Source organism: Littorina saxatilis, linkage group LG3, assembly GCF_037325665.1.
Source record: "Littorina saxatilis isolate snail1 linkage group LG3, US_GU_Lsax_2.0, whole genome shotgun sequence".
NCBI lineage: Eukaryota > Metazoa > Mollusca > Gastropoda > Littorinimorpha > Littorinidae > Littorina > Littorina saxatilis.
Window position 1 is genome coordinate 42,683,798 of NC_090247.1, and position 72,089 is coordinate 42,755,886.

General features: G+C 40.8%; 1 protein-coding gene and 2 long non-coding RNA genes across 3 annotated transcripts; 2 read left to right on the forward strand and 1 right to left on the reverse strand.

Annotated features, from left to right (window-relative positions):
• Window positions 1–20,429: 20,429 nt before the first annotated feature.
• LOC138962428 (uncharacterized) lies at window positions 20,430–23,266 on the forward strand. Its single transcript, XR_011454513.1, has 2 exons — window positions 20,430–20,810; window positions 21,687–23,266. It is a non-coding gene; the product is annotated as an uncharacterized lncRNA (long non-coding RNA).
• Window positions 23,267–32,960: 9,694 nt separating this feature from the next.
• Window positions 32,961–41,648, forward strand: LOC138961200 (uncharacterized). Its single transcript, XM_070332801.1, has 4 exons — window positions 32,961–32,993; window positions 33,078–33,287; window positions 34,059–34,203; window positions 34,671–41,648. The coding sequence occupies exons 1-4, from the start codon at window positions 32,961–32,963 to the stop codon at window positions 34,949–34,951; spliced, it is 669 nt and encodes a 222-aa protein (XP_070188902.1). The 3' UTR covers window positions 34,952–41,648.
• A 25,840-nt stretch (window positions 41,649–67,488) lies between these two features.
• On the reverse strand, window positions 67,489–69,193 carry LOC138962427 (uncharacterized). The gene is made up of 3 exons (XR_011454512.1): window positions 69,077–69,193; window positions 67,995–68,037; window positions 67,489–67,554 (listed from the first exon to the last, which is right to left on the reverse strand). It is a non-coding gene; the product is annotated as an uncharacterized lncRNA (long non-coding RNA).
• Window positions 69,194–72,089: the final 2,896 nt, after the last annotated feature.

The following is a 72,089-nucleotide window of genomic DNA, read 5'->3' on the forward strand; positions in this document are numbered from 1 at the left end:
CCTCGGTGGGGGGGCAGGTGTCCGGGGGGCAATTGTCCTAGTAGGGCAATTGTCCGGAGGGGGGGGGGGGGGCAGTTGTCGGGGAAGAATTATCCAGGGGGCAATTAGCCTGCCACGGACTAAAAACACCAGTGTTCACTTTATCGTTTGATGAGGGTAAGATGGAACAGAATGCGTCAAAGCTGGAACACTGTTCCATGTTTGCCTCTATATGTGTTCCAGCATAGCCGCATGGCACCTGCATGGATTTCGACTTTAGCTGTAGGATACATGTGACGTTTCCAATCTTTTTTCCCCGTTCATAGTGTAACACATTGATGTAGGTTTGTAATAGCAATCAACATTTTATGTGAACGTATATAGATAAAGAGTAATAAAACGAATTCTAGACAATAGAAATAAGAAGAAAAAGGGAGAAAAGTTAAAAAAAACGTACCTCTTCTTTGGTTTTGCCGCAGTTGCCATTTTTCTTTTTGCAATAACATCGGGAGGGGTCACTAGACATTTCTGCTAAAAAAAAATTCATGAATTGTTTCCAGTTGACCGCATATTGAGGTGTTCCAAGTTAGCCGACTGTTCCGGGATTGGCGACTTTCCCTTACAACAAGGCAAAAAAGACAAAACATCAAGAATAATCCTCATTCCTTATTAATTGGCAACGATGCAATAGCGGAAGTAGGAGATCACAAAGTTTTGGGAGTAAATATCGATAATAATTTATCTTGGACCCATCATGTTAGATCGTTGTGTAAAACCGTGTCGAGGAAAATATATTTGTTGAACAGAATAAAGCACTTTCTTGATCCACAGTCAAGGTTATTATTTTATAATGCATACATACAAACCATCACGGATTATTGTTCGACCATCTGGGACTCTGCCAGTGCAAACATTTTAAAACCACTGTACAGTCTACACAGACGAGCACTAAAATCAGTTCTATTAAAACAATCCAGTCTTGTTTTCGACGATTATAAAAAACTTAAGATTTTGCCTTTAAAAGAAAGATTTAAATCAAATAAAGGCGTGCTCCTTCACAAAATCCTTTCCGGCCATGCACCGAGTGCTTTCATTACAAAATTTAAAGCCAAACCAAGCCGAAAATTCAACGTCCCCATTCCGCGGATAGATCTCTTTAAATCAAGTTTAGCTTATTCTGGCAGCGTTTTGTGGAATTCTCTCCCGGAATCAGTTCGAGTCCCAACAAGTCTCAATACTTTCAAAAAACACCTCATTACATTTAATGTCAAATTACGAAAAGTCACAGTGATGGAAGACTTCGTTCTGATTATTTTCATATTGATCATATCTGTCCATAAAGCATCAGTGTTTCATAACGCAAGAATGTATGTATAGCCTACAACGTGTATATAGTCATGTGAATAGTTTTTCTGCCTTGCTTATCTTTTGTAATTGTTTTACGTATGTATATATACATATATATATGTATTCAAGATTAGAATAGTCCCTTTCTGGGCGAGGGCTGGTTGAAAAGAAGCTCGTTTATATTGCTTATGCCACAACCCTCGTAAAATAAAATTTGATTTGATTTGATTTGATTTGATCTCTCTCTGTCTCTGTCTCTGTCTCTCTGTCTCTGTCTCTCTCTCTCTCTCTCTCTCTCTCTCTCTCTCTCTCTCTCTCTCTATCTCTATCTTTCTGCCTACACACACGTACATTCTCGTTTCGACAGATACACCCACTCTCTCTCTCTGTCTCTGTCTCTCACAGGCACACCAACACTCTTCTCTTTCTCTGTCTTTCACAGACACTGGAGCAGACATGGATGCAGTCACCAGAGGAGACATTGGAAGAGACTCCTGCTCAGACATTGGGACTGAAACACAGGAGCAGATGTACGTATTATTTAAATTGATGTTATTTTATTTTGTTGTGAGTTGTGTTGTTGTTGTTGTTGTTGTTGTTGTTTTTTGATGCTGTTGCTCTTGTTCCTGCTGCTGTTTTTCACTTGCTGCTGTGGTGATGGTGCTGCTGTTCAAGTTTTTTGCTTTTGCTGATTTTTTGATTGTAGTTGATGCTGATGCTGTTCTTGTAATTGTTGTTATTGCTTTTGTTAGTGGTTTTGATGTTGTTGTTGTTGCTGTTGTTGCTGATGCTATTTTTGTTTTTGTTTTTGTAGAGGTTCTTGCTGCTGGTCTTCCAGCTGTTCTTTTTCTTAGTGCTGTGTCGGTGGTGCTGATGCTGTTGTTGTTGTTGTTCTTGTTCTTGGTGTTGTTCTTGTTCTTGGTGTTGTTGTTGACGTAGTTGCTGTTGTTTTTGTTCTTCTTGTTGAGGTTGTTTTTGTTGAGGTGGTTGCTGTTGCTTCTGCAGGTGTTCTTTCTCTTGGTGAGGTTGTGGTTTTGCTGCTGCCGCTCTGCTGTGATTGTTGTTGATGCTGATGCTATTTTAGTGATTGTTATTATTGCTGTTGCTATTGATGGTGTTGTTAGTGTTGTTGCAGTTTGGAGAAACATTGGAGCAGACCCTGGATGAGACACTGGAGGAGACACTGGAGGAGATACATTGGAGGAGACACGCCGCTCGTCCGTCCGTGCGTCCGTGAGGCTGGCCAACCGTTCGTGCGTCCGTCCCCGCGTCCGCCCGCGCGTCCGCCTAGGAAACACGCTGGAGCAGACATTGGAGCAGACATTGTAGCAGTAATGGGAACAGACACGGGAGGAGACGTTGGAGCAGACACTGCAGGGGACACTGCTCGTTTTCACAGATACACTGACAATCTCTCTTTCTCTGTCCCTCACAGACATTGGAGCAGACATCGATGCAGACACTGGAGGAGACATTGGAGGAGACTCTGGAGCAGACATTGGAGCAGACATTGGACACAATGCAGGAGACAGTGGAGCAGACAATACAGGAGACATTGGAGCAGACTCTGGAGGAGACATTGGCGCCGACACTAAAGCTTGCACACTGGAGGGGTTGTAAGTTTTTGCAGTTTCTGTTATCTTAATAGTTGTTGTTGTCAATGTTAATGCTAATGTTAATGTTAATGTTGTTGTTGTTTTTGTTGGTGTTGTTGTTGTTGTAAATGTTAATATTGCTTCTGCTGCTGTTGTTGTTATTGTTGATGTTGATGTTGTTGGTGTTGTTTTTGTTGAGGTTGTTGCTGTTGCTTCTGCAGGTGTTCTTTCTCTTGGTGCGGTTGTGGTTTTGCTGCTGCTGCTCTGCTGTTCCAGTTGTGTTCTTGTTGCTAACTTTGTGATTGTTGTTGATGCTGATGCTATTTTGGTGATTGTTATTGTTGCTGTTTCTATTGATGCTGATGTTGGTGTTGTTGCAGTTTGGAGAAACACTGGAGCAGACCTTGGAGGAGACACTGGAGGAGACACTGGAGGAGATACATTGGAGGAGACAAATTGGAGGAGACACACCGTCCGTCCGTCCGCGCGTCCGTGAGGCTAGCCATCCGTTCGCGCGTCCGTCCCCGCGTCCGTCCGCGCGTCCGACCAGGAGACACGCTGGAGCAGACATTGGAGCAGACATTGGAACAGACACTGATTATCAGTGCTAAGTACACGGAAGAATTGACACGTAACACGGTCACCCAGCCGCAACGGACAGGGAGGGACGCAGTTTCGCGCCCAACAATCACCCCCACATAACTCCGCCCACCAAGCCTAAGGGATGTTGAGTGACACACACTTATCCCCTGATTAGTAGAACCAGCCAACCCACGGGCGGGAATTGGTAACCGCCAATAAGAACTCATATCAACTCTGACGAAACTATCTACTTAAACACGCATAGTCAATTACTTGCGAGTGGGAACGCTCAGCCTCCACTATCACAGCTACTGTGATCATAACCCTCAGAATTTGTGAGGTACACATACAACGAAAACCTCAATCACTGAGAGATACTTCAACTCAATCTGACTCACATTAAGAGAGCAACAGCCCAACCAAGGGCAATATATACGATCTTCTCATCACCGACGGACAAAACAGCCTTGACTACCGATCTCTACAATACGTTCACCTTCAGTGGGAACGCGCAGCCTCTACTATCAAAGCTACTGTGATCATAACCCTCAGAATTTGTGAGGTACACATACAACGAAATCCTCAATCACTGAGAGATACTTTAACTTAATCTGCCTCACATTAGGAGAGCAACAGCCCAACCAAGGGCAATATATACGATCTTCTCACCACCGACGGGCAAAACAGCTTTGACTACCGATCTCTACAATACGTTTACCCTCATTGGAAACGCTCAGCCTCTACTATCAAAGCTACTGTGATCATAACACTCAGATCTTGTTAGGTACACTACAAATCATACATAAATGATTATTTGTTTGTGGAGAAACAAAATAATGAGATGGGTTGAATAAACAACTAGCACACCACTCCCCATACCTACCTGTACCATTAGTACACATAAAAATACGGAATAAACCCGTTAAAGGAACAGTGACATTTATAATCACTGAGCCTCATATAAGCCTCAATCACTGAGAGGACATTTGGGTATTCAACCACCAGTACATGCAAGTACACCCCAACAATCGAGAAACAAGATGATGAGGATATGGGTTTGAATAGTTGTCCCCTGACGAGGCTACCTTTCAGTTTCCCCCAAAAAACTCTATAAAATCACATTTTCAAAGAAGTTGTCCTGACAGCTTGAAACTGTAAATCTTGCCGAAAAGTACCATCTTTGGGAGAGGCACTTTGGGATCTCTGAGCTGCCTACTGCATTTCCTGGGTTTGGCAGACCCTTGATTTTTACCCCCTAGAACACAAACGGCAGACACCGCGTGTAACAAGACCAACACCTCTCAGTGTACACCACTACACCAACAGGAATAACAGCTCGATAACCCAGAACAACTACAATGTTAGTTTGAAAAAGCACCTGGAGACACCCAAAACCTCTCCCATATACAACCTGTACATTTGTTGCTTTACAACACCATCACCCAGTACCTCTAAGTATTGAAGCACACTGCTAAAACAGCTGAACACGAACAGCTGATGCCTTGCGTAAGCAAGAACAACAAAACGGTGAAGGTAAAAACAACCCAACAGTTTTTCACTGATCAATAGTGCTGATAACACGAATGAATCAACACGCAACACGGTCACTCAGCCGCAACGGAGCATTTGCCTTTGTGCGTTCCTCAGTAGTGTGGAAAAGCACCCAGAGACACCCAAAACCTCCTCCCAATAAAATTATAACCAGTACACGTGTTGTTTCACAACAACGGTACTCGATCAATACCACTAAGTATTGAAGCAATTTGCGAAATCAGCTGAACACAAACGGCAAACACCGCGTGTAACAAAACCAACACCTTTCAGTGTACACCAACAGGAATACCAGCTCGATAACCCAGAACAACTACAATGTTAGTTTGAAAAAGCACCTGGAGACACCCAAAACCTCTCCCATATACAACATGTACATTTGTTGCTTTACAACACCATCACCCAGTACCTCTAAGTATTGAAGCACACTGCTAAAAAGGCCGCTGAACACGAACAGCTGATGCCTTGCGTAAGCAAGAACAACACCTGTGTATACCATTACAACAAAAGGAACAAAGATAACTAAGACGACACCATCAACAAACAACAACAAAACAGATACAACTACAACCACAACAACCCCACATCGGGAAGAACGGCTTAAATTTCAACAGCACCTCCAATATGTCATCTGATGTACACTAATACACAGTGCTGGGAACACACAAGAATGTCCTTGTAACAAATCAGACATTGACTACATCCACATCAACAACAACTACTACTAACATGTCAACAACAACAACTCGAACTCGAGAACGATTATAATTTCTACAAACCCCACCATCAACAAAACCAACCCCAACTACAACTACCATCTCAACAGGAATCTGTGTTTTGCCTAATATATTTGCCAAGCCTTGCAAACCTTGAACTTACACCCTTGAGAGAGAAATTCAATTACCTCATAAAGTGTTTGCTTCGAATTAGGGAAAATAATAAAACTCTACACTTAATCCCCAGTTATCAAACCCTCAGAGATGGGAAACATCTGTCTCCACTATGACACCGCAAATAGAACGGTCTCTAGCAACAGACGCTGAAACGATACAGCTAATCCTTCCAGTGCCAGGGCATTTCCGGCACACACCTAAACTATGTGCCTCTAACCAGACTAAGAGGTTACAATTCTACACTATTCCCCAAATATCATCCTGAACAGACGGGACACATCCGTTTCAACTATGACGCCGCAGCAAGAAGGGTATCAAGTCACAGACGCCGATACGCTACAGCTAATCCCTCCAGCACTAGGTATTTCCGACATTTGCCATCCCTCAAACCCAATCAAGGGACGGGGAAAGGAGACGAAGAGACTGGGGCCTGCACATTCCTAAGCCTCTCCCCAAACTGTTATATCTACACATTGGCACCAATTAAAACCTCCAACTGAGCACACATACCCAATCTCGACGTTTTGCTCATCCCCTCACATTCCCGTATCAAAAGGACACGCGATACCACCCCACTATCTGTGGTCAAAGTGCACTTGTCACTATACGGCTCTCTCCCAAATCATGGGCAGACACTCCAAAACACAACTCCGCATCCAAAGGAGGAAACAAACCAGACTTTCTAATGAGAACGAAAAGAAGATCAACAACAACTTGACACGAGCCAAACAATTCGTGATCAACTTGTCAAATGTGCAACTCTCGAATGGACAATATCTGGGCTTAGCAAAAGGCCTCAAATTTATACCAACGCCAAAAACCAACAAACCAACCATGAGAAAACAAATATCTGCAGATTTCTGCAAACTTGCACGAAACATTCGATGCAAATTTCACTTCCGTGAAAACACCTCCAACACGAAAATACCTCCGTTTTACACAAAATCCAATTGGACCCCCCCCCCCCCCACTATGCAACGAATCCATCGAAGAGTACATCTTCAATACCAGAATGGAACTATACAATCTATCTTTAAAGAAACTACAATCCAACCTCTATGAAGATGAAAGGAAAGCCCTCAAGGAGCTATCTGACAATCAAGACATAGTCATACGTAAAGCTGACAAAAACAACACAATCGTGATCTTGAACAAAACTACCTACGACGAGGAAGCACAATTCCATCTTTCAGGGGTACACTACAAAACCACCCCCCACCTGATCAACTGTCACTGATCAACCAAATGATGACAATCATAACACATCTAAAGGAAACCCAACAAACTGACAAACCAACATACACTTTCCTGTGCCAAACCAAAAATGCACACAAAATGGGCAAACTGTACTTTCTCCCTAAAGTACACAAATTCTCCAAAGAAGAAATTTGCAACCTACAAACAAGTCCAGGGTACTAGAATTACAGGCAGACCTATCATTTATGAATGACAAAAAAAAATGTAAAAATGAAAAAAAAGAAAAAAAAAGAAAAAAAAAGAAAAAAAACGAAGAAAAAAAACCGAAGAAAAAAAAAAAAAAAAAAGAGAGAAAAAAACAAAAAAAAACCTCATGAATAAAATCCTCGACAAATATGCCTACAAAGACACGATTCTCTGGCACGGACGCTACAGAGATCACGGACGGCATCTTGTTCTTTAATGCTGACCAAAACCAAATACATCAGATGTTTGATATTGCCAACGCCCACCATCCATTACTCAAATTCACATGCAACATCTCTGACTCAGAGGCGACGTTTCTAAACACCACAGATTCTTGTCCAACAAAATATTGGACTTGAAAACACACAGGAAATCTACTGAAACATTTCAGTATCTCCATCGGGAATCTGCCCCCCCCCCCCCCCCCCCAGTGTCTTTAAAGGACTTGTGAAAGGTGAATTGATCAGATACATTCGCACCAACAACAACATAACCACACAGAACAAGGAAACTGATTTATTCCTTTCAAAACTCCTTGAGAGAGAATATATTCCGGACGAACTTTAGTTAATCAAACGGGAAGTCTTGAACATACCAATAAACACACTTCTAAAACAAAAGAGAGACCATCCCACCAAAAACAAAGCTCCACCACTCCTCATGGTCTCAACCTACAACCCTAGACTGAGACACCTTAAAAAGAAACTCTTGAAACACTGGAAGCTGATTCTACAAGACACAGAATGTTCCGGCTTGTTCCCTAAACCTCCCCTTGTTGCCTATGCAATACACAGGAACTTGAAAGATCCTCTTGTTAAAACCTCTTAACAAGTCAAGTGACAAAACAACCCCTGCCTTGCTTAAACAAGGTAATGAAAACAATACAACGCCAGGAACTTTCGCTTATTCAAAACGACATACCCCCCTGACATAACAACAGTCACGGAAATCACGGAGAGAATAAATAAAGCTACGAAAAAACATAAGTGTTACACCAACAAACGGTGAAGGTAAAAACAACCCAACAGTTTTTCACTGATCAATAGTGCTGATAACACGAATGAATCGACACGCAACACGGTCACTCAGCCGCAACGGAGAGGGAGGGACGCAGTTTCGCGCCCAACAATCGGCACCCCCACGGCAACTCCGCCCACCACGCCAAAAGGGCCCCACTACACGTATCAAAGACGCTACGCCCAGCCACCGGAGCGTACGGGCCAGCAAGGGTCCAACCATGTAGCAATTGCCTTTGTGCGTTCCTCGGTAGTGTGGAAAAGCACCCAGAGACACCCAAAACCTCTCCCCATTATAACCAGTACACGTATTGTTTCACAACAACGGTACTCGATCAATACCACTAAGTATTGAAGCAATTTGCTAAATCAGCTGAACACAAACGGCAGACACCGCGTGTAACAAGACCAACACCTCTCAGTGTACACTACTACACCAACAGGAATAACAGCTCGATAACCCAGAACAACTACAATGTTAGTTTGAAAAAGCACCTGGAGACACCCAAAACCTCTCCCATATACAACCTGTACATTTGTTGCTTTACAACACCATCACCCAGTACCTCTAAGTATTGAAGCACACTGCTAAAACAGCTGAACACGAACAGCTGATGCCTTGCGTAAGCAAGAACAACACCTGTGTATACCATTACAACAAAAGGAACAAAGATAACTAAGACGACACCATCAACAAACAACAACAAAACAGATACAACTACAACGACAACAACCACAACAACCCCACATCGGGAAGAACGGCTTAAATTTCAACAGCACCTCCAACAACTGATGTACACTAATAAACAGTGCTGGGAACACACAAGAATGTCCTTGTAACAAATCAGACATTGACTACATCCACATCAACAACTACTACTAAAATGTCAACAACAACAACTCGAACTCGAGAACGATTATAATTTCTACAAACCCCACCATCAACAAAACCAACACCAACTACAACTACCATCTCAACAGGAATCTGTGTTTCACCTAATATATTTGCCAAGCCTGGGAAACCTTGAACTTACACCCTTGAGAGAGAAATTCAATTTCCTCATAAAATGTTTGCTTCGAATTAGGGAAAATGATACAACTCTACCATTAATCCCCAGTTATCAAACCCTCAGAGATGGGAAACATCTGTCTCCACTATGACACCGCAAATAGAACGGTCTCTAGCAACAGACGCTAAAAACGATACAGCTAATCCTTCCAGTGCCAAGGCATTTCCGGCACACATCTAAACTATGTGCCTCTAACCAGACTAAGAGGTTACAATTCTACACTATTCCCCAAATATCAACCCGAACAGACGGGACACCTCCGTTTCAACTATGACGCCGCAGCAAGAAGGGTATCAAGTCACAGACGCCGATACGCTACAGCTAATCCCTCCAGCACTAGGTATTTCCGACATTTGCCATCCCTCAAACCCAGTCAAGGGACGGGGAAAGGAGACGAAGAGACTGGGGCCTGCACATTCCTAAGCCTCTCCCCCAACTGTTATATCTACACATTGGCACTAATTAAAACCTCCAACTGAGCACACATACCCAATCTCGACGTTTTGCTCATCCCCTCACATTCCCGTATCAAAAGGACACGCGATACCACCCCACTATCCGTGGTCAAAGTGCACTTGCCACTATACGGTTCTCTCCCAAATCATGGGCAGACACTCCAAAACACAACTCCGCATCCAAAGGAGGAAACAAACCAGACTTTCTAATGAGAACGAAAAGAAGATCAACAACAACTTGACACGAGCCAAACAATTCGTGATCAACTTGTCAAATGTGCAACTCTCGAATGGACAATATCTGGGCTTAGCAAAAGGCCTCAAATTTATACCAACGCCAAAAACCAACAAACCAACCATGAGAAAACAAATCTCTGCAGATTTCTGCAAACTTGCACGAAACATTCGATGCAAATTTCACTTCCGTGAAAACACCTCCAACACGGAAATACCTCCGTTCTACACAAAATCCAATTGGGAACCCCCCCCCCCCCCCCCCCCCCCCCCCCCACTATGCAATTAAGCCATCGAAGAGTACATCTTCAATACCAGAATGGAACTATACAATCTATCTTTAAAGAAACTACAATCCAAACTCTATAAAGAGAAAGCCCTCAAGGAGCTATCTGACAATCAAGACATAGTCATACGTAAAGCTGACAAAAACAACACAATCGTGATCTTGAACAAAACTACCTACGGCGAGGAAGCACAATTCCATTTTTCAGGGGTACACTACAAAACCATCCCCCCACCTGATCAACTGTCACTGATCAACCAAATGATGACAATCATAACACATCTAAAGGAAACCCAACAAATTGACAAACCAACATACACTTTCCTGTGCCAAACCAAAAATGCACACAAAAATGGGCAAACTGTACTTTCTCCCTAAAGTACACAAATTCTCCAAAGAAGAAATTTGCAACCTACAAACAAACGGAGTCCAGGGTACTAGAATTACAGGCAGACCTATCATTTATGAATGACAATAAAAAATGTAAAAATGAAAAAAAAGAAAAAAAAAGAAAAAAAAGAAAAAAAAGAAGAAAAAAATAGAAGAAAAAAAAAGAAAAAAAAAAGAAACAAAAAAGAAAAAGGGAAAAAAAAACCACAACAACTCATGAATGAAATCCTCGACAAATATGCATACAAAGACACGATTCTCTGGCACGGACGCTACAGAGATGACGGCATCTTGTTCTTTAATGCTGACCAAAACCAAATACATCAGATGTTTGATATTGCCAACGCCCACCATCCATTACTCAAATTCACATGCAACATCTCTGACTCAGAGGCGACGTTTCCAGACACCACAGATTCTTGTTCAACAAAATATTGGACTTGAAAACACACAGGAAATCTACTGAAACAATTCAGTATCACCATCGGGAATCTGCCCCCCCCCCCCCCCCCCCAGTGTCTTTAAAGGACTTGTGAAAGGTGAATTGATCAGATACATTCGCACCAACAACATAACCACACAGAACAAGGAAACTGATTTATTCCTTTCAAAACTCCTTGAGAGAGAATATATACCGGACGAACTTTAGTTAATCTAACGGGAAGTCTTGAACATACCAATAAACACACTTCTAAAACAAAAGAGAGACCATCCCACCAAAAACAAAGCTCCACCACTCCTCATGGTCTCAACCTACAACCCTAGACTGAGACACCTTAAAAAGAAACTCTTGAAACACTGGAAGCTGATTCTACAAGACACAGAATGTTCCGGCTTGTTCCCTAAACCTCCCCTTGTTGCCTATGCAATACACAGGAACTTGAAAGATCCTCTTGTTAAAACCTCTTAACAAGTCAAGTGACAAAACAACCCCTGCCTTGCTTAAACAAGGTAATGAAAACAATACAACGCCAGGAACTTTCGCTTATTCAAAACGACATACCCTCCTGACATAACAACAGTCACGGAAATCACGGAGAGAATAAATAAAGCTACGAAAAAACATAAGTGTTACACCAACAAACGGTGAAGGTAAAAACAACCCAACAGTTTTTCACTGATCAATAGTGCTGATAACACGAATGAATCGACACGCAACACGGTCACTCAGCCGCAACGGAGGGGGAGGGACGCAGTTTTGCGCCCAACAATCGACACCCCCACGGCAACTCCGCCCACCACGCCAAAAGGACCCCACTACACGTATCAAAGACGCTACGCCCAGCCACCGGAGCGTACGGGCCAGCAAGGGTCTAACCATGTAGCAAATGCCTTTGTGCGTTCCTCGGTAGTGTGGAAAAGCACTCAGAGACACCCAAAACCTCTCCCCAATATAATCAGTACACGTGTTGTTTCACAACAACGGTACTCGATCAATACCACTAAGTATTGAAGCAATTTGCTAAATCAGCTGAACACAAACGGCAGACACCACGTGTAACAAGACCAACACCTCTCAGTCTGTGTACACCACTACACCAACAGGAATAACAGCTCGATAACCCAGAACAACTACAATGTTAGTTTGAAAAAGCACCTGGAGACACCCAAAACCTCTCCCATATACAACCTGTACATTTGTTGCTTTACAACACCATCACCCAGTACCTCTAAGTATCATTAAATGATCAATCAATCAATCAATGAGTCTTATATCGCGCATATTCCGTGGGTACAGTTCTAGGCGCTCTGCAGTGATGCCGTGTGAGATGAAATTTTATACGGCCAGTAGATTGCAGCCATTTCGGCGCATATTTACCTTTCACGGCCTATTATTCCAAGTCACACGGGTATAGGTAGACAATTATTAACCGTGCCTAAGCAATTTTGCCAGGAAAGACCCTTTTGTCAATCGTGGGATCTTTAACGTGCACACCCAATGTAGTGTACACGGGGGGTATTGAAGTATTGAAGCACACTGCTAAAACAGCTGAACACGAACAGCTGATGCCTTGCGTAAGCAAGAACAACACCTGTGTATACCATTACAACAAAAGGAACAAAGATAACTAAGACGACACCATCAACAAACAACAACAAAACAGATACAACTACAACGACAACAACCACAACAACCCCACATCGGGAAGAACGGCTTAAATTTCAACAGCACCTCCAACAACTGATGTACACTAATAAACAGTGCTGGGAACACACAAGAATGTCCTTGTAACAAATCAGACATTGACTACATCCACATCAACAACTACTACTACTAAAATGTCAACAACAACAACTCGAACTCGAGAACGATTATAATTTCTACAAACCCCACCATCAACAAAACCAACCCCAACTACAACTACCATCTCAACAGGAATCTGTGTTTTGCCTAATATATTTGCCAAGCCTTGCAAACCTTGAACTTACACCCTTGAGAGAGAAATTCAATTACCTCATATCGTGTTTGCTTCGAATTAGGGAAAATAATAAAACTCTACACTAAATCCCCAGTTATCAAACCCTCAGAGATGGGAAACATCTGTCTCCACTATGACACCGCAAATAGAACGGTCTCTAGCAACAGACGCTGAAACGATACAGCTAATCCTTCCAGTGCCATGGCATTTCCGGCACACACCTAAACTATGTGCCTCTAACCAGACTAAGAGGTTACAATTCTACACTATTCCCCAAATATCAACCCGAACAGACGGGACACATCCGTTTCAACTATGACGCCGCAGCAAGAAGGGTATCAAGTCACAGACGCCGATACGCTACAGCTAATCCCTCCAGCACTAGGTATTTCCGGCATTTGCCATCCCTCAAACCCAATCAAGGGACGGGGAAAGGAGACGAAGAGACTGGGGCCTGCACATTCCTAAGCCTCTCCCCCAACTGTTATATCTACACATTGGCACTAATTAAAACCTCCAACTGAGCACACATACCCAATCTGGACGTTTTGCTCATCCCCTCACATTCCCGTATCAAAAGGACACGCGATACCACCCCACTATCCGTGGTCAAAGTGCACTTGTCACTATACGGCTCTCTCCCAAATCATGGGCAGACACTCCAAAACACAACTCCGCATCCAAAGGAAGAAACAAACCAGACTTTCTAATGAGAACGAAAAGAAGATCAACAACAACTTGACACGAGCCAAACAATTTGTGATCAACTTGTCAAATGTGCAACTCTCAAATGGACAACATCTGGGCTTAGCAAAAGGCCTCAAATTCATACCAACGCCAAAAACCAATAAACCAACCATGAGAAAACAAATCTCTGCAGATTTCTGCAAACTTGCACGAAACATTCGATGCAAATTTCACTTCCGTGAAAACACCTCCAACACGGAAATACCTCCGTTCTACACAAAATCCAATTGGAACCCCCCACTAGGCAACGAAGCCATCGAAGAGTACATCTTCAATACCAGAATGGAACTATACAATCTATCTTTAAAGAAACTACAATCCAACCTCTATGAAGATGAAAGGAAAGCCCTCAAGGAGCTATCTGACAATCAAGACATAGTCATACGTAAAGCTGACAAAAACAACACAATCGTGATCTTGAACAAAACTACCTACGACGAGGAAGCACAATTCCATCTTTCAGGGGTACACTACAAAACCATCCCCCACCTGATCAACTGGCACTGATCAACCAAATGATGACAATCATAACACATCTAAAGGAAACCCAACAAATTGACAAACCAACATACAATTTCCTGTGCCAAACCAAAAATGCACATAAAAATGGGCAAACTGTACTTTCTCCCTAAAGTACACAGATTCTCCAAAGAAGAAATTTGCAACCTACAAACAAACGGAGTCCAGGGTACTAGAATTCCAGGCAGACCTATCATTTCCCAATGTGACACCTCCACCCAATACGTGGGAAAATTCATCGATTTCTTCCTACTACCTACTGTAAAAAGACAACCTACCTACATCAGAGACACATTGGATTTTTTTTCCAGCAAATTGAACAACTCACTCTTCCCCCCTAATGTGCCCATTTGTACATTTGACATCACTAGCATGTACACCAACATGACAGCGGTTGAACTCTTAAGAGCTGTGGACGAAGCTTTGCCCACCACCCTGTGAATCCCGCCACTACCACCTATCCACAAATCACACATCGTGTCACTTCTTGAGCTCATCTTGAAAAACAACAACTTTGTGTTCGACAACCAACACTACAACCAGTGCATTGGGGCCGCCATGGGAATGACAGCATCCCCAGAAATATGCGATATACGCATGTTTCAACTCATGAATGAAATCCTCGACAAATATGCCTACAAAGACACGATTCTCTGGCACGGACGCTACAGAGATGACGGCATCTTGTTCTTTAATGCTGACCAAAACCAAATACATCAGCTGTTTGATATTGCCAACGCCCACCATCCATTACTCAAATTCACATACAACATCTCTGACTCAGAGGCGACGTTTCTTGACACCACCATCCACAAGGGTAACAGATTCTTGTCCAACATAATATTGGACTTGAAAACACACAGGAAATCTACTGAAACATTTCAGTATCTCCATCGGGAATCTGCCCACCCCCATGCGTCTTTAAAGGACTTGTGAAAGGTGAATTGATCAGATACATTCGCACCAACAACAACATAACCACACAGAACAAGGAAACTGATTTATTCCTAGGATCCTTTCAAAACTCCTTGAGAGAGAATATATACCGGACGAACTGGAGTTAATCAAACGGGAAGTCTTGAACATACCAATAAACACACTTCTAAAACAAAAGAGAGACCATCCCACCAAAAACAAAGCTCCACCACTCCTCATGGTCTCAACCTACAACCCTAGACTGAGACACCTTAAAAAGAAACTCTTGAAACACTGGAAGCTGATTCTACAAGACACAGAATGTTCCGGCTTGTTCCCTAAACCTCCCCTTGTTGCCTAGATGCAAGACACAGGAACTTGAAAGATCATCTTGTTAAAACCTTAACAAGTCAAGTGACAAAACAACGCCTGCCTTGCTTACACAAGGTAATGAAAACAATACAACGCCAGGAACTTTCGCTTATTCAAAACGACATACCCCCCTGACATAACAACAGTCACGGAAATCACGGAGAGAATAAAATTAATAAAGCTACGAAAAAACATAATTGTTACACCAACACATCCGTTTCAACAATGACGCCGCAGCAAGAAGGGTATCAAGTCACAGACGCCGATACGCTACAGCTAATCCCTCCACCACTAAGTATTTCCGGCATTTGCCATTCCTCAAACGCAATCAAGGGACGGGGAAAGGAGACGAAGAGACTGGGGCCTGCACATTCCTAAGCCCCTCCCCAAACTGTTATATCTACACATTGGCACTAATTAAAACCGCCAACTGAGCATACATACCCAATCTCGACGTTTTGCTCATCCCCTCACATTCCCGTATCAAAAGGACACGCGGTACCACCCCACTATCCGTGGTCAAAGTGCATTTGTCACTATACGGCTCTCTCCCAAATCATGGGCAGACACTCCAAAACACAACTCCGCATCCAAAGGAGGAAACAAACCAGACTTTCTAATGAGAACGAAAAGAAGATCAACAACAACTTGACACGAGCCAAACAATTCGTGATCAACTTGTCAAATGTGCAACTCTCGACAAAAACAACACAATCGTGATCTTCAACAAAACTACCTACGACGAGGAAGCACAATTCCATTTTTCAGGGGTACACTACAAAACCATCCCCCCACCTGATCAACTGTCACTGATCAACCAAATGATGACAATCATAACACATCTAAAGGAAACCCAACAAATTGACAAACCAACATACAATTTCCTGTGCCAAACAAAAAATGCACACAAAAATGGGCAAACGGTACTTTCTCCCTAAAGTACACACATTCTCCAAAGAAGAAATTTGCAACCTACAAACAAACTGAGTCCAGGGTACTAGATCTCCAGGCAGACATATCATTTCATAATGTGACACCCCCTCCCAATACGTGGGAAAATTCATCGATTTCTTCCTACTACCTACAGTAAGAAGACAACCTACCTACATCAGAGACACATTGGATTTTATCCAGCAAATTGAACAACTCACTCTTCCCCCCAATGTGCTCATTTGTACATTTGACATCACTAGCATGTACACCAACATGACAGCGGTTGAACTCTTAAGAGCTGTGGACGAAGCTTTGCCCACCACCCTGAGTATCCCACCACGACCACCTATCCACAAATCACACATCGTGTCACTTCTTGAGCTCATCTTGAAAAACAACAACTTTGTGTTCAACTACCAACACTACAACCAGTGCATTGGGGCCGCCATGGGAATGACAGCATCCCCAGAAATATGCGATAAATACGCATGTTTCAACTCATGAATGACAACAAAAAAAATGAAAAAATGAAAAAAATGAAAACAATGAAGAAAAAAAAAGAAAAACAAAATGAAAAAAAAATAAAAAAATTCATGAATGAAATCCTTGGCAAATATGCCTACAAAGACACGATTCTCTGGCACGGACGCTACAGAGATGACGGCATCTTGTTCTTTAATGCTGACCAAAACCAAATACATCAGTTGTTTGATATTGCCAACGCCCACCATCCATTACTCAAATTCACATGCAACATCTCTGACTCAGAGGCGACGTTTCTTGACACCACCATCCACAAGGGTAACAGATTCTTGTCTAACAAAATATTGGACTTGAAAACACACAGGAAATCTACTGAAACGTTTCAGTATCTCCATCGGGAATCTGCCCCCCCCCCCCTCCTCCCAGTGTCTTTAAAGGACTTGTGAAAGGTGAATTGATCAGATACATTCGCACCAACAACAACATAACCACACAGAACAAGGAAACTGACTTATTCCTTTCAAAACTTCTTGAGAGAGAATATATACCGGACGAACTGGAGTTAATCAAACGGGAAGTCTTGAACATACCAAGAAACACACTTCTAAAACAAAAGAGAGACCATCCCACCAAAAACAAAGCTCCACCACTCCTCATGGTCTCAACCTACAACCCTAGACTGAGACACCTTAAAAAGAAACTCTTGAAACACTGGAAGCTGATTCTACAAGACACAGAATGTTCCGGCTTGTTCCCTAAACCTCCCCTTGTTGCCTATGCAAGACACAGGAACTTGAAAGATCATCTTGTTAAAACCTCTTAACAAGTCAAGTGACAAAACAACCCCTGCCTTGCTTACACAAGGTAATGAAAACAATACAACGCCAGGAACTTTCGCTTATTCAAAACGACATACCCCCCTGACATAACAACAGTCACGGAAATCACGGAGAGAATAAATAAAGCTACGAAAAAACATAAGTGTTACACCAACAAACGGTGAAGGTAAAAACAACCCAACAGTTTTTCACTGATCAATAGTGCTGATAACACGAATGAATCGACACGCAACACGGTCACTCAGCAGCAACGGAGAGGAAGGGACGCATTTTTGCGCCCAACAATCGTCACCCCCACGGCAACTCCGCCTACCACGCCAAAAGGGCCCCACTACACGTATCAAAGACGCTACGCCCAGCCACCGGAGCGTACGGGTCAGCAAGGGTCCAACCATGAAGCAATTGCCTTTGTGCGTTCCTCGGTAGTGTGGAAAAGCACCCAGAGACACCCAAAACCTCTCCCCATTATAACCTGTACACGTGTTGTTTTGCAACAGCGGTACTCGATCAATACCTCTAAGTATTGAAGCAATTGGCTAAATCAGTTGAACACAAACGGCAGACACCGCGTGTAACAAGACCAACACCTCTCAGTGTACACTACTACACCAACGGGAATAACAGCTCGATAACCCAGAACAACTACAATGTTAGTTTGAAAAAGCACCTGGAGTCACAGACGCCGATACACTACAGTTAATCCCTCCAGCACTAGGTATTTCCGGCATTTGCCATCCCTCAAACCTAATCAAGGGACGGGGAAAGGAGACGAAGAGACTGGGGCCTGCACATTCCTAAGCCTCTCCCCCAACTGTTATATCTACACATTGGCACTACTTAAAACCTCCAACTGAGCACACATACCCAATCTCGACGTTTTGCTCATCCCCTCACATTCCCGTATCAAAAGGACACGCGATACCACCCCACTATCCGTGGTCAAAGTGCACTTGTCACTATACGGCTCTCTCCCAAATCATGGGCAGACACTCCAAAACACAACTCCGCATCCAAAGGAGGAAACAAACCAGACTTTCTAATGAGACCGAAAAAAAGATCAACAACAACTTGACACGAGCCAAACAATTCGTGATCAACTTGTCAAATGTGCAACTCTCGAATGGACAATATCTGGGCTTAGCAAAAGGCCTCAAATTTATACCAACACCAAAAACCAACAAACCAACCATGAGAAAACAAATCTCTGCAGATTTCTGCAAACTTGCACGAAACATTCGATGCAAATTTCACTTCCGTGAAAACACCTCCAACACGGAAATACCTCCGTTCTACACAAAATCCAATCGAAACCCCCCACTATGCAACGAAGCCATCGAAGAGTACATCTTCAATACCAGAATGGAACTATACAATCTATCTTTAAAGAAACTACAATCCAACCTCTCTGAAGATGAAAGGAATGTCCTCAAGGAGCTATCTGACAATCAAGACAAGCTGATTCTACAAGACACAGAATGTTCTGGCTTGTTCCCTAACCCTCCCCTTGTTGCCTATGCAAGACACAGGAACTTGAAAGAACATCTTGTTAAAACCTCTTAACAAGTCTAGTGACAAACAAACCCTGCCTTGCTTACACAAGGTAATGAAAACAATACAACGCCAGGAACTTTCGCTTATTCAAAACAACATACCCCCCTGACATAACAAAAGTCACGGAAATCACGGAGAGAATAAATAAAGCTACGAGAAAACATAAGTGTTACACCAACAAACGGTGAAGGTAAAAACAACCCAACAGTTTTTCACTGATCAATAGTGCTGATAACACGAATGAATCAACACGCAACACGGTCACTCAGCCGCAACGGAGAGGGAGGGACGCAGTTTCGCGCCCAACAATCACCCCCAAGGCAAACTCCGTCCACCACGCCAAAAGGGCCCCACTATCAATCAATCAATCAATGAGGCTTATATCGCGCATATTCCGTGGGTACAGTTCTAGGCGCTCTGCAGTGATGCCGTGTGAGATGAAATTTTATACGGCCAGTAGATTGCAGCCATGTCGGCGCATATTTACCTTTCACGGCCTTATTCCAAGTCACACGGGTATGGTAGACAATTATTAATTGTGCCTAAGCAATTTTGCCAGGAAAGACCCTTTTGTAAATCGTGGGATCTTTAACGTGCACACCCAATGTAGTATACACGGGGGGTGGTTCGGACACCGAAGAGAGTCTGCACACAAAGTTGACTCTGTGAAATAAATTTCCGCCGAACCTGGGATCGAACTCGCGCTGACAGCGGCCAACTGAATACAAATCCAGCGCGCTACCAACTGAGCTATATCCCCGCCCACTACACGTATCAAAGACCGGAGGCTGAGCGTTGATTGACACACACTTATCCCGCATCCACACAAACCAGCCAACCCGCGGGCGGAACTTGGCCCCACCAATAAGATCGCAGAACAACTCTGACGAGATTGTCTACTAAAACAGACAGAATCAACTACTTGACCACATCACGAGTTTCTCCTGATTCCGAGACCTACCACGCTTTCCCACTACGCTCCTTGATCTACACCACCCTTTCGCAAAATGGCCACCACCAACTTCAATATGGAGATTGCTGAAACTCAATTCAACTTCTCGTTGGAAGAAGAAGAGGAGTCTACCATCAACGCCAGCCAGTACCACGCTGCCAGGGAGATGGAACTCAACGAAATTACAATCCAACCTCTCTGAAGATGAAAGGAAAGCCCTCAAGGAGCTATCTGACAAGTAAGGCATAGTCATACGTTTTGGCCTAATGGTACAAATATCTTTATTTTCTCTCTCTTTCCCATCTTAAAGTTTGTTGCAACCCTATACTCATAAATTGCATTATACTGTTTGTATGAACATTGAACTATTGCGATGCAAGAAAGTAAAACATGAAATAGCTAGAATGAAAGATTTACTCATCACTGGAATTATTAAATACAGTCAGTCCTTTCCTTGGCTCACAATCACAGATCTGGCCAGTTTTTTTTTTTTTTTACATGGAATAAGAGTTACAATGTAAATTGTAATACCGCCTGTGTACTTGGATACCTACTTCTACATTCAACACCCTGACTGCCCCTGCGCAGAGTTAGAATTTTCTGAATGAATTCACATCACATTTCTCAACAAAACTGTGAGGTGTCAACGCTAAATATGTGTGTGGGATGAGGGCTCATGCTGAATTTAAAAAATAGTAACTTTCCATCACATTCCAGAAAAGCTTCTCACGTCAGCAGCATAACAAGATATCATGTTGTTAGAAAGGTTCTTGTGAGGAAGTCTTTTTAATTTTAATGATGAAAGATTATCTTTTTAATTTTAATGATGAAAGTATAAATATATCCATGAAATAAATGGTTTTCACAGGAAGGAATGATGGCACCTGTAATATTACAGAACAATGAAAACAGTTTAGTTCATAGTTGTCACTGTCAGTATCACCCACACTACTCTCCATCCCACTGATCTTGTGAAGAACAAGTATTACCTCCTACCTACCTTTCCGCACCCCCACCCCCAACACACACCCTCTTCTCGATACCCAAAACATATCCCCATCAGCGCACAGCAAAGTCTGGATGTGCTCAGTAATACATTTTCTTTATCTTCCAGGAAGTGAGGTGCCGAGATATGACGTGCAGGCAGCTTGCAGAGTGGTGCCTGGCTTTGCTGCGGATGATGATCAGATTCAGTCCATTCTGTGCTGACAGAGCTACCAGAACTGGTTTAATATAGTCCATCTGAAGATGCTTACACTTACAGAGGTTTTCTGTTCCCTTAGTGATGAAATGAACATGTAACAAATTAACAATAACATTATACACAAATAATGTGTGGTGCGGTGTGGATCAAGGGTACATTTTGACTTATGTAAGTTGTCAATTCAGCTAAATACAGGTAGTGTTTGGTATGCAGATATTTTCTTACAGCAAACAGCGGTTTGTTTGTTTTTACTACATAAAGTGGTATTATCTTTTATGTTGTTTGAGTGCTTTAAGTTAAGCTGTTCACAGGCAGTATTTTACACACAGGCTTAGCTTTGGGAGATGTGTGTGTATGAACTATGATTCAGTCAATGCGTGTTCATGTATAGACTTTGTTTGCAATATTAGAATTTAGATCTTTTAACTGCATTATGCACATGAAATGTGTTAACCAATGACTTTTTCTTCCTTTGAATCCTAGTCAGTACTTTATCTTGTTTAAAATTTTCATTGATTCTGTTTTTGGGCCGTTCTGGTGCATCCTGGATGGTTCAATTCATTCTTATGTTGTGCTGAAATGTTGCTTTTGTAATACAGTCTGCCAAGATTGTGTCTTTCACTTGGATGTGGTGAACTTATTTTTTAAAGGCCTGCTCTGCCTCATTAAAACACTTCGCCTCACTGTCAGACCTTCATCAGGCTTTTTGCATGGGATAAGAAAATCCTTCCACTTGGTCACATAGCAAAAGTCAGCACCCTGACATCTTAGTGTGGTGATGTCTTTTCTTATTAATTTATTTCCCCCAAACGGCATAAGTGTTTTAAACAAAATTATGTCTTACAGCTACAGTGGAACCTCCCTTTTAAGACCTCCAGAAATCTGAGAAAATCAGGTCTTGAAAAGGAGGGTGTCTTAAAATGGAGGTAAATTTACAGAGGTTATGAACATAAAGTCTGAGAAAACAAGGTCTTTAAATGGAGGGGGTCTTAAAAGGGGGGTTCCACTGTATGGCTATTGGGGATTATGTGTTTGTAAAGATAAAGCTGAGAATCCTACACAGAATTCTGTGCATAGAAGGCAGCCTGAATCTTGACCCACACTGCTGGCATGACCTTCATAGCTGCATTCAACGCTTTACTTTTACGCTGGTAACTTTACGGTTGCTCTCTCTGGATTGAGCATTTTTATTTCAACCAAGGGGAACAATTAAATGCCTCTGCAGAGATTTGAACCTAGGACCTAGATTTTCAGGCCGATGTCCTAACCACTAGGTTTTTTTTATTGTAAGATGGATATATGTCTAGCGGATGCAGCTACATGTACAAATGTGCCAAATTAGAACTTGCATTCTCAGCCTATAATCTTTGGCCATTCATGTGAGTACTAAATATTGTGAATGCATGTGAGACTGCCTTGTTTTACTTTTGTGAAATGTGTGAACTCACTTTGTTTACATCTTTGTGTTAATAAATGCAGTTTATCAGTTACCTCTGTTTGTTTCTTCTGCAAGTATGTCAAATGGCCCACACACACCCTCATGCGCACACACACACACAGACACACACAAAATCAGATCTCAAGTGTAAGTATTCTTTTTGCAGTTTTATTTTAATGCCCATAATCAGTCAAACAAATATATCATCACACCAGTGCACCTAAATGTGTAAATGTTTCAGGTCACCATCTGTCCTGGCTTGAACATGCAATAAGAACACCTCTACACAAACACATGTACAGTCAACCGGCTAGCTGCTTCCCTGTAAGGCATATTTTTTTATGAATTAATCGATTTTCCGCAGACAGCAGCCAGGTAGTGGATCTTTAGTATATGTCCAAGCAGACGGTTGATCTTAGTACAACACATCAAGGACATATTTTTTTTTTTAAACAGATCCAACATCTAACCTTCCAAAGTTCACAATCAATAAAGAAGAATGGTATGCAGGGGCGGATCAGTTCATTTTATGGTGGGGGGGTCCAAAATTATATTGTGAAGATATGGGTGTGAAGGCGCGAAGCGCCGAGCCGACGGCGTGAAGCGCCTAGCTTGCTAGGGGGGTCCGGGGGCATGCCCCCCCGAAATTTTTTGAAAAAAAGGATGCAAAATGGTGCAATCTGGTGCATTCTGAGGATGATCATTACCAGTTTCAGGCAGCAGATTTTGTCACTGATTAATACCCCAAAAATTGAAACTCAACCCCAAAAAACACAAAAAAATATTTTTATTATTTGGCTGGGGGGGGGGGGTTCCGGAAACCCCAGAACCCCCCCCCCCCCTCGTCCGCCCTACAATCATATAGAACGTGTTGTTGTTTTTTTAAACAACTACAGTTGAATTTAAATTAATTATTGTAATGAATATGCAGTGAGAAATTCGTTCATTCTTATGACAAAAGATGGGGCGGGGGTGTAGCTCAGTCGGTAGCGCGCTGGATTTGTATCCAGTTGGCCGCTGTCAGCGTGAGTTCGTCCCCACGTTCGGCGAGAGATTTATTTCTCAGAGTCAACTTTGTGTGCAGACTCTCCTCGGTGTCCGAACACCCCCGTGTGTACACGCAAGCACAAGACCAAGTGCGCACGAAAAAGATCCTGTAATCCATGTCAGAGTTCGGTGGGTTATAGAAACACGAAAATCCCCAGCATGCTTCCTCCGAAAGCGGCGTATGGCTGCCTAAATGGCGGGGTAAAAACGGTCATACACGTAAAAGCCGTGGGAGTTTCAGCCCATGAACGAGCAAACATGACAAAAGATATTAAAATTCAACTGTAGTCTGTTGTAAAACAAATCGTTCTATATGATTGTAGATATGATACATGTGCTTCTTTGTGCCAAATATTAGGAATTTCGGATGTATGATGTCGCTGTTAAACTGTTTCCTAGAAATCTAATGTAACGACTGTTTCCATAGCAACAGCACTCTATGTCGATCAGTATTCACAATCCTCCGAAAGCGGCGTATGTCTGCCTAAATGGAGGGGTAAAAACGGTCATACACGTACAAATCCACTCGTGCAAAAGCATGTGTACGTGGGAGTTTCAGCCCACAAACACAGAAGAAGAAGAAGAAGAAGAAGAAGAAGAAGAAGTATTCACAATTGTTCTATTTATTATGTCACTTCCCAGAAAACCAAGTTATTCCATGTATTCTCCAAATTCAATTTTACTGCTGCACATTTCCTTAACTCAAATTGTAAGATTTACTGTACTACTTTGACCGAGCAGTTTTTGTAAGTGGACAGGCCTTAGTTTTATTTCGGTGGCTTAATTCAATGCGCTTCGTCAAAATGTCTCGAACTGAAACCAAAAGCAGACGCAAGACTTATTCTAGGGCCATGAGCCCTAGTATTAAGATGACGTTGGCTCGCATGTATGTATAGCTGAAAGCTTATGGGTGTCGGCAGGCGTTTGCGCATGCGCTTATGTTGGCCTTCTTTTTTTTTTGGATCCCCGGACATGATAATGCTTTATGATCTTTTGTGCTATTCAAGGGCGCTTTACTAGAATAAAATGCGGTGACAAACGACAAATGTCCATGTAAATAAAATTCAACCAGTTTTTATATTTTCATAATTTATTGCCTGTCATAAGCGAAGGTTTGGTGGCCTAACGGTTTAGGCGATGCGCTGCGAACCGTGTAGTCCGGGGTTCAGGCTCCGCTTGCGGCGAGTATATTAGATTACATTTTTCTTGGTCTCCTATTTTTGTGAAATCCTTCTGGAGTGCAAGTGTCAGTTGACACATTTTTTAAGGTCAAATTAGTTTTTAATAATAATTTTTAGAGCGTGTGTTCTGCGCTTGTTCACACTTGTTCAAAATGCATACTCATGATACTGGGCAACTGAGCGACATCACTGACTTACACGACCTCCTTCCAAAATACTGTTCTGCAATGAAATTACGTCTCTATAAATATTTTTGTTGTCTGCCAACTATTGATCATGTTGTAAGGCAAGGCTCGTTCAGAACAAGATGTTTCTATGAACGTATGTTTATTCTTGTGCGATTTGCGTTTTTGCTCCAGAGAAGTCTAATATTAAACTTGATACGGCGTCCTATAGTCAACACAAACTTTCACATGTAGACAAATGTCATGACATTCGGCGCATGCGTACAAGTTGATTGGAAGAGAAAAACGTTGACCCGACGCTAACTCGAGCTGGGAACTGCGCAGATTGAAAATGGTTTGTGTTGGCTTACTTGAGGTATTTTACTGAAACAGTGAAAGTTGTTCAACGTGGCGACAGATCCTTTGCATTTGACAAGTTTTTAATTTCATTCTCTCTTTTGATTAACTGTTTTGCTTTGTTTAAGTCCGTAACTTGTCCTTCATTCAAAAAAAGGTGTGTGATCTTTTACTTGTATTGCCTGCAGTGATGCCCAGATCACCAAGAAGATTGCATGCAAATTTGCATCAGGGATGCAATATATTTCAGCCAGCCAATGGCCGACAGTGCACTGCAGTTGCTCTCATTGCTTTACTGATCATTGCAAGACTCAGAACATTCCATGGCACAAATGAACGGTTTGATGCTATGCCATACCTAAACCCAAGTGACCTTGATAATATTTTGTTTGAAGGGACATCTTTGTACTCACATATATCTGCAAACACTGGCATTGAAGGTTTTCTGGGACATGAGCATCTACCTCCATCTGTTGTTGGATTTCCCTATGATATTTCATATCTGTTAGACATTTTCACTGGACATACAAACCCTAATGTTGTCTTTGACAGTGCATTTGGCATGACAAGCTTGTCTGATGCTTTTCAGCACTCTTTTGTTGTATCACATTATCTGCTTGCAACATTTGGAGAAACTAGTGTCGCTGTATACGGAGATTTGGAAAATGAAATATTCCATGTCTTTGACTCTCACGAAAGAAACTTTGATAATGAAGTTTTAGGTGGTACAGCTGTTCTTCTTTCATTTAATTCCTTAGCAGACTTGACAACATTCTTCCAGCAAAACTTCAATAGTCAATTTCAGCTCACTCCAGTTTTACTCTCTGTTTCTGCTCAAAATATTGGACTTGAACAAAGCTGTTCATCTAACTTGCATATGTCTCATGCTAGTACCAACACCTCTCAGAAAAGTTACACACATCTGCCAGCAGAGTGTTTGAATCCAAGCAAAAGACCAGATCTTAATGCAAACATGGTACACATTTCTAAGGAAAAAGAGTCTGATTGTCAGCATATTCGCTCAAAAATGTCTCCTTCACAACTGACCAAACATAACAATCAGCTTGGTACTGGCAAGACTATTACTGCAGGCAAAGAAGACAATAGGGTAAAAACAACAACAAAACGACCTACCAGGTCTGTTCAAAAACATCTTCCATGTGCTTCTAATGTCAGCAGCGATCATTCTTACTTTTCCTCACAAGTTCGGCATAAAATATGCATCAAGAAATCAAAAGTTACTGATTATGTGCTTGAAGATCAAAATATCACTGTAAGTGAAGAACCATGTGTGATAGTGGATTCTGAGCAAGTTGCTGATTTTTGTGAAATTTCAACCTCACCCCTTCACAATCACAAACTTCACAGTGATCATTCTTACTTTTCTTCACAAGTTCGGCGTAAAACCTGCACAAAGAAATTAAAAGTAACTAATTATGTGCTTGAAGATCAAGATATCACTGTTCTAAGTGAAGAACCATGTGTAATAGTGGATTCTGATCAAATTTCAGATTTTTGTGAAATTGCAACTTCAGAACATGAACAGGAAACGTTGACAGATTTTGTGACCTGCCCCCTTCACAACAATCAATATGAACTTGCCATCAGAGAGAGGCCATCCTTCCACTGCCATTCATGCCACAGATTTTTGTTTAAAAATCAATGTTTCAGTAGTTTCACTCTCCCGAAAAAAACCAATTTGCAAAACTTCAGACTTTCTTTAGGATTTGTGGAAGACGCTGTCTTTTGTTACACTTGTAAGAGGTACTTAGCTCAGGGAAATATTCCTCCCAGCTTTCATGCAAATGGATTGGAGCTGTGTCATATCCCAGATGTTCTGAAATGTTTGTCATTTTCAGAAAAAAAATTGATCTGTAAGCTGCAGATTTTTCTCACTCTTGGTGTATTGCCTGGTGGTCAATTTTGTGAAAGAGGAAGTGTCCTGCATTTACCACTAGATGTTGCAAATATTGTTCATCAACTTCCTCCGGATGCAGATGATGCAAATCAAATGTCTGTCTGTTATGACAATGGTTGTACTCCAAAAGTTCTGTCAAAACATTTGGTCTCGCCTTCGAAAATACTACGTGCTCTTGAATGGCTCAAAAAAGAGAACCATCTTTATGAATGCCTCAACTTAGATCTAGCGGGTTCTAAACTAAACAACTTTTACTCTGGTAATAATTCTGATAAAAGCTTTGAAAGCAGTTTTGACAAAACTGAGCATGAAGTGATGGTGCCTGCATGTAATTCTGGTATTCAGTCAAAGCATCCTACTGTTCGCTCTGGAAGAACGCTGTTTGTGCAAAAATCTCAGCATGTCCCTTTGAACATTTATGAAACTGAAAATGGAGAAGAAATGGCATTTCCTTGGCTTTTTCCTGATGGCAAAAATGGCTTTCACTATCCAAGGACTACACAAATTTCTCTGTCAATGTATTTGCGAAATAGACTGTACAACATGGATACACGATTTCGAACAGATATGATGTATCTGCTTCAGTCCGCTGTAGCCTTTGATAAGTTTCAGTTAAAGCAAGTTGCTTCACTTTACATGCAGGTAAAATCTCCATTTGCTTCAGGAAATTTGAACAGAGTGTGTGTGAAAGATCTCAAGGATGCTGGTGTGAACTTAGGTGTCTATGACACCTCATACATGTTCATGAAAAACATCAAGGGAACTGCTGCTTATTTTCGTAACGCACTGTACGATTTACTTGCAATGTTCAGATCTCTTGGACCACCTACCCTGTTCGTAACACTGTCTGCTGATGACTTGCACTGGCCTGAGCTACAAATGACTGCAAAAAATGTTTCTTATGCTACAACTTGTTCACAAGGCTCTTTTTCTACGACAGTTATACAAGATCCATTTATGAGTGCAGTTCATTTTGACCGTCGTTTTCAGTCTTTAATGAAGCATATCATCATGGGACCTTCTCAGCCCTTGGGAAGAGTTCATGACTCCTTCTATCGGGTAGAGTTTCAAAATCGAGGAAGTCCTCACATTCATATGTTTTTGTGGATTGATGGAGTACCAAAAGTTAGTGATGAATCTACTCAATGTAACATGCTTGATTACATTGAAAAAACAATCAAAACAGACTTCCCGCAAGATGATGCTGAACTCCTCAGCTTAGTTGAAAGAGTTCAAATTCACTCACATACTAGATACTGTACTTCAAATTTTCGATCAAACTGTCGGTTTGGTTTTCCTAAACCAACATGTGTAAAGTCTAAACTTCTAACCAACTTTGAAATCAATGAAAATTCAAAAGGCAAGTTCTATGAAACAAAACGTTCAGCTACAGCTAGATATGTAAACCCTTATAATCCCATCATTTTGAGACATTGGAGAGCAAACATGGACATTCAAGTCATTTGTAATGCTCAAGCTGCTGCATATTATGTATGCACGTATATCTGCAAATCTGAACCTGATGACTTGAAAAATGCTTTGGGTAAGCTGATACAGGAAATGTCAAACCAACCTCATTCGGTTACACCATTTCAGAGATTAATGAAAATTGGACATTGTTTACTTCAGCACCGTAGAATGAGCAGTCAGGAAGCTGCATATCGCCTTGGAACTTTCAGCCTTGTCAAATCCAGTCGCAAAATAACATATGTGAACACAAGACGTGAGGAAAAACGTTTCAAAAGACTGAAGTCAAAACAACAGTTGCAACATTTAGCCAATGATAGCACAGAGGTTTTCTGTCAGAACATGGTTGATTACTACTACCAGAGGCCAGTTGAACTCAAAGATCGCTCTTTATTCTACTTTGCTTCATGGTTTGAAACATGTTCACCTCCAAAGTTACCTTCTGCAAATTTGTACAAAAAAACCAGACTCATGAGAATTTGTATTCCCTCCTGTAACATATGGCTAAAAAAAAGAACACGTCCTTGTGTCTTGAGATTTCCTGTTTTTCCTGCACTCAGTGAGGACAATTTCTTTTGCATGCTTATGTTACTTTACCCACATAACTCTGAACCTGAGCTTCTCCACCCTTGTGAAAGTTTCAAAGAGTCTTTTTTTCATAAGAGATCTCTTTTTGATAGTCAGATTGACTGGACCCATTTCTCTCTCACTGATCAAATTGAAACAATTATCAGAAAATATCATCTTTGCCAAAATGAACTTTCCTCTTTGACAGACATGTCTTGCCCAGACCAAGCTGAATCTGAGGTCTTTCATGATTTTGAAGACATGCATACTGACAACATGTCTGTACCAAATCACACTGCATATCTTAATGAGCACAGTACAAAAACTACCACATTTTGCGATTTACCCTTCATTGAACAGTCAATTCACTCGATGCAGATTTCTCTAATGCCCGAAGTAGACTTTCAAAGGAAGGTTGCTCAATTGACAAATTGTCAGCTTGCTGCTTTACAAATAGTAAAAGATCATTTCTCGCAGTCAAATGCTGACCCACTGTACCTGTTTATAACAGGTGGTGCTGGTGTTGGTAAAACTTTCCTTACTGATGTAATCACTGACTTCCTAAAACGTGAAGTGACTCTCGCAATTGGTTTCAGTCCAGTTCTAGTGTCTGCGCCAACTGGAACAGCTGCAAACAGTGTCAAGGGACAAACAATTCATTCATTGTTGAAAATTCCTGTTAGTCGCTTCATGAACTATCAAGAACTGTCCAGTTTTTCATTGTCTTCTTTGCAAAAGCAGTTCCATTTTGTTCATACTCTGGTCATTGATGAGATAAGTATGGTTAGTGATAAAATGTTCACTTACATCAGCAGACGTTTGTCATCCATAAAACAAACTCCTCTGCCATTTGGTGGATTAAATATCATCACCATTGGAGATTTCTTTCAGTTGCGGCCAGTCAAAGGAAAGTATGTTTATCACAATGCTCTGTGGAAACTTTTCAAACCAATTTTTCTTGATCAAAACATGCGACAAGTCACAGACAGAGCTTTTGTATCTCTGTTAAACAGAGCGCGTGTTGGACTTCTGCAAGAAGATGACATTAATCTCCTGAAGTCAAAAATTCAAAAAGTTCCTTCTGCTGATATTTCTCAAACATTGCACATATTTCCAAGAAGAATTGATGTCAATGCACACAATGCTCTTTGTCAATCAATGTTACAAGAGGACGTAATGACAGTCCCTGCACTTCACTTTTTTTCTTCACAAGACCCTTCTTGTGGACAAGATGTGCCAAATCAATTGATTCCTAAAGATGATAGAACTGCTGGAGGTTTGATGTCCACACTGATGATATCAGTCAGCACTCGAGTCATGCTCATTCGCAATATTTGTACCTCTGATGGATTGGTAAATGGAGCTATGGGACTTGTACAATCCATTGATTATGTTGATGGTCACATTCAGACAATATACATTTTATTTGACAATTCAAATATTGCCAATCAGGGTGTGTCACTGTCATCAATACAAAATGGTATCCCTATTAAACCAATTGAACATACATTTATGTTTTTAGGCCATCAGATTGTACGAAGTCAGTTTCCCCTCATGCCAAGCTGGGCATGCACAGTCCATAAGGTACAGGGCCTCTCTTTGGATAAAGCCGCTCTTGATCTTGGTTCCACAGTATTTGAAAAGGGCATGAGTTATGTTGCTCTAAGTAGATTGAGGAGTTTACAAGGTTTAACAATCATCAGACTTGATCCTTACAAATTTGAGTGTTCTGATGAGGTCTTGGAAGAGTACAGCAGATTACGTGATACTCTTTCACCACATGATGATGTTTGAAAGTCACAGAAATGTTTCTTGACATTTAGTCTAAGTCACTTGTACTTTGCAAAAAGTCCTAGTTGTGTCATGACAAAATATGTTCAATTTACATTTAATTTATAATGTGCCCATATTTATCAATCTTTTTATATCCTTTTCAGCCTACACTCACAAATGCTGTTGCAAGTCTGCTTTCAGTTGCTGTCTGCTTTTCAATTATTTCCACAATGACTCAGATTACTTTCATCCATTACATTGATTGGAACTTCACGTAGTAGTTTCTGCACCATTTTTCAAATCATAACCACTTTTGTTCCTAATATATTTCTTTCTTTTCAGGCTACACAGAACACATGTACTACTACCACTCCTCAGCATTCAGTCTCCACCACTACCACTGATTTGACTGGCACTATTACAAAGACATCGGAAATCATTCAAAACAAGTCCAAAGGACATTTCTATATGCATGTTTGCCCGATCTCTGGACAAGAACCAATCACTGTGAATGTTTTCAACATATACAAACATGACATTTTTACTACAGGAAGAACACTGAAACTCGACAATCTCATACAAAAACCAGACTCTCTTCTGTATACTTCAAAATCAAAGCATTCGTTTGTGAAAACCTTCCAACCAACTGCTCAACAACAACTCCAAGCAGAAAAAATGCATTTTCCTCATACACAAGCAACAGTTGCAACAAAAAGAACAATATCAGAAGCGCTTGACACAGACAGTGGCAGGTCAACAGTCTGTGCAAAAATTGTCAAGGTAGGTTCTCCTTTTATTAATTCTTCTCATAACATCTTCTGATGTACATAATGATATACCAGCATCTCTCATAATTTCAAAACACATTGTTGAACATTAACCCTTACACTGGTACAATTCTGTAACACATGTTACATAGCCACTGGTGAAATAATACAAATTTTTTTTTTTTTTTAAACGGTCATACATAGGTTTTCACATCCATGGGAAGTATCAGAACCAACCAAACAGACAGCCAGTACCGCAACGATATGTCATGACGACCAGGTGACAGTATCCGTAAAGTAGGGCAACATATTTAGCAACAACCAGCCCAAAGGTTAACCCATAACTATTAGTACATTTTAAAAGATGTCTTGCGTTTACTTCCTGAGGCTAACAGTCTGAGCACATATGATCCATACCTGGTCAGATAGATTCATTTGTGTGGGTACAAATATATCAGTACTTGCAAAACGATCATTTAAATGTATATTCAAAAACAGTACCACAATGCTCATCATTTGCATTTATAATTCATATGAAGTCATTCCCTATAACATCTTTAGTTTTCTTTTTTTTGCTCACACTTGTTGCTTCACTCTCTCTTTTATATTACTCTGCCAACAGGTGTCTCCAGTCAAACATGTTCGAGATGGCACGCTCCCAGTTCGATCCATTGGTGTGGCAGATGAAAGTGGGACAACCAAAATCGTGCTTTTCAAAGACCTAGCAGAACAAGCATTTCGCGAAGGAGACATTATTACGTGCACTGAGCTGTACCGCAAAACGTTCCAACAGACGCAACAGCTGACTGCTCACGCTTCCTCTCAGTTACAAGTAAGTCTTAAAACTATGTTCCTGTTTTTACATATATATATGATGTTTATATATTAGTGTTAATACTATATGATAGTGCTCTGCTTTATTTTTTGAAGAATGTTGCACCAGTGCCATTTTACTCATTAAAAAGCTGTTTCCATTTGCTGTCCTGTCAAAATTAAATACAATATTACTCCACAACTGCCCAGTAATCTCAAACTACTGTTTCTCTTTTAATAACCTATTATTTACTGTGTTCAATACATTGTCATACAAATACTGCACATACTGTATATTACCTTTTTCAGACAAAAGCTTTCTTCATTTCTTTTTCATTACATCTGTGCATAATATTAGGTATAACCAACTGGGTTTTTTTCAAATTCTTCATGCATTGATTTGTTCTAATCTGCACTGTAAAAAAAAAAATTTGAAATTGATATTCATTTAAATGAAGAAGAATTATGGCCGCTGTTTTTGCTACAAATTCTTCAAAATTGCAGTGCACCTTCAGAGCGATGTCTGCTCTTTAATTGTAGGTCAGTTCCTAATACCAACAACAACACAAAACACGCATTCGAACTGCCTAACTATTCAAGATGAAAGCATGTTATTTTGTCTCCCCATTTTGGGAACTTCTGATTTTCCCCAAGAGTTACCTTCTCTTAGCTTAGTTATGTCTAATAATATGCAATCAATATTGCACTTAATATTTCTTTTCTTTAAAAATACAATCTGTTCCTTCTTTTATATAAACTAATGTATCCTTACATCTTATTATTGGTGCAGTTTGTCCAGGATGATGACCTTCTTTTTCTGGAAACATCCTCCACACATTTTGATGACGACCCAGACTTCAGTAGAAGCAACCCCCCTTCTCACACTGTACAGGAGATCATCTTCGTTGATGTGTACACCATTTGCACTAAACCTCGTATGTAATCCCAAACATGCATTTTGCCAAAAGAACTTATTTCATATATTTTATTCATTCTCACTTACAATTTTTACATGGACTAGCACAAAATCATAATGTTAAGAATCTCAGCCTTTCAAGCTTGAAGATTCAGATTTTAAATCCGGGCTGTGTTTCATAGACTATTTTCTACTACCCTATTACCATCCATGCTAAAACAATTACAAAAGCTAATCCACACAATCGCATAGTGTGCTCCAATATTCAAAATGATTTTGTCCTAAAAAAAAAAGAAGCGTTACATTATTTTTTTTTTTTTACAGACCTTTTGAATAAAAATCAACTAAAAATATCAAGTCTTAAAAGATGGTAACTTGTTTACAAACGGAGGTTCCCTTCTACTTCTTACATTTAGATGTGATCAACAAAATCAAACTATATATCATTTTTAACAGGTCTGTTTTTGTTTTTGGTCTCATTTACAGCCTGCCACAAGAAAAAATACCAACAAGGGGCTTGCCCTTTGTGCCAGAGCACTGAATCCAACAAAACATCAGCCAGGGCAGTCCTAAAGCTTCAGGATGGGACAACAGTTACCGCATTCCAAGAAACCTTACGTCACCTTGCAGACATCAAGGAAATCACATCAACTTCCAATGAACTCTTGCAGCTGTTAATTGACAACTTGCCGATCCAGTTCTCAGGCCAGATTGTCAACAACGTTGTCCAAAATGTCCACAAACTACCTCAGTCAAGTCAAGTTTAAAGTAAGTTCTTCTCATCACAACCATACCTTCCATTCCTTTATTCAGCTACATTGATCCCATAAAGACTGTTCAGCGAACTAATGATACAGATCATACTTGCCATTCCCCTTACCCTCTGTACCTTGGCATGTCTTGATGACTATGTGCAGATTGCCTTCACATCCTTCAAAATCCCTTTTCCTTTGATGGTATAATATGTACACATTTCTTCATTCTGATTATAGTTAGCTGACTGCTTGATCCACTTCAAATTTGCTATTCCATGATCTCTCCACCAATGTGTAAACACAAGTACAAAAGCAAATGTACACAATAGACAGGTTCAGTGCATAAGATATTGGCCTCCTGATCACAGGTTTCGAATTCAAATCCTTACCAAAGCTATCTTAATGACCCCTTCTCAAATAAATCGTCACTTTTCTACACATACACACCTTTAACATTGTCACTAATTCTAAATGACGACACCCTCAACTCTCTTTTTTCAGACCATCAACCTACCAACATAGAGTCAAACATGACTTTCACATTACCAGTGAGTGTCCAATGATAAATTTATCTAAAACCACACAATATTAGTCATGCAGACTGCCATCAGTAAAGCAAGTGTGATGGTCAGTAGTGCATGCAAATCTAGTCTGTAAGGCTGCCAACTTCTCATCTTTTGACACACACTGAGCATTGTAAAAGTTGCCAACACTCTACCCAAATAAAGACCCCTCCTCTTTATGAATACATTTGTTGGACATTTTTAAAGTCATTAGTACAAGGTTTTTACTGTATAAACTAAACACTTTCAATCTTTTTATTGCCCATATGTTATACTCAATATGATACTAACATTGCTGTCCAACATTGTTGTCCATTAAAAATGTAATCTCTGTTCATTTTTGGCTCACGTAAGTGTAGCCTATGCAATGGTAAACTTTGTCTGTGCGTTCATTCGTTCGTATGTGGTAGAAATTTTAACATTTGACTGAATACTCAAATACTCATTTCTTCTGGGTTTTTTTCAAGGACCATCTTCAAAGTTTTGAAGCAGTGATCAACATTTTGTCAGCATGTGAGTAGTTAAAACGTGTATCCAAAGAAAACGGGTGGTTGGGGGTTTTGAGGGTGTCGAAGCAGGTGACTGGTTTGTGTCGTGTGTGGCATGTTTCTACCATGACTGCTAATATGTGACCCACTCCCACAAAAGCATAACAAAGTGTCATTTTTGACATTTGGACTTATTTGTATTCTTTCAAAATGAAGATAAGCAGCTTTCAGATGGTCTTTACTACAAGTGTCTATTGTTCAGCATTGATGAGATATTACAATTTAAAAGTTGCTCAAACTCAAGCGGCCATTTTCACAAAAGCAGATCTATGTGAAGGTAACAGGAGTACATTTGCAAAACATCCCTAGCAACAGGTTTTTAGTTTAACTTTTAAAGCTTAAAATGACTCATAATGATTAAATTGAAGCTTTTCTTCAATATGCATCACAAAAAAATAAAAATTAAATTTGTTTTAAGTAGCAACTTTGTTATCCTTTTGTTGGAGCGAGTCACATATTGTTGCATTGATTTTTGATATACATGTCAGACAAGCATTCTTACATGCATGTGCAGAGGACCACACCGATTTTATTTCTGCCACAAGTGCCAATATTATAACATTCATTTTGGGTGTGTGTAACAGGCATTCTTAAATGCATATGCAGAGGTCCACAGGGTTCTGTTTCTGCCATAAATGCCAATATTGTAACATTCATTTTGGGTGTGTATGTAAGACAGGCATTCTTACATGCATATGCAGAGGTCCACAGGGTTTTGTTTCTGCCATGACTGTCAATATTGTTACATTCATTTTGGGTGTGTATGTAAGTCAGGCATTCTTACATGCATATGCAGAGGTCCATAGCGATTTTGTTTCTGCCATAAGTGCCAATATTGTTACATTCATTTTGGGTATTGCATGTCGAACAGGCATTCTTACATGCATATGCAGAGGACCACAGGGATTTTGTTTCTGCCATAAGTGCCAATATTGTTACATTCATTTTGCGTATTGTATGTCGAACAGGCATTCTTACATGCATATACAGAGGACCACAGGGATTTTTTTTCTGCCACAAGTGCCAACATTGTAACATTCATTTTGTGTGTGTGTGTGGGACAGGTATTCTTACATGCGTAAGCAGAGGACCACAGGGATTTTGTTTCTGCCATGAGTTTCAATATTGTTACAATCATTTTGAGAATGTATGTGGGACAGGATTTCTTACATGCGTATGCAGAGGACCACAGGGATTTTGTTTCTGCCATAAGTGTCAATATTGTTACAAACATTTTGGGTGTGTATGTGGGACAGGCATTCTTACATGCGGATGCAGAGGTCCACAGGGTTTTTGTTTTTGCCATTAGTGTCAATATTGTTACATTAATTTTTTGGTGTGTATGTGCAACAGGCAATCTTACATGCGTATGCATTCATTCACAGAATTTTTGTTTCTGCCATGAGTCCTAGTATTATTTCATTGGTTTTTGATACATATATTGCACAGGCTTTCTTACATGCCAAATATTGATGTCAGCAGGGTTTATGTTTCTGCCATGACTGCTTATATTATTACATTGATTGTTGCTGTGTATGTGGGACAGGAGTTCCTACATGCCTATGTAACCTTACTGAACTTTAAGGCATAGTTTTTGTTCAGGGGTCAGTATGAAGAGAAGTCTCAAAACAGGTTTTCATATTTTTATTTCTAAATAGATCTGACGTGGAATGGCAAAAAAAGACAACCCTATAAACAAACAAATAAACAACACTAACTACCAAAACAAGACCAAGTAATAATTCAAATAAATACAATGACATTTTGTTTACAGTTATTTTTAAAACAGAAGGCAAATAAACTTTTCAATAATAAATACAAAACAACAGTGAATAAATACTCCCAAAAATGTCAATCACCTAAGTCCCTGAAAATATATAACAACAATGAACTTAATACCATTCCAATTAACACTAAACATAACTTGCTCTAAATTATAACAATCTCAATTCAACAGCTTATATCACAATACATGTCATTGTCATGAAGGCCAATGTTAATCTACCAACTGATCCCTATCCTGTCTGTCATGTGACTATTCTAGTCTAGCTAACTCCGTGACAATCTAAAATCTTGTATCAGAAAACTGTTCACATTTCAAAATAGATTTTTAAAAAGCATGCAACACAAAATTCAAAATGTACACAACATTTTCACAGTGTATCAAAACACTCCCATTTACACACAGACACAAACACACACACACGCATGCACGCACACCTTACAATGTTCTCAAACTATCTCACTCTCGATCATGTCAAGTAAAGAGTAAATTTTTCTTTTCATTACAATCATTATATTGGTTTTTGGCTTCTATGTGCTGATATCAACAGTTAATATGTTTCTGTCATTGTAAAGTTAATTCAGTCACATTAATGGTGTGATGAATATGACCTTGCCCTCAGTCTTTAGTGTACTCTTATTCTATGAGCATTAGTAATATTAGATTGGTTTTTGGTGTATTTGTACAGCAGGTATTCCTACGTGCACATACAAGATTTTTTGTTTCTGCCATCAGTGCTAATATTATTTTATTGATTTTGGGTGTGTATGTGGGACAAGCATTCTTACCTATGCACAAATGCACAGGGATTTTATTTCTGCCACAAGTGCCAATATTGTTACATTCATTTTGGGTGTGTATGTGGGACAGGCATTTTTATATGCATATGCAGAGGACCACAGGGTTAAATTGTTTCTGCCATAAGTGTCAATATTGTTACATTCATTTTGGCTGTGTATGTAAGTCAGGCATTCTTACATGCATATGCACAGGTCCACACAGTTCTTGTTTCTGCCACAAGTGTCAATATTGTTACATTCATTTTGGGTGTGTATGTAAGTCACGCATTCTTACATGCATATGCAGAGGTCCATCGGGTTTTGTTTCTGCCACATGTGCCAATATTGTTACATTCATTTTGGGTGTGTATGTAAGTCAGGCATTCTTACATGCATATGCAGAGGTCCATCGGGTTTTGTTTCTGCCACATGTGCCAATATTGTTACATTCATTTTGATTGTGTATGTGGGACAGGCATTTTTACATGCATATCCAGAGGACCACAGGGTTTTTGTTTCTGCCTAAGTGCGAATATTATTACATTCATTTTGAGTGTGTATGTGGGACAGGCATTTTTACATGCGTATGCAGAGGACCACAGGGTTTTTGTTTCTGCCTAAGTGCAATTATTATTACATTCATTTTGAGTGTGTATGTGGGACAGGCATTTTTACATGCGTATGCAGAGGACCACAGGGTTTTTGTTTCTGCCTAACTGCCAATAGTGTTACATTCATTTTGGGTGTGTATGTGGGACAGGCATTCTTACATACGTATGCAGAAGTCCACAGGGTTTTTGGTTTATGTCATGAGTTCCAATATTGTTACATTGATTTTTTCGTGTGTATTTGGGCACCCATTCTTGCATGCATGTGATTTTTGCCACAGTAAACAGCTGTTCCTCCATTCAGATATGACTTATATCACACACACACAGACACTGTTCATAAAAACAATCTTCAAATATTCAAAAACTATCTAAGTCTGTCATGTCAAGTATAAAGTAACTTTGTATTTGCACTCATCCTTCTGCCTTATAGCCCTCCTTCAGTCCTTGCTACATCAAGTGCAAATGCACACAAGAACATAAACAAAGCGTAATTTTATTCCATGAGCTCTAGTATTAGATTTTTCGCTAGTATGTCGAACTGATGTTCCTCCAAGTGCATATGTTCTGCGCGAACTTAGAATCCCGTTTCATTCTAGAATGGACCGGGTCCAGGTTGGAATTCTAACCCTGCGCAAGTACAAGGGTGCCATTCTAGAATGAAACCCTTGTTGCTGGTCCATTCTAGAATCGGCCGTGCGCAAGGTTGGAATTTGGGTCCAAGTTGGAATAGTCATTTCAGTTAGACTATCACACAGCCAAAGCCACAAATGTGGATTTTCTGTTTGTTTTTGTTTTTTGTGTGTTTGGTTGGGTTTTTTTTCGGGTTTTTTTTACACTTTACTCAAAGACATCGTGAATTGGGATTGTGATGTTCTGAAAGTGATTACGATTTTGAGAGACACTCAGCACTGATCGCTACGAACGGAAATTTCCGGACTGACAGTGTTTTGCCGATCTCGCTTGTAACTTTTAATCTTATTCATATACATGAAGTTGGTCTTCTGAATTGTGAAGATATAATGTCAACTTTTTTTTAAACCTGTGACAACAGCTCTATAACTCACTCTGTCCTTCTGTTGGTCTGTCTGTCGGTTAGTCGGTCTGACCGTCTGTCTGTCTGTCTGTCAAAAAAATTGTCAAAAAACCGGACATTTCCGAGAGGGAGACAGCGCTGACATTGCAAGCGGCCGCAACCGGCTCTCATCACAAAAACAACTGCCCTGCAAACAATACCGCCCTGGTAGTCCCCCTTGCTATGGTCTGCCTTTGTTTATTGCGTACTCAGGAGTGTCAACTTTCTTGACATGACATGACATCGCAAGATCGCCAAAGGATTTTTTTCAGGGGTAGACAAATCGGCCCCATTTTATCAAAGGGAAGGTGCAGGTGGAGATAATTCAAGCGAAGACAACTCTGTCTTACCTACAAACATTACGTCCCCTTTATTCAAGGGTTTCATTCTAGAATGGCACCCCTGTACTTGCGCAGGGTTAGAATTCCAACCTGGACCCGGTCCATTCTAGAATGAAACCGGATTCTAAGTTCGCGCAGAACACATACGCTATTGTCCACAGACTTTATCTTTCTTCAATTCTTCAAAACATACAAAAGTATATTATCATTCATGCACTCATTTTCCCTTTTCATTACACTTGTATTACTCAAATCTCACATCAACTAGCTACACCAAGACATCTCTTTTTGACTAACTTTTACAGTAAAATATTTTACCTCAAAACCAAAACATCAGATATGGCTTCCACATTCCTTCACTTACTTTATATTTATGTCTCAAAGTTATGCAAAAACATATTTTTTACATTTTTCTCTATATGTACGCACATTATAACAGACTAAAAGCTATATTTCCATATTTTTTTTTAAAAACATACCTCTTCTGGTTAAATAGCTACTGTCATAAATACATGATTTTTTTACAGGTCAGAACGTACCTTACAATTATGGTCATTCCAGTTTTTTTCATTTTACATTTGTTTCAAATAAAAACATTTGTTCCCATTTCTTGCGCTTGTTGTTTTGTTACACTTGATTACCTTCACACCAAACACTAACATACCAACTCAGACACCAATCAACAACAACTAACAGAACATGCACTCAACATTTCTACTCCTTTATTTTACCACAGTCACGTTTTCAAAACAATCCATGTTAACCACTTCTCAGTTACAAACTTTCTCACTCACTGACTATCGCTCTTTGTCATTACCATTCTCTTTATCCAAAACTTGCACCATCTTCAGCTGATCTAACCTAAAATATGACATTCCCAGCGATCCATTCTATTTATTACAACACCTATTTATACCACAGGCCTAGTCTACACTCTTTCATCGCGCACACACACACATACCCATGTTCTACAACATGTTTTGGCCCTGTTGATCAATGATCAACCCAATTTCTTGTGGTCAGTTGGAGTTGTCTCCAGTACTCCTATGCCGCAGACAGGTGTACCCAAAGAGCCCATATCACAAACGGTTTGGAATTCCCGAAAACACAAGATCCGCACTGCACAACTTTAGTGCACATGTACGCGAGAGTGCTCGGTCGCTTTTTGAAAATGTGTATCTTGAGAGAAAAAAATAGAATAGTGCGCTGTCCGAAGGAATGGAGTTCTTATCGGACAATGACAGCGCTTAGTTCAAAACGATAGGAAATATCTGACCGCCATGCGGCTAAGTCAATCGGACATTTGAGCCTTTTAATCCGTCTATGTCGGACACCTGACGACATCCCCGAGGCTTTTACATGAAATAAGATCATACGGGCACTAATAGTTGCATACCAAAAATGAACTGCCTCAAGGCTCTCTATTCTTCTTCTTCTTCTTCTTCTGCGTTCGTGGGCTGAAACTCCCACGTACACTCGTGGTTTTTTTTTGCACGAGTGGAATTTTACGTGTATGACCGTTTTTTACCCCACCATTTAGGCAGCCATACGCCGTGTTCGGAGGAGGCTCTCTATTCAGAGTGGTATCCTTTTAAAGAATAAATTCAGGTACAGCTTCTTCTAAAGAAAAAAAAATTCACCGAAACCACCAAAATATCTACCTCACTACAGAAAGCAGTCAAATTAAAGTGTTGATTTTTGGTCTGTGACCAAGTGGAGGGATGGTCTTATCGACACAAATTTACAATAGCAACAAGTTGTAATGCTCAGTACAACCAATACTGAGTGGACATTTACTGCCGCTGTTGCTGTAGTTTCCCCATCGATCACAGCTGGGCTTGGATAGCACTGCTTTTCATCCACATTCACTGGCCAGGTCTTCGTCATCTTCTGTCCCTACTGACAAATGAATGACAAAGGAACTGATCTAAAATCCAAACACAATGACAAGAACAAGTTTTAAGTATGAGAAAGGAGTAAATTGTGTTTGTAACTGACACACACACACACACCCACATAGATGCCAAGAGCGTAAACATTCTAATTCCCTGGTAGACAAGTTCTAATGCCTACTTTTTAACATATATGAACTATAGAAGACACATTCCCTGTCAGCGCTTGCTATCAAATTCAAAAAGCAAAGCAAAGGAGTGAAACATCAATCTGCAGGGCTAGAAAAATCTGCAGGTATTATCAATCAATCAATCAATATGAGGCTTATATCGCGCGTATTCCGTGGGTACAGTTCTAAGCGCAGGGACTTTTTTAGTTTTGTATTTTTATTTTTTATTTGTATACAATTTATATCGCGCACATATTCAAGGAGCAGGGATTTATTTATGCCGTGTGAGATGGAATGTTTTTACACAATACGTCACGCATTCACATCGGCCAGCAGATCGCAGCCATTTCGGTGCATATCCTACTTTTCACGGCCTATTATTCCAAGTCACACGGGTATTTTGGTGGAAATTTTTATCTATGCCTATACAATTTTGCCAGGAAAGACCCTTTTGTCAATCGTGGGATCTTTAACGTGCACACCCCAATGTAATGTACACGAAGGGACCTCGGTTTTTTCGACTCATCCGTATTAATGTCTGGCAGCTCTCCTGACTGGCCAGGGAAAATCAAACACACACACACACACACACACACACACACACACACACACACACACACACACACACACACACACACACACACACACACACTTCGGTTCTCACACACAAACACACACCAACAGTCAGAATGTAACCAGAACTTGAGACTGAGAGGGAGAATAAAACACAATATGATCATGTAGCAAAACTCTTACCTGAATTGCCATTAGCATGAAATATTTCCCATTAGAGTCTTGACAGCCTCCGGATCACGAAGGAATCAATCTGCTTCTTCCACTGTGCCGGATCGATGCCAACCGGCCTGTAATATATAATATTGGCTGAAGTAACATTCCTCTGAACACCAAAATTAAAACAGTTAGTTGACAGGACAAGTAGTACTAGGAGCTACATGCAGTATGATATTTACCTATGTGGAGGAACAACAAACACACTGTCCACAGAACCAGATGAATTTACACACTGCACCCTCCCCCATAAAACAACAACAACAAACAAGTCGCGTAAGGCGAAAATACAACATTTAGTCAAGCTGTCGAACTCACAGAATGAAACTGAACGCAATGCAATTTTTCAGCAAGACCGTATACTCGTAGCATCGTCAGTCCACCGCTCATGGCAAAAGGCAGTGAAATTGACAAGAAGAGCGGGGTAGTAGTTGCGCTGAGAAGGATAGCACGCTTTTCTGTACCTCTCTTCGTTTTAACTTTCTGAGCGTGTTTTTAATCCAAACATATCATATCTATATGATTTTGGAATCAGGAACTGACAAGGAATAATTACCAGAATGAATAAAAGCACACAAACATGTCAAAGCAGGCATATAAAAAAAAGTCTCAACTACTTTCAGTGCCTAAAAATACTATAAATATTCATTAATAACATAGGAGAAGATTCAAAAATATTAACTTGACAAGACAGACATTTTCAGGGGAAGACAAGCACACTGGTCACACCAGAGTTATCCTCAACACAGAAGTCTAGACTAAGGAATAGTGCAGGGGAGATAACCAAAATTTTGATTTAAGGGACTCTCTTTGCAAAATGACTGCACCACTAGAATAAATGAAAATACATCTCAAGATTTAAACAGTATCATGTACACATGTAAATGTGAACCTCTGATTTTCCGACAACGTTTGTAGAACTTGTTTTGTATTTTCCAATGTTATTTTTGGTTCTATAATTTTTATACACGTTTTCGCACGAAGAGAGTATTGGTGTTGTTTATTTGTGGGTTTGTTTGGTTTTTTTACGCAGAGCCTGTGTATGTATATGTGTGTGTATGTGTGTGTGTGTGTGTGTGTGTGTGTGTGTGTGTGTGTGTGTGTGTGTGTGTGTGTGTGTGTGTGTGTGTGTGTGTGTGTGTCCCAGGAGGGTAGCTTGGCGCAGGTCGCCGAACCCACACATATACATACGCGGCCCCAGTAAAAAATATACACACACACACACACACACACACACACACACGCGCGCGCGCACACACCATACAAAGGGAAGCAACCACTACTACAGAGAGACAGTTTTTTGTCAACGTTTGTAGAACTTGGTTTGTAGTGTTCAATGTTATTTTTGGTTCTATAATTTGTATGCACGTTTTCGCACGAAGAGAGTAGTGGTGTTGTTTGTTTGTGGTTTTTTTTAAATTGTTTTACGCAGAGCCACTATGTGTGTGTGTGTATGTGTGTGTGTGTGTGTGTATGTGTGTGTGTATGTGTGTGTGTGTGTGTGTGTGTGTGTGTGTGTGTGTGTGTGTGTGTGTGTGTGTGTTGCGTTCTATGTTGTTAGTTGGTTGTTTTGGGTTGTTGTTGTTGTTTGGGTTTTTTAAGTGCGAAAAAGACTTGGGAATGATAAAAGACGAGAAAGTTGGAGAACCAAATATCATTCAACAATAAAAAATAAAAATTCTCTCATAAATATTTTATTTCATATTAAAACCACATGGACGATAAAGGGCACAGCCCATTTGTTACATACATGTATTTTTTACCCATATGGTCTGAAGTTTTCTACCTGGACTACAACATAATAAAGCGCCAGAGTGGATGAAAATATATATACATGACAAAATAAGGTGGTCCCGCTGTACAAGGGTTACCAAACACACACACACACACACACACACACACACACACACACACACACACACACACACACACACACAGTAACATTGTACAACTTACTCTCACATTCAAGCGGGACAAACAACAAATAAACAACATTTCACGTGGTCAAGCAGGTGACCACACACACAAATCTTCACATTGGCTGTCTCACAGTCAAGATGGTTGTGGGCTATATTTAGAATTTACCCATCATCCTGTTTTACCCCACCCCGTGTCATCCGGGTTGCTCCAAACCAAAATCGTCTGCTTCAGGAGCAGACGGCAGAGAAATAGTGTACATCACGTACGGTCATGATCTGTTGCATAAATTCCCTTTTGTTTACGTTTTCTAATTGTTATTTTATTTTAAACATTTCTTTATGTTCAACATGAGGTTTAAAGTAACAAATCACACGTTCAAATAAATATAAAAATCTATAGATCGAGCATTTAGTGTTCAGTATTTCTTTTTTGACCACAAGATTCAATGTCGCATTTTATACACCACACGGTTCATAATTATATAAAATGTCTACCAGCATTAGTTTTGCAGTACTGATTTCAGTGCTTGTTCAACATAAGATACATGGTAACAAACTGATGATACAACACACGGTTCAAATACATGTATTAACACTCTATCTAGCATGTGTGCATCAACCAGTTAAAAGAAAAACCAAGAGCAGATAAATAAACGAAGCCAAAACACTGAGCCGCTAAAGAAATTATGATTAAAAGCGTCAACAGCAACTTATCAACTACGCAGGTTTCATGCAGCAGTAAAAGACCACGTGTACATTCACTGGAAGAGGGGTCACGGTGGGGATCGAAGCGAAGGGGCCGGTGACCGCTCTCGTCTTGCACGAGAAGAGCTCCTCTACCCCCCCCCCCCCCCCAGACACACACACACACACACACACACACACACACAGCCGGTGTTAATAGAGCCTTTATAACCGGAGAATCTGTTGTACTGATTGCCGCAAAAAGGTCACGTGCGTCTTAGAGCTGGACTCAGTGTATGAGGGGCTTCGAAAATGAGGCAGGGATACCGAGGCTGGCTAGATGCTGTTGAAATTTAGCATATGGAAGGGGTAATTTGGGTCTCTCCTTGAGAAAAGACGGGTTTCTTTGCCGGGCAAGGAGGTGGAAACCTAGGATCTTTTTGTTGAGGATTTATCTGTCTACACATGCACCATGTGATAACACACACACACACACACACACACACACACGATGAAACAAACCCACAAAGATCACAACAACAATATTCAACCATCCAATCAACACCGTTGTTACACTTAAGCAAAAGACATGGTTTTGAGTTCATTCAGTACTGCACATTCACCAAAGGGCCTAGGCCCGTCGGTGACTTGATACAGTCTGGGGGTATCTAGAGAGACTAAAATGAAGACCACCTTATAGTTCTTTAACGTTTGTGGTGTGAACGTTGGAAATCAATTGAAAGTGTGCAAAGCACTCGTGTGTAGGTGACCTGCGCGCTGACAAAGCTACCCGTTGTTGGTCAGGTTGAATGCCATCTTCATGTATGAGCTGATTTGTTAATACTCATTCTATCAAGATAAGTTCTGTGTGAATATTTGTTTGTCTGTTCACTTAAAAGACCGTTGGGTCGAAATATCTGTGAATGTATTGTTTGTCAATAACAAACGTTCCAACAACCTACCTTTCTTGGTTTTTTTATTCTGAATTTTGGAACGTTGGCGGTCTCTTTGTTTTTGGATTTATGTTAATACTCAGTCACGATATATGTTCAGGTGAAGTCAGCTCGCATTACGTTGGAGTGATTGTTGTGTTCCCATTTTATGTCATCTAACAATTTTACAACGACCTTGAAATTTCAAATAAACCGGATATAGACTTGGGCTTGAGTCGACGCGTGGGTAAGAGAATAATGTATTACTTCTTTGAAATTTGCGCGGTGGCCGTGGAATGTGGTGCTTGGGAAAAAATGGTGCAAACTTATACAAACATTAGCGAGCATCAAGGAGAAAGTTGGTGAAGTCAGTGTGGCTATGGATTATGGCATGTGTGTTTGTGGACAATCCCCAGGAGTACTGTGATTCAACGAGGGAGCGCGCCATGTCAATGCAAATTTGGGCTGACTTTCCAATTCATAGACTCCGGGACCGTTGAGGTAAGAGTTATCTGGAGTACGTCTGGTGTTCTCAGTTACTTCGTATGTTTTAATGTTAAGGGTTGTTTTCATATATGTTGTTTGGTTGGTTTAAGAGCAGACTGATTAACTACACTTTTTCACCCATTGTTTAATTGTATTGACAATACATTATCTTATGTCTTATTTAATATCAAACCTCGACTACTTTGTTTTCCGTGTCTTTCAACGCAGTAGCCTTATTGTCCTCTCTGTGTGTCTCTGCCTTGCGCTGTCTGCCCTCTCTCTCTCTCTCTCTCTCTCTCTCTCTCTCTCTCTCTCTCTCTCTCTCTGTGTCTCACTGTCTTGTCTCTCTCTCTCTCTCTCTGTCTCTCTCTCTCTCTCTCTCTCTCTCTCTCTCTCTCTCTCTAAGGTGCAATGATGCATAGCATTATGTCAGGGGATGTGTTCTCTGTTTGCATGTGTGTCCTGTGTCGTATTAACTCTACCTGTCCCAAGATAGGCCAAATGGTTCTAAGAGGACGTTAAAACTAATTATCATCATCATCTCTCTCTCTCTCTCTCTCTCTCTCTCTCTCTCTCTCTCTCTCTCTCTCTCTCTCTCACACACACACACACACACACACGCACACACACACACACACACACACACACACGCGCGCACACACACACACACACACACAGCGAAAAGCGCAGCTTTTTTGTCCTCAAGGCATGTCATGTTGGAGCGTAATCTTGCGAGCCTGGCTGGTTTCCCTGAAAGGAAATTAAAACGAAATTCAACAAACATTTTCTTTTTGAGTATGAAAGAGTGAGAGGGAGTAAATTCCAGGTTAGGTAACTCAGGTTAAACTTTATTTCACAAAAACATGAAGCAGTTTGCTCCCTTGAGTCAAAACATTTAGATGTACGCACATTGAGCATTATACGTTTTACGTTTTACTCGAAACCGCTCTAAGACAAGTCTGCTGAACTCTTGGCGTTCAACATTCAGACTCAGGAACGATATTGATTTTAATGTTTGTTTTCTTTCCTAATATATATATATATATGTGTTTACATATTCTTTTTACCTCCTCATTGGGTCAATCGGCGATGTTTACCGTAAGGGTTCATTGTGTTTGTTTTCCTTTGTAGTATTGATCACAGATATCTTGCGTTTATGCGCTGATTGACATTGCATTTGGTTTGTAGCTTGCTAGCTGGCAACACACGGTCGTGAATATTTTGTGTTTTTTTAAATCAGCTTAATTTTCTAGTTCCTTGCTTGAACAGAAAAGGAAATTCGCGACGACACTTTCCAGTATCTAATCTATCTGGTGTATGGGTTCGCATGAGCTATTGCGGATATGAACTTACAAAGTTAACCCCTCTGGTTGTATCTAGTCGGTGTACGGTTCGCATAAGCTATTGCGGATATGAACTAAGAAAGTTAACCTCAATGGTTGTATGTGAATTCTGTTCCGACTGAATTAATCACAAATACATGAGGTGGTAAAGCGACCTGCGGAAGATGTCCTGACCAGCGTGAGGTCAGGGCTTGTTTGTAATCATCTGTCACCCACCTACAATCAGGTTCCACCTTGGCTTAAGTTTTGTTTGGGGGTCGTTCTTGTTGCTTTCCCAGTTCTTATTCAGAGCTAACACAGTTCTTTTTATTTTATTTTATGTTGAAGATCAATGAGATGAGGATGATGATAATGATGATGCTATGGATTTCCATTACGGTTTGAGACTACGTGACAGGGCAGGACTCTACGCCTACTGTCAAGTATAATTATCCTGGCGTTAACCAAGCCCGAGAACTGCTGCACCTGCGGTGTTGGCCAGATAGTTTCTAATAAGCGCAACCTGGACACCCTCAAAGTCGTATTCGTGAAGTGAATGACACTCGGCTGTGTGGTTCCAGCCTTTCCATTGGAACCATAGCGATTCAACTCTGGGTAGGAGCCGGCTGTAGCCCGAAAAACTCACATGACTCTGATGGGATTCAAAACCACGACCTCCCGGGCCGCAGCCTGCTGCGCTACGGGGGCTGGTTCACTTTGGCTTAATTGCCACATGGACATTGCTACCCGCGGAATAAAACCGTAACTTGAATATAAATGTCGGTTAAAGAAGTGCTGCACAGGGGAGCCTCACCGACACACACGGCCACTAATAACAACCCAAAGGCGGGTGTGTTTGTATATAAAATAAACACTTTAATCCCACCAAAAAAAAAGAACCAACCTATACCGACCCTATTATTTTGGCCTTGACATCGAAAACAAACATTTTATCATTTGGAGGTTGGGGTCAGTGGGGTTTGGGACTATGGGTAGTTTGGGACAACAGCCGAAAATGTGAAATTGAGCACCTGTGCTGCTTCAGCTGCTTGCACCGCTGGTCTGCTGATGGTGATATCTGGCGACAGAAATGTGAATTCTGAGTAGGATGCTGTTTCCTTTTGTCTGTGAAGGCATGTGCATGCTCATTATTACAGTACTCAGTATTACAGTATTTAAAGAACACAATAAACGTCCATGACAAATAACACACACACGCACATACACGCTCACACGCATACACACACACACACGCCCATACACACACGCACACACACACACACACACACACACACACACACACACACACACACACACACACACACACACACACACACACACACACTATGATACAATCATGCACACTCGCTCTGAAAAATTGTGCAATTCCAGTATACACATTATCTGATTTTTTCTTAATCTTTAATTTGCTGTGTCGCCAGATAGTTTTGAACTGTCCCAGACGCTTTGCGGACTTGATCGTTTTAATCAGAAAAAAAGCTCAGACAAATATAACGAGAACGGAAGAAAGACAAAATATTATTATATATACACACACGCACATACACGCTCACACGCATACATATACATATATATAGGCCTATAACAAAACCAAGGAAAAGAAAAGCCAAACAAAGAATGTCAAGTGGCAGCCCAAATTTTCGACCTGTTGCCAGGCCTTCCTCAGGGGCGTGTAACTCTGCGAGACGCCAATTCATGCATCAATTACTAAGCAACACAATACCATGGTTATTTCAGTTACGAATCATATTAAAGTTATATATATATATATATATTAAAAGATGTGCAGCTTTTTGTGCAATTTTTTCTTCTTCAGTAAATCAAAATTACTCCACTGACTTACCGGTACTCTGTTGTACATGCTCTTCGGGTCTGTTGCTTGCAGCCTGAAATCAAAGAGTGTTTTTTTCAGGATGATAAATTTCTATAAATATACACTTTTATAGATCTTTAAACAAATTCAACTGAATTTCTGGTGAATGAAAAATATATAGATTCGTAAGGGACAAAGGGAACATGTTCAAGCCATTTTAATTGTTAGCACTACCTAGACTTTCAGCCAAACACACACACACACACAAACACACACACACACGCACGCACAATACAAGAAAAAGAAAGAAAGAGAAAAAAAAACTTGACTAAATGTAAAAAGGAACCGTACACGCTTAAAACTTGCAAATTCCTTCACCTGAACCTTACACTCGAAGAAAAACCATCCACCCTCGCCAACCCAATTACTCCTTTTTTTCGGATGACAATTGTTTCCTGGACAAAACCTGCTCAGGGCGGGATCATCAGAAACGGTAATGCTAACGGTAATGTGTTGTGCCACACATTTTCCAAGAAATGGGAAACAATTCTCTCTCTCTCTCTCTCTCTCTCTCTCTCTCTCTCTCTCTCTCTCTCTCTCTCTCTCTCTCTCTCTCTCTCTCTTTTCACACACTCTCTCTTTTCACACACTCTCTTTTCTCTCTCTTACTCTCTCTTTCTCTTCACACACACACACACGCGCGCAAGGGTCTTTGTCATTGTCCTGTGTATTTCGGGACTAAATGGAAAAAGGAACCGTACACGCTGAAAGCTTGTACATTCCTTCAACAGAACCTTACACTCGAAGAAAGACTATCCACCCTGACAAAACCTGCTCAGGGTCGGATCATCCAGGGACCTATAAACTGTAATGCTAACGGTAATGAGTAATAGTACACCCGTAACCAAGAAAAGGAAAACAAACCATTTCTCTCTCTCTCTCTCTCTCTCTCTCTCTCTCTCTCTCTCTCTGTCTCTCTCTCTCTCTCTCTCTCTCTCTCTCTCTCTCTCTCTCTCTCTCTCTCTCTCTCTCTCTCTCTCTATCTCAATATGCTTATCTATTACCCTCGATAATAAAGATTTTGTCTTGTCTTGTCTTGTCTTGTCTCTCTCTCTCTCTCTGTCTCACTCTCTCTCTGTCTCACTCTCTCTCTCTCTTTCCACACACACACACACTCACACACACACACACAAACACACACACACACTGACACACACACACACACACAAACACACACATACACACATCGACACACGCACACATTCCAGTCTGTGTTTTGAAACTTGTTGGCCTACCTGACCCCTCCTTATTGCAACATCTGCTACTTCCTCATCTCCTTCCTCTGGCACTGAAAAATATAAATCTTATGTTATGCATCACACCTTGCCTCTCTCGATACTGTTTCAATAACTTGTAGAATTAGAGCCTCAGCGTAAACAATGACCCCCAGCCCCCTTTTGTTTCAAATGGCAACTAGGCCTACATCGTTTTTTCCGACACAATCAAAAGCATTCATCGGAATCAGTTTATGAGAGAGAGAGAGAGAGAGAGAGAGAGAGAGAGAGAGAGAGAGAGAGAGAGAGAGAGAGAGAGAGAGAGAGATGGGGGTGGAGATCAAATCAAATCAAGTCAATTTTTTATTTTACGAGGGTTGTGGCATAAACATTTCAACCGAGCTTTTTGTCAACTAACCCTCGCCAAGAGATCGAGGGACTACTCACATATACACAGAAATTCACATACAAAAGCGAGGAAAAAAAGTAGAACAACAAAAATCATGGGAATATGTACACATTAAAGGCTTTACACGAATAGTCAACGTCGTGTTCAGTTGTGGGAATTTATTGACATACATACTTGAATAAAATAGTTTCAGAACTTGAGTGTTTACAGCATGAATTTAATACTGATGCTATAGACAGATATGAACATAAATCTAATAACGAAGTCTTCCATCACTGTGACTTTTCGCAATATCACATTTAATACAATGAAAGGTGAACAGAGACAGAGATAGGCTTACGGTCTTCAAGGTCCTGATCACACAACAAATATTGTGTCCGAATCTGGAACACAAGCAGTTTTATGGATGAGCTTAAACAACACCTACACACATACATTTTGTATACATTGCTACAAACTTCACACACACACACACACACACACAAACACACACACACACACACACACACAAACACACACACAAACACACACACAAACACAAACACACACACACACACAAACACACGCGCGCGCGCGCGTATATATACACTCACTTTTGATTACAACATAAAGGAGCAGTTTCTTCCATCCAGTAAATAAATATTGATTTGAGATCAGCAAAAGGGGGTGGACTGTGACATTTGAGGCTGTAGTTTTTCGTTAAACGATGCTCTTATCCAATGCATACATCCAAACAGCTTAAAGAACCTGTGCTTCTCATTTACAGGCGCACAGAGTCCCAGGGTTTTCGGTCGTACCTCAGGCATCTATTCATTTGAAATTATATCACGTTTCAATGACTTTCTTTCGAATTATTTTCATCAAAGTCCGGGCAGGACAGCGTATGCCTGGAACAGGCCTCGCACGTGAACTAATTAAGCCAAAAGCCTACTTGGAAGTCTCTTATTCTCGGCGAAAGCTTAAGAGACTTGCTTTTTTTCAGACAGCGATTTCTGACAAAGCCTTATTTAACCTGGTGTTAAACGTGAAAAAGCAAAATACATTAGTAAGGAAAAGGCACCCTTACCCTCAAACCGTGATGTTCAGCAACGAATCCCATCTGAATTTCACACAGTTGATTCACAAGAACTGAAAATGAAAATGCTCGGATAGTAGGGTTCCAGTGAATGCCTGAGTTTATCTGTCCGTCCTCAGCCCCTGTTCTGCAGATCATTCACCTTTATGTACATGTGCATCACGTGCCTGCGGACGCAGAATGAGCGCAACACTTTAGAAAAGAGGCGTATCAATGTTCACCTCTTCTGTGTGTGTAAATGAGACTTATCCCGCTGAAACATAAAACATCACTGGTATTAGAGCTAGGTGGAACCTGAAGTGGTGATGAAACTGTCAGTGTACAAACACTCAGTTACAAAAACCAATGCAGTTGAGGCCTGTGGTCGCGGCACAAGCGAGAAACAAACACAACAAGTCGCGTAAGGCGAAAATACAACATTTAGTCAAGTAGCTGACGAACTCACAGAATGAAACTGAACGCAATACAATTTTTTCAGGAAGACCGTATACTCGTAGCATCGTCAGTCCACCGCTCACGGCAAAGGCAGTGAAATTGACAAGAAGAGCGGGGTAGTAGTTGCGCTAAGAAGGATAGCACGCTTTTCTGTACCTCTCTTTGTTTTAACTTTCTGAGCGTGTTTTTAATCCAAACATATCATATCTATATGTTTTTGGAATCAGGAACCGACAAGGAATAAGATGAAAGTGTTTTTAAATTGATTTCGACAATTTAATTTTCATAATAATTTTTATATATTTAATTTTCAGAGCTTGTTTTTAATCCAAATATAACATATTTATATGTTTTTGGAATCAGAAAATGATGGAGAATAAGATGAATGTAAATTTGGATCGTTTTATGCTTCTTTTTTTTTATTTTTTTTTTTACAATTTTCAGATTTTTAATGACCAAAGTCATTAATCAATTTTTAAGCCACAAAGCTGAAATGCAATACCAAAGTCCGGGCTTCGTCGAAGATTACTTGACCAAAATTTCAACCAAGTTGGTTGAAAAGTGAGGGCGTGACAGTGCCGCCTCAACGTTTATAAAAAGCCGGATATGACGTCATCAAAGGTATTTATCGAAAAAAAGAAAAAAAAACATTCGGGGATATCAATCCCAGGAACTCTCATGTCAAATTTCATAAAGATCGGTCCAGTAGTTTGGTCTGAATCGCTCTACACACACACACACACACACACACACACACACACACACACACACACACACACATACACCACGACCCTCGTTTCGATTCCCCCTCGATGTTAAAACATTTAGTCAAAACTTGACTAAATGTAAAAAGGGGCCTCCGTCTCGCAACTACAGCACAAAATATCGACCCGACACGAATGTACCGCAGCAGAGAAGGATCCCGCAGCATGTCTCAACAGCGGAGTGTGTTACGCCGTGGACTTGGAAGGGAATGAGACCGTAGCGCTTTTTGTTAGTCAGGTTTTGGTGGCGGAAGCGGCGTTTGACTATCGCCTTGGTACCATCATGGTCTTGTCGCTTGCTGGATTGATACTTGCTGTATTTCTTCTCGTGGTCTTAGGTGTGTACAAGAAAGGAAGTTGATCAGAGATCAACAGGGCGCAATCATGTTGGTGAACATTGTTTCCATTGGGGTTATTATATATGTACTTTTCATGAAAAACCGGCACGGTGGCCAAGTGGTAAGGCGTCCGCCCCGTGATCGGGAGGTCGTGGGTTCGAACCCCGGCCGGGTCATACCTAAGACTTTAAAATTGGCAATCTAGTGGCTGCTCCGCCTGGCGTCTGGCATTATGGGGTTAGTGCTAGGACTGGTTGGTCCGGTGTCAGAATAATGTGACTGGGTGAGACATGAAGCCTGTGCTGCGACTTCTGTCTTGTGTGTGGCGCACGTTATATGTCAAAGCAGCACCGCCCTGATATGGCCCTTCGTGGTCGGCTGGGCGTTAAGCAAACAAACAAACAAGAACTTTTCATGAACCGCCTGTTTTACAGTGATGAACTTGTACATACATTGTTTTCAACCATAGGGACAACCCTATCAATTGAGAAAGGAAACTAACTTGCGTCGATCCAGAACTTACCACATCGGATGTTGAAAACAGAAAAACAATTAATCTACTTGCTAACGTATTAACATGTCAATCATATTTACAATACCCTCTTTTAGAAATGACCCGGTGCAGAGCTTTCAAACTTCAAGAATAACCTGTCTTTATATTAGAGGTACTGTAAATATGATTTAACAGCAACTTCAGCATCAGCTCGGAATTGATTAAACCTTTCTACAGACTCTTAGACATATTTTTGAGGACATGCACCCGTGCAGCAAGTCAAAATGGTTGTCTCGATTAATTTCAAAGTCTCAGTTAAACGTGAACAAGCAAAACACAGCGGTAGAACAACCACAATTCACCACTTACCCTCATCCCTTGATGTTCCGCAACGAATCCACTCTGACTTCCACACAATTGATTAAGAAGAACTGATATTGAAAATGTTCGGATGGTAGAATTCCAGTAAACTTACCGAGTTTCTATGTCATTCCTCAGTCGCTGTTCTGCAGATCATTCCCAATCCTGTGCATCACGTGCCTGCGGACAGGGAATGAGCGCAACACTTCAGAAAAGTGCCGTATCAATGTTCACCTTCTATGTATTATGCTACTGACACTTGCCCCGCTGAAACACAACACATCACTGGTATCATCAATAAGTGAAATCTTCGGTGGAGATGGTACTTTAAGAACTCTCAATGATGAAAAATCTGTAGTCCCCTTCACTTTACACGCTTCTAATCAAGCACGCACACGGGAGCTCCGTTGTAGCAGACGTTGTAGTAAACCAGCTGAGTGGGGATTTCAATCCTGTCACCTGTTTTTATAAGCGACGCGGACCGCTCTGTCGCTGACCTGACAACCCTAAACCGCTATCCTTCTTCAACAGCGTACGGTTCTCTTACGAACCGTGTCCGTGATTCCGTTCTTGTTGACGGTCGCCGGCGCACGCTTCTAAACGAGCTAAAAACAACAAATGACACACACACACACACACACACGAACGCACGCACATACACACACACACACGAACGCACGCACACACACACACACAACACACACACACACGAACGCACGCACATACACACACACACACACACACACACACACACACACACACACAAACAGGGAGAGAGAGAGAGAGAGAGAGAGAGAGAGAGAGAGAGAGAGAGAGAGAGAGAGAGAGAGAGAGAGAGAGAGAGAGAGAGATCATGCAGAGAGAGAGAGGTTTTCTTTTTTCGTTTATAACTTATAACACTCGTAGCCGTTTCTGATGACCCCACCCTGAAGAGGTTTTTTTTTATACGCAAAATGGGGCAGTGGGGTTGGGAATTAGGTGTAAGGTTTAGGCGAAGAGATCTAAAAGCTTTCAGTGTGTACGGTTCCTTTTTCCCCAAAGCTGATATCCAAATGTTGCAACCCATTGATGAATTCGGATGAGGTTCTGTAACACCTGTCTGGCGGCCCGGCGCAGAATCAAGAGCAGTGGGGTCATTGCAAGGAAAAGGGAGCAAAGGCCCCCACCTTCTTCGAAATCGTCGAGCACCGAGTTAATACATGCGCCAAGAGAGAGAGAGAGAGAGAGAGAGAGAGAGAGAGAGAGAGATGGATGCATGGATGGATGAATGGATTATTGTTCTAGTCAATGACTTGATTTTGACAATTTTCAGACTCATGGAATTGGTGCATACAAACGAAATAAATAAGGATGTGATAAATTGAGCATTAAACATACACTTGCAAACATAAGAGGCAAAATATAGCAAGAGCCTGCCACATTTGGAGACATAAACATGAAAACATAGCTTGGAAAGATGATATAACATATATATGTGCAAACATTGTCAAACGACACCGAGACACAGACACAGATACTCGTCCATACATATACACGTACAGACACACACAGACACACACACAGAAACACACACACACACTCACACACACACACACACACACACACACGCACGCACACACGCACGCACGCACACACACATCTGGTGGGTGTGTAAAATGTAACTTAAGATTTGGCCACACACACGAATACTTTTTGAAAATGTTAGCAACACTTTCAAAGACATTTTAGAATCATAAATGAATATGGTATGCAAAATGCTTTCACTTAAAAAAAACAAGCTTTCTGCTGGCGGTTAATCCTTATCCAACGAGTGTAACTTAAGGTTTATGAATGTTGATAAAGGATTCTAATTAACAAATTCATTAATAAGGGGACAAATAGGTCGCAAAAGATGCAAAGTTGACCAAGAATTGCCCCTTTAAAATTCTACACACACGGATGTTTTCCATAATCAAGAAGTAGGGGTTAGACATGTAAGTGCGAGTCCCTTCTTATGTTCGAATTGAAATTGAAAATAACAAAAGTCAAAATCGAAATTAAAAAAAGTGTAAAAAAATCAGTTTTTGATGAAATCATTCAAAACTTCGCAGGCACTTTCTATTAGAACCAGATATGAGACTCACAAAAAGGCAAAAGCCTGAAACGAAAAGAAGTTTGTTTATAATTGAAAATTTGTTTTGATGATTCTCTACACACGAAAATGGTGACACGTAACTCAAAGATTTAGCTGAATCTTCGAGACGTCTGTGTACAACTATTGCGGAAAACTCTTTCATGTATTCTTTTAGTTATGTATAACTTGTATAATTAGTATCAATAATATTGCTCGTGTACTTAAATCTACTTCAATTGAATTAGTTGACCTAAGTAACAGTTCAACACACACATCATGATTTTATTTACATTACTTTTGCATTCTCCGACAAATATGTCTGTGCTCAATTTTGAAGTCGTAATTATAGCTCTATTATGTCGGCTCAGTTACTTTGGAAGATATTGCTCCCGTTCAAACTCCTAAACATTCCTGCACATTCTTTAACAGCATGGACTCATACATTGATAGGGTAGGCGATCGTGGCTTTTGCAGAGCTACAATTGAAAAACTCTTATAAAACACAGTTACCATTTTACCGAAGTTTTCAAAAAATGTGCAACATAACAACACTTCAAATTATGAAAACTTCATTAAGTGGCATTCCACCAATATGTTACACGACAACTACGTTACAGATCAACAAAAAAAGTTACTTGTCACATTCAGTCATGAAATACATGAAACAATAATTTATTATAGTCGATAACAAAAGCATACACTCACACATACAAACATACACACATAAAGACGCACACACATGTACGAGTGTGCAAAACTATGCAAATAAACACATCTGAAACAGTTATTAAAGTAGATAACATAATTATGATCTCACACATACACACTCACACACACACACACACACACACACACACACACACACACACACACACACACACGTACACACACACACACACACACACACGTACACACACATGCACACTAACACACATACACACACACACACACACACACACACACACACACACACACACACACACACACACACACACACACACACACACACACACACACACATACACAAACATGCACAGGCCATACGTGTAAAAGGCAAAGTATGAATAACAAGAAGGAAGAAAAACATTCTTTATATGACATTTTAACAAAGTCAATGACACAATTACAGAAAGGATAACGTTGCATCGAGAACAAAAACGCGCGCTCATAGCCAACTCATTCATGTATATGCACACAAACGGTTTACAATCGTCGCCGTAATAAACAACTTGTACGCTAGTTTTAACATGAACCGACACTATGATATTTTAGGTGTACGCCGCTCGCGAAGCATGACAATCCGGTCCCGGTTAACAAAGAGTGTACGGTTCTCTCACTGACGCCCAGATGTTCACGGGATGACTCCTACTAATAGTTTTTTTGTTAAGTAAATGTCGTAACCAGTCAGACATTCTTCAAGAATGGTGAACGGTTCTCACCCCACCCCGGCTCCCTTCTCCCTGCAAACTAAACCCAACAGCAACACCCCCGCCTCCTTCCACCCTTTCGCCACCACGGATCTCTTCAAATCTTACCTCGGACAAAACAAAACCACACAAACACACAAAAATCATTATTCCACCGGAAATCATACAAAACAATTGCAGTTTGACCGCAGTTTGTGCCAGGTGGGAATATTTTGCTGAATTAATTTCTCGAGATCGACAAACTGAGTTGTCTCTCCGCACAGGCAACCCGTGAAAATGCCTGGATAGCTCTGTGCTGGTTGACGTGATCTGTCTGTCTGTCTGTCTGTTTCTTTCTCGGTGTGACCGTCAGTGTTGGCTTGTCTGTATTTGCATGTCGGTGTCAATGATTTCACTCTGGAGACTGAAGAGGGTCAAGAAGGGATCGACGTCTTGCTTTGTTCAGTCGGTGTCAATGATTTGACTCTGCAGAAGAGGGTCAAGAAGAGACGTCTTGCTTTGTTCAGTCGGTGTCAATGATTTGACTCTGCAGAAGAGGGTCAAGAAGAGACGTCTTGCTTTGTTCAGTCGATGTCAATGATTTGACTCTGCAGAAGAGGGTCAAGAAGAGACGTCTTGCTTTGTTCAGTCGGTGTCAATGATTTCACTTTAGAGAAGAGGGACAATACGTCTTGCTTTGTTCAGTCGGTGTCAATGATTTCACTCTGGAGAAGAGGGTAAAGAAGGGAGGTCTTGCTTTGTTCAGTCGGTGTTGTTTCTCATTCAGTTTGTAAGTCATGAGTCCTTTCAGAAAAAGAGAATCTTACAGTAACTGTGAAGACCTACAAACCCTCCCTAAATAATCGTGACTTTTCATGTGGTCTTCTTCTTCTTCTTCGTTCATGGGCTAAGACTCCCACGTTCACTCATGATTTTAGCACGAGTGGATTTTTACGTATATATGACCGTTTTTACCCCGCCATTCAGGCAGCATCATACGCCGATTTCGGGGGAGGCATGCTGGGTATTTTCGTGTTTCTATAAGCCACCGAACTCTGACATGGATTACAGGATCGTTTCCGCGCGCATTTGGTCTTGTGCTTGCGTGTACACACGAAGGGGGTTAAGTCACTAGCAGGTCTGCACATAAGTTGACCTGGGAGATCGGAAAAATCTCCACTCTTAACCCACCAGGCGGCAGCGACCGGGATTCGAACTCACGACCTCCCGAATAGGAGGCCGACGTCTTACCACCACGCCACTGCGCCCGTCTAATTTTTCATGTGGTCATTGCAAATACTTTCAAAGTCTAATCTAATCTGACGTTATAATATGTAAACTTTGAGAATGGGGAAAATTCATTAAGTTATGCATGGGGAAAGAAGAGATCTGCCCAGCACAGGTCATTTGATGTGGCTACCTATCATTCGTATACTGACATTTAGGTGTCAAAAATCAAAAAGGGATTTGGTGTCAGTTTTCACATTTTACACAACAAACATTGCCCTCTTTCAGAATAACATGTATTTTACAAGAGGTACTGCAAATAGTATTTAACAGCAATTTAAGCATCAGTGTCACACTCTCTCAGAAATATGTTTGAGGACTTGAACCCATGCAGCCAGGCAAATAGTTTTTGCGATTAATGTCAAAGGCTAAGTTAACCTGGCGTTAGATGTAAATAAGCAACAATAACAACAAAACAGCAGTAAGGCAAGGAAAATACACCACTCACCCTCAAACCTTGATGTTCCGCAACAAATCCCATCTGAGTTCCACACAGTTGATTCACAAGAAATCAAATTGTAAATGTTCGTTTAGTGGGGGCCAGGTTCCAGTGAATTACTGAATTTCTCTGCCAGTCTTCAGTCGATGTTATGCAGATCACTCATTGTTCTGTGCATTTATTTATTGAGGAGATTTCTATAGCGCATAACTAAAAGCACTATGCGCTTTGTGATGTGCATGACGTGCTTGCGTCGACGGAATGAACGCAACACTTCAAAAAAGAATCGTATCAATGCTCACCTTCTATGTATATTATCATCAGTTTGAACACTTGCCTTGTTGAAACACAAACCATCACTGGTACTATCAGCGATAGGTGGAATTTTCCGTATAGCGATGGTACTTTTTACAAACTCTCAATGATGACAAATCTTTATATTATATTATTAGTCACTTCTCTTAAACCGATTCTAATTAAGCACGCACACACACGAGAGCTCTGCCGGTTGTAGCAAACCAGCTGATGCCTTGAGTTTCATCCAAGTCACTGCCGTTTTTATAAGCGACTGGCGATAACTGGTAGTTGCCTTGCCAAGCCTCGGCCTTGCCTTGCGAACACCTCCCCGCCAACCAGGAAATTTTCCTGGAAGAGCCTGGAAGAGCCTCGTACGGTTCTCTGACCAAGAACCGTGTCGATGTTTCAGACTCGCGCTTCTAAATGGACAGAACAACTTTAGATTCAGGGTGGGGGTAAGTGTGAGTGGTGGGGTCAGACTCTAATATGATTGTTATTTAACAGACATCTATCCTTTAGCCGTTAGTGGGACCATTCTGCGTGTGTGTGTGTGTGTGTGTGTGTGTGTGTGTGTGTGTGTGTGTGTGTGTGTGTGTGTGTGTGTGTGTGCGTGCGTGCGCGAGGGAGAGAGATATTGAAGAGAGAGAAGAGAGATATATAGTTTTTCTTGGTTATGGGTGTAGAATTAATCACGGTTGTTTCCGATGATCCCACCTGAACAGTGTTTTCGTCCAGGAAACAATTGTCATACGAAAAAAAAATTGCTGAAAGGGTGTGGGAGGGAGAATGGTCTTTCTTCGATTGCAAGGTTCAGGCAAAACCGGCAATACATGAAGCTTTCAGCGTGTACGGTTCATTTTATTTAAAAAGCTGTCATATGATTTGTTGCATTTATTTTTTGATTCAGGAAACACTGCACTGCGTCGTTTAATTGTGCTTGTATTTTGTAATACGTGCAACTGAAAAGAAAATCTGTTATTTTATTTTATCATACAGTATTGTGGGTGTTTGTTGTCTCGGAATTCATTCATTCATTCATTCATTTATACATTCTCCGTCTCCGTCTCCGTCTCCGTCTCCGTCTCCGTCTCCGTCTCCGTCTCCGTCTCCGTCTCGTCAATATTTTATTTATTAATTACTTATATGAATTCACACTTGTGCATGATAAGTAGCCTCACTGTGGGTTATCCACTTGCAAGATGTTTAACTCTTTCTGCCTGGAGACAATCGTGTTATGCAGTAAAACGACAGGCAAGCACTTTATCAAGGATGCTACACCCCGGCAGAAGTGTACGGTTCCAATAACCAAAGACGACGACATGTGTATCGCTCTCAAAATATCTACATCGCTCCAAAGAATCACTGATATCCGTAAACAGTGCAAAATGACTTGCACGACTCAATTTCTGCATTACATGAGTTTATTTTTACACACACACACACACACGCACACACGCACACACACACACATGCTCAGATATCTTTGACTTGTGTCCCTGTGTTTCTATGTTTGAATACCATTCGAGGCGACGCTTGTCACAATTTTAGCTATGTGAAACTGGGGCACATTACACGAGTTTATTTTTTGCAACCACGCGAGAGAACACATTCTGTTGCTTTGTCTCAAAATAAAGTGTGTGTTCGTTCACCTTTGTTTGAATTTTAATTTGTTCATGTTTTTTTATGTCGTTGTTGTTGTGGTGGTGGTGATTGTTGTGGTTGTTTGAGTGGTTGTGGTTGTGTGATTTGATTTAAATACTTTACATCACTCTAATGACACACTTTCCTTCAACTGCCCACACACCTCTATAATAATCTATGAGGATAAATTTGCCTGGTCTTTAATTTCGATAGTCACACAAATCTGGCTCTGATGTCAGCCAGAAAAGCACTTATCTAAAATATACAGATAAGGAAGATGATAGGAGACAGGTAATAGCGAATGAGCTATTTCAGTGCTTTTGTTGTTTTCTGTTTGTTCCAGTCAATACAACTGATATCCTACTTCGACCTTTTTCGCATGACGATTCAACACTAAACTTTCAGTCTTGAAATCCTTGAAAATGTCGAACTAAGTGATGCGCTTTTAGCGGCAGCCTGGGTTCCGGCTAAACATATTTGTTTCTCAGATCTTGAAATGTCGCACTGTCTCATGTGATCAAGATTGATTTTACACACACACACACACACACACACACACACACACACGCACACACACACACACACGCACACACACGCACGCACACACACACACTGATATACACACACGCACACACACACACACACATACACACACACACACACACACACACACACACACACACACACACACACACACACAACCGCGGATGGCCAACTCTGGAAAATTGTATAAACTCGCCAGCCAGGAGAGTGACTTCAAGAGTTAAGCCACCAGCCCGCCACAAAAAAAAAAGCCCGGTACTAAACGACAAACAAATTCTATCACAGTGTCAGTATGAATGATTTTCATATTTATTTATGCACTTAAAACAATGTTCTTCTTACGTTCAACATGAAACCCAAAGTGACCTGGCAATCATGCAACACACGTTTCATATTTATATGAACTTTCTATCTGGCATTTTGTTTTCAGTATTTCTTCTTCACGTTCAATATCAGATTCATGGTGATAATTCATAAAACACGGTTCATTATATTATTAACATTTCATCTATGTTGAAGAAACATCAAGCGTTGATAAATAAACGAAGCCAAAAACACTAAGTCGTACAAGACATTTGTTGTTAGTTCACTCTGTACTGAATATTCACCAACGGGCCTAGGCCCGTCAATGACAGGAGACATTCTTTCTTTCTTTATTTGGTGTTTAACGTCGTTTTCAACCATTCAAGGTTATATCGCGACGGGGAAAGGGGAGATGGGATAGGGGAAAGGGGGAGATGGGATAGAGCCACTTGTTAATTGTTTCTTGTTCACAAAAGCACTAATCAAAAAATTGCTCCAGGGGCTTGCAACGTAGTACAATAGTACCTTACTGGGAGAATGCAAGTTTCCAGTACTACTTGACTAAAATCTTTACAAACATTGACTATATTCTATACAAGAAACACTTAACAAGGGTAAAAGGAGAAACAGAATCCGTTAGTCGCCTCTTACGACATGCTGGGTAGCATCGGGTAAATTCTTTCTCGTCCCAACCAATATGGGACTCCCCCTAACCCGCGGGGGGTGACAGGAGACATAGTCAACGTTTCTAGCGAGACTAAAATGTATACGACAGACCACCGTATACATGTTTGACGTTCCGGCGTTGGAAACCAATTCAAAGTGTTTAAAGAACACGCGTGTACGGTCGGTGTAGGTTACCTGCACGCTACCTGGCGTTGTTGGTCAGGCCGAATGCCATTTTCAGATATATGCGCTCTATGATCAGTCTACCTCATTATATATATATATATATATATGTCCATGTCAGTGAAGTCAGTTCACATTAAGTTTGGAGATGATACTGTTTTTCCATTTTATGCCCCAACGACCTCAATATTTCAAGTAAACCGGAAGTAGAGACTTGGGCTTGATTCGATGTGTGGGTATGCGAATGAGTCAGTAGGCCTACATTAGGGCCTATTTGAAATTTGCGCGGCGGCGGGATGGGGCACTTGGTGAAAAACAAACATGTGTCATTAGCAACCATCCAGGCATATTTCGTGAAGTAAGGTTATGTATTATGTCATTTACGGTTGTGGGGTAGTACGATTCCGCAAGAGTGCGCGCCACTAATTGCAATGTAGCCTACATTCGTGCTGAGTTGCGAATTCACAGCCGGCCTGGGGAACCGCTGTGGACTGAGGTAAGCTTGACAGTAATTTCATTTTGAAACCTCTACTACTGTGATAAATACTCAGTCTTTCAACGCAACAGTCATGTTGTTCTCTCTCTCTCTCTCTCTCTCTCTCTCTCTCTCTCTCTCTCTCTCTCTCTCTCTCTCTCTCTCTCTCTCTCTCTCTCTCTCGCTCTTTTTTACACACACACACACACACACACACACACGCACACATAGTCCTACGCTAGCACACACCAGTCACAAGAAGCGCAATGTTCTTGTCCTCAAGTTATGTCACGTTGGAGCGTTATCTTGCGAGGCTGGCTGATGTTCCTGAAAAGAAAATAAGGACGAGAATGAACGAACATTTTCTTTTGTATAAATGAGAGAGAGAGAGAGAGAGAGAGAGAGAGAGAGAGAGAGAGAGAAAGAGAGAGAGAGAGAGAGAGAGAGAGAGAGAGAGAGAGAGAGAGAGAGAGAGTAGACAGTATGTTAGGCAACTCAGGGCAGACTTTTAGTTTCACTCTCAGATGAAGCAGTTTGCTCCCTTGATGTAAACATGTCGATATTACGTTTTTCGTTCTGTCCGCAGTGTTTGTAGCGTGTGTATGTGTGTGCGCGCGTGTGTGTGTGCGCTCACGCGCGCGTGTATATGTGTGTTTGTGTTTGTGTGTGTGTATGTGTGTGTGTGTGTGTGTGTGTGTGTCCATGTTCGACTATTTGTGCTCATCAGTGCGAGTATGTACCTATCTGAGAACATTCATGACTGATTAGAGTAATGTATGTTGGCGTGCGTAGGTATTTAAAATATGTTTTCGATATATCCCAACCGACCCTAATTTTTCTTTTCGCCCGTAAACAAAAAGAATGACAAAACTCCATTTTGGCGACTTTTCAAGGAAAGCTACCCTTCACAGACATCAGGGGACACTCTTCAACCCCCCCCCCCCCATCTCATTAAAAACAGGAAGTAACTAACCCACCGACCCTAATTTCTTGGCCTCTAGATCGAAACATATTATCATGACCTTAGGTTAGTATGTTAATGTGATGTACCTGTGATGCTGCGCCTTCCCGCATTGCTGGTCTGTTGATGTTGATATCTGGAGAGAAACAAATATATATACAAAACATAAGTCTGATGATCATGTTGTTTCGGTTTCTATTTCAAGGCTAGTGTACGCTGGGTATTACCGTTCCCGCTCAAAATAATGTAGAGAACGAGATGATCACGTCTGAAAGAGTAACACACACACACACACACACACACACACACACACACACACACACACACACACACACACACACACACACACACACACACACAGAGACCCCCCAACCACACACACTTGCTATTGAACATGAAGCAACGGAAGCAATCCCATCACATGAAAAGCTACCTGGCAGCATTTACAAATTATCCTATTATAGTGACGTATACTCATTTTTGTCTTTTGTCATGTTGCCAGGTAATTTGGAACTGTCCAAGATATTAGACTGCAAGTTTGTTGCCTTCAGTCAGAAAAGCTTACTAAATTTAAACAAGGAAAGACATAAAAGAATGTGCGGCTTTTAGTGGGTTGGATTTTCACCACTTATTAAAAACGGCATGCACACTGGGACATTCATTAGAGTCAAATAATTATTACTCCACGGACTTACCGGTGCTCTGTTGCACGTGTTCTTCTGGTCTGTTGTGAACGGCCTGGAATCACACAATCGCATTTTCAAATCAGATAATAAATGTTTATAAATCTATCCTTGAAAACATTCAACTGAATTTTTTGTCGATGAAAGATGTGATATTATTTATAATACAGTATGCCTGTTGTTAGTTGTTTCATTTGTTGCCCCACAGTCTGTGTTACATCTTCGTTCTGTTTTAGATCTGTACGCTTGTATGCAAGTTCTGTTTTATTGTCAGACTTTTTATGAGTAACTATGCGTCTATTACTTATCTTATGTATTTTCATCTTTTAAAAAACAATTTTTCTAGATTATCTTATATAACTATAAGTGGTCGTTGTCTATGAATTTTTTTTGTAATGCTTGTATGTTATTTCCTATGAGGAAACTCTTTATATGTAAAATGTTGAATTTTAATGTCTAATGTAAAGCGCCATGAGACTGCCATTTCGCGGTGAACAGCGCTATAAAATAATGCTTTATTATTATTATTATTATATTAAGAGCAAAAAGGGCGCTCGTTCAAGCCATTGTCAGCACTACGTATAGGATTTTCAGTCGCACAGACACACACGAGCAAACGCACGAACACACACACATACACACACGCGCGCGCACACACATTCCAGTCTGTGTTTTGAAACTTGTTGGCCTACCTGACCCCTCCTTATTGCAACATCTGCTACTTCCTCATCTCCTTCCTCTGGCACTGAAAAAACAATCATCCAAAATAATGCATCACACCTTTTTAGGCCTCTCTGAACTGTTCTAATCACTTGTAGAACTGGAGCGTAAACATCACAACTCTCACAACTCTCTGCAACTGTAGGCAACATTTGAACCGTACACTCTTGGCGACGGGAACGCAGAAGAAGAAGAACCGTGCGCAACGGAAAGGAAAGGGAAGAGAAAGGGAACCAAAAAGAAAGAGAAAGGGAAAATCCGAGACCTGCCATTGGATCTTAAAACAGAGCCGAATGCTCTGAAATGGGGTGAGTACGCCTTTTCGATTTGGAGAAATAGAAAATGTGTGTGTGCGTGTTCTTGTGTATGTGTGTGTGTGTGTGTGTGTGTGTGTGTGTGTGTGAGAGAGAGAGAGAGAGAGAGACAGAGACAGAGAGAGAGAGAGAGAGAGAGAGAGAGACTTACGGTCTTGAAGGTCCTGTTCACACAAAACATATTGGGTTCGAATCTGGAACACACGCATTTTTGTGCATGAGCTTAATTCTCTTCAGACATACATTTTGTATGAATTGCTACACTAACTACAAACAAACACACACACACATGCCCACATACGCACACACGCACACTCAACACACAAACACACGCGCGCGCGTACGCATGCTTGCACCCACATATATTGATACATTTTCTACAAACATACACACACATACGCACACACTCGCATACACACACACACACACACACACACACAAAGACACACACATACACATACACACACACACACACACACACACACACACACACAAACAGACACACACGCACAAACATATACACAAACGGGCTCACCACTCACCACACACACACACACACACACACACACACACACACACACACACACACACACACACACAGTGACGCAAACAATTTTATCGCAAGATAAAGGAGCTTTTTCAGTCATCCAAAAAACAGGAGTTTGATATGAGCAAAAGTGGTTGGACATTTGTTTGTGTGTTTCTAAGTTAAACGCTGCTCTTATCCCATGTATAAGTGTTGGACAGATGTTTATAGTCATTGCTAATGATCTGCACAAATTCAGAATGGGCAAACATTCAGCAATTTGTATAAGATCTATCCTGGTAATTTGGTTTGGCTACCTGCGGTAGTTAAAAGATGCTATGTTCAACGCGCCGACTGACAGGTGACTAAAGTCGAAAAAGGGATGTTTTGGTGTCAGTTTTGGATTTTGACACATGTATGACAACACACATTACTCTTTTTAACGATGACCAAGTGTAAGACTTTCCAACTTGAAGAACGACATGTCTTTTACCAGGTGTACTGCTAATATGACTTAACAGCAATATAAGCATCAGTGCGGAAATACTGAACCTTTCACATATATATATACATATATAATATGCAGGCTAGTTTAAATATGTTTGAGGAACTGCTTCTTTGCAGCCAGGCAAATGGTCTCAATTAACCTGGCGTTAAACGTAAACAATCAAAATACATAAGTAATACATGGAAAAGACACCCTTTACCCTCAAACCGTGATGTTCAGCAACGAATTCCATCAGAATTCGACACAGTGGATTCACAAGAACTGAAAATGAAAATGCTCGGAAAGAAGGGTTCCAGTGAATGACTGAGTTTTTCTGTCCGTCCTCAGCCCCTGTTCTGCAGATCATTCACCTGTATGTGCATCACGTGCCAGCGGACGCAGAATGAGCGCAACACTTCAGAAAACAGCCGTATCAATGTTCACCTCATATATTGTGCATACTGACACTTGTCCCCCTGAAACACAAAACATCACTGGCATTAGAGCTAGGTGGGACCTGCAGTGGTGAAGGTACTTTGTAAAAACACTCAATGATTACACTCTTCAGTCCCCCTTACTTTACACGCTTCTAATGTCTGTTGTATGAAACAAGCACAGACAAATATTAAAGCACTGTTTGTTGAACCAGCTGATTCCTTGAGTATTGGTTTCATTCATATGTCGCGGCTTTTATATGGTGTCCATCAACACAGTTTAGGCGTTCACCGTTGGCGGTTGCGGCGGCCAAGCATAAAAATGCAAACGTCCTGGTTCACAAAGAGCGATAGGGTACGGTTCTCTCACTGTCTGCCAGATATTGACGGGATAACTCTTACAGGTTTGTAGAATTGTCCTAACCAGTCATACATTCTTGAATAAATAGTGTACGGTTCTCACCCCACCACCACCACCACCACCCCTCCTCCTTCCCCCGCCATATTACCCACACTATTTGCTACAGATATCTTAAATGAGAAAAAAAAGAACAGTGTGATTCTTTTCTCTCTTTATCCAGACTCACAGGAAAGAAATACAGTAAGTTTCCAAATTTGAAGACAACACCAAAATCAATGGATGTAAGTACTTTGGGACAGAAAACATTGAACTCGGCTCTGTTTGTATCACATGTAGGGGCACATGTAGCCTGTGTGTCTGAAGTAGTGGGTATGTTTGCGTAAGGGTTTGCTGATACTGAACTTCAGTTGTGTTTGATGATACTGAACTTCACAACTTCAGTTGTGTTTGCTGATATTGAACTTCAGTTGTGTTTTGTAAATGTCTATGTATCAGTGTATTATGTCTTGCCACACACATGCTAAATGTCCTTGTATTGATGAGGACAATACAATTTCTTGTATCGTGTATCTTGTATCTACATGGAGACTGTTTTTTTTTAATGGAAGTGTGTTTTTTTGCAATAAGAAAACACACAGGGCAGGTCATAGATGCATTGAGAGATGTACAGAAAATCATATGAGCGTTTGCATTTCAATGAGAAAAACTAAACTAAAAGATAATGTTCGGCACCACGAATCTGTTCAAATTTTACCCAGGATAAAATTACTTTAAAAAAAAAACAAGAACACATTCTTCCACTGGGACAGAAATTGTGCTGCTTGTTGTGCGGGGTGGGAATATTTTGCTGTATACATTTCTCGAGATCGACAAACTGAGTTGTCTCTCCGCACAGGCAACCCGTGAAAATGCCTGGATAGCTCTGTGCTGGTTGACGTGATCTGTCTGTTTTTACATTTAGTCAAGTTTTGACTAAATGTTTTAACATAGATGGGGAATCGAGACGAGGGTCGTGGTGTGTGTGTGTGTGTGTGTGTGTGTGTGTGTGTGTGTGTGTGTGTGTGTCTGTGTGTGTGTCTGTGTGTGTGTGTGTGTGTATATGTGTGTGTGTGTAGAGCGATTCAGAGAAAACTGTTGGACCGATCTTCATTAAACTTCACAGGAAAGTTCCTGGGTATGACATCCCCACATGTGTTTTTCATTTTTTCGATAAATGTCTTTGATGACGTCATATTCGGCTTTTTGTGAAAGTTGAGGCGGCACTGTCACGCCTTCATTTTTTTAAGCAAATTGATTGACATTTTGGTCAAGTAATCTTCGACGAAGCCCGGACTTTGGTATTGCATTTCAGCTTGGAGGTTTAAAATTAATTAATGAGTTTGCTCATTAAAGTTGACATTAAAATCATTTTTGTACAAACATATTTAAATTTGATTGCATCGTATTCCACAACTTCTCCTGAATTTAAAAATATATAGGTATGTCATGTTTACTCCAAAAAAATTGCTCAGAATGAATCGAAAGAAAATAGGTTCAGTAAGTACTACGGACACGTGCTTCGCGGCGGTGAGCGTGACCCGTCTCGGTCTTCGGTATGGTTAGCCGAGACATCTGAATGTACTAGTCTCGGCGATTATTGATTTGTGGTGTTGATCTTCACTAAATGCTTTTATATCGTTTCACGCGACTTGTTTTTTTTCTCTGTGTGACCAAGTTGGCTTGTCTGTATTTGCATGTCGGTGTCAATGATTTCACTCTGGAGACTGAAGAGGGTCAAGAAGGGAGGTCTTGCTTTGTTTAGCCGGAGTCGTTTCTCATTCAGTTCGGAAGTCAGGAATCGTTTCAGAAAAAGAGAATCTTAAACTAACTGTGAAGACCTACAACCTCTCCCCAAATAACCGTGACTTTTCATGTGGTCATCGCAAATACTGTCAAAGACTAATCTAATTTGACGTTATTATAATCTGTAAACATTGAGAATGGGGAAAATTAAGTATGTTGTGCATTCTAAGGAAAGAAGAGATCTGTCCAGCACAGGTCATTTGGTGTGGCTACCTATCATTCGTATGATGGTATGTAGCCTACATCGTGCCGACTGACATTTACGTGTCAAAAGTCAAACAAGGATCTAGTGTCAGTTTTCACATTTTTCACAACACACATTACTCTCTTTCAGCACTGACCCAGCGTACAGCTTTTCAACTTTACGAATAACATTTCTTTTACAAGAGCTACTGCGATTATTATTAAAAGTAATTTAAGCATCAATGCGATCGTACTGAAACCTTTCACACTGTCTCTCGGAAATATGTTTGAGGACCTGCGTCCACGCAGTGACTGAGGCAAATGGTTGTTGCGATTAATGTCAAAGTCTAATTTAACTTTAAGTTAAACGTGAACAAGCAACAACAGCAGTAGGACAAGGAAAATACACCACT

What these genes read in the sequence shown, in the direction of transcription:
- LOC138961200 (XM_070332801.1), top strand. Translation starts at nt 32,961, where the DNA reads ATGCTCATCATTTGCATTTATAATTCATATGAA. An exon ending in ACGCTTCCTCTCAGTTACAA is followed by an intron (nt 33,288 to 34,058) that starts GTAAGTCTTAAA and finishes TTATTGGTGCAG; the next exon opens with TTTGTCCAGGATGATGACCT. An exon ending in CACCATTTGCACTAAACCTC is followed by an intron (nt 34,204 to 34,670) that starts GTATGTAATCCC and finishes TCTCATTTACAG; the next exon opens with CCTGCCACAAGAAAAAATAC.